Source organism: Ruditapes philippinarum, unplaced genomic scaffold (genome assembly GCF_026571515.1).
Source record: "Ruditapes philippinarum isolate M1 unplaced genomic scaffold, ASM2657151v2 ctg326_1_1_1_1, whole genome shotgun sequence".
In the NCBI taxonomy this organism is placed as follows: Eukaryota; Metazoa; Mollusca; class Bivalvia; order Venerida; family Veneridae; genus Ruditapes; species Ruditapes philippinarum.
This window is the reverse complement of record NW_026864526.1, coordinates 61,448-133,536: the sequence shown is the minus strand read 5'-3', so window position 1 is coordinate 133,536 and position 72,089 is coordinate 61,448. Positions and strand designations below refer to the sequence as shown.

At 29.5% G+C, this 72,089-nt stretch overlaps 1 protein-coding gene across 5 annotated transcripts; it reads right to left on the bottom strand.

The window, feature by feature from the left end:
- Positions 1-15,190: 15,190 nt before the first annotated feature.
- On the bottom strand, positions 15,191-63,713 carry LOC132725929 (neuronal calcium sensor 1-like). 5 transcript variants are annotated; one of them, XM_060711144.1, is made up of 9 exons: positions 63,556-63,713; positions 25,234-25,305; positions 19,440-19,464; positions 18,983-19,031; positions 18,635-18,724; positions 18,306-18,384; positions 18,001-18,089; positions 17,526-17,603; positions 15,191-17,323 (listed from the first exon to the last, which is right to left on the bottom strand). In XM_060711144.1, the coding sequence occupies exons 2-9, from the start codon at positions 25,295-25,297 to the stop codon at positions 17,216-17,218; spliced, it is 582 nt and encodes a 193-aa protein (XP_060567127.1). In that variant the 5' UTR covers positions 25,298-25,305; positions 63,556-63,713; the 3' UTR covers positions 15,191-17,215. The 5 variants fall into 5 exon arrangements, with proteins under 5 accessions (XP_060567127.1, XP_060567124.1, XP_060567126.1 ...); XM_060711141.1 differs by lacking the exon at positions 63,556-63,713 and adding an exon at positions 63,330-63,549; XM_060711143.1 differs by lacking the exon at positions 63,556-63,713 and adding an exon at positions 58,928-59,204.
- Positions 63,714-72,089: the final 8,376 nt, after the last annotated feature.

Here is a 72,089-nt window from a genome sequence, read left to right as displayed (position 1 = left end):
TTTACACATTTGAAATTATCCCAAAGGACGAAAATGTGTGCAATATCACAAATACTGAAATAATAGGTGACCCAAGTTTTATTGTATAGTGACAACATGTTATAATACTAAAACTTAGTACTTAATACTAAACCTTTTGGGAATCGTCTTCATTGTTCAGTTTATTAAACATCTTAAAACAGCTTCTTGCAAACAACTGTTCAGCTGTTTCATTTTGTTTAATAGATAAACTGACAATTGCAAATGAAGTCTAGACTTGCAAAGTCGTACTATAAAAACGTCCTTTATAGATTGCACAAACTTTTTATTCATTCCAGATTACGTCAGAGGCAGTGACGTTTTATAGTGTTTGATGTATTTATATGGCATAAAAATGGATATAAAATATCTATACTTTATGAGAATAACATTTTGTGAAGTATCACAAATATAACAATTTCACTTGACACCAGCTTTAGCAGTAACAATATAATACATTTTCATGTTAAAATGTTGAATTCTGCTTAAGTCGGTGCTAGGGGAAGTGGACGGTAGCTTGCAGTTATCACTACCATCTATGAACAGGGTCATTTGAATCGAGCCAGCAACATTTTCAATTATGTCGTTTTGTGAGTTATTGAGGGGTCTTTTAATTACTTTTAATTAACATTTCATTATATTTAAAAGTCCTTTTTTTCTATTTGTTAAACTTGCTAAAACAGCCTCTTGTAATGAACTGCTCAACTATTTTATTTGATCTGATAGATTAACTGAATATTGCAATTTAAGTCTAGACTTGCATTGCGGTATATAAAGACTTCTTTTATAGATTGCAGTAGACATATTGCACTTCAAATTAACTTCATGCTAGATTACTTCAATGGCAATAACGTTATATTAAACTGCATATGCAAGGGGAAAATTGACGAAGTAATAGTGCAAACTTTATATTGAAAATGCCATGTGGCGTATGTTATCTTCAGGAAATAAAAAGGTTTACGACTTTAGACTGGAATATTTACATTGGGTGCATTTAAAATTACCCAAATATTGAAAGAAAATGTATCTGGCAATCCTTTAAAGATAGACATAATGATTCATTTAACAGGAAATAAAAATAACTTCCACATGGGATAAAGACATTCATGTTATTGTCAAGACACAATGAAAAGGGCACCGTGAAGAACCTGAGTTGTTAAAAGACGAGGACATTAAAGGTGGACATGATGAGGGAAACTAATATTTTTATTTCATTTGACAAACAAATGAGCACACCTTAGATAAAATTAAAGTTACTGAAATGACAAAATTGAATGAAAAAGAATGAAAGAATACAAATATTGAACCTATTATTTGGGATTTCAAACAAATGTGTAATCTTTGAATAAACTTGATTTTACAAAGGCAACTAATGACTATAAATTGCTTACAAAATGTGCTGCCATCTTTTTGAAAGTACATTGATACATCTTAAATTGATATGGAAGAAAGTTCTAAATATATATTAAAAACAAGAGGGCCATGATGGCCCTGAGGTCGCTCACCTGTATATAGGCCCCCGAAGCGGGGCCAGTTTAAACCCCAGGGCTTTTATTTGAACAAACTTGGAATTAAGACACCCATTAGAAGATGTTTCATGATGTTAAGTTTTTGCTATACACATATAAAGAAAAAGCAATGACCTTCTCCTCTCCCCCCCCGGCAGAGTTAATTTTAACCCAAGGGCTTTTATTTGAACAAACTTGGTAGAAACCCATATGAAGATGTTTCATGCTAAACATCTAAGCTCTAGCTATTTGGGTTTTTTCAAAGAAGATTTTTTAAGTTTTTACTATACACATATAGTTAAATACAATGACACCCCTGGGGCGGGGCCAGTTTTGACCCCAGGGCTTTTATTTAAACAAAATTTGTAGACACTTATGAGAAGATGTTTCATGCTTAATATCTAAACTCTAGCTATTTGGGTTTTTTCAAAGAAGATTTTTTAAGTTTTTGCTATACACATATAAGGAAATCAATGACCCCCGGGGCGGGGTCAATTTTGACCCCAGGGCTTTAATTTGAACAACTTTGTAGACACTCACTAGAAGATGTTTCATGCTTAATATCTAAACTCTAGCTATTTGGGAATTTTTCAAAGAAGGTTTTTTAAGTTTTTGCTATACACATATAAGGAAAATCAATGACCCCCGGGGCGGGGCCAATTTTGACCCCAGGGCTTTTATTTGAACAAACTTAGTAGACACCCATTAGAAGATGTTTCATGCTGAATATCTTAGCTCTAGCTCTTTGAGTTCTTTAAAAGAAGATTTTTTAAGTTTTTACTATATGCATATAGGGATCAATGACCCCCCTGGTGCGGGGCCAATTTTGACCCCAGGGCTTTTATTTGAACAAACTTGGTAGACACTTATAAGAAGATGTTCCATGCTGAATATCTTAGCTCTAGCTCTTTGGGTTCTTTAAAAGAAGATTTTTTCAGTTTTTACTATATGCATATAGGGAAATTCAATGACCCCCTGGGGCGGGGCCTATTTTGACCCAAGGGCTTTTATTTGAACAAACTTGGTAGACACTCATAAGAAGATGTTTCATGCCAAATATCTAAGCTCTAGCTCTTTGGGTTCTTTAAAATAAGATATTTAAAGTTTTTTCTTTCGGTAGCCATGGCAACCAGAGTTCTGCATGGAATTAAATTCTTTGAACAATTTTTAAAGGTGAACACCAAAGGAACATTCCTGTGAAGTTTGGATGAAATTGGCTTAGTGGTTTATGAGGAGATGTCATTTGAAGCAAAAGTTTACGGACGGACGACGGACGGACGACGGACGAAAAGCGATCACAAAAGCTCACCGAGCTAATAAAAAAGTTCGATATATAGCTATTGTAACAAAGACGTTTTTGACAAATATTACTTATATTAAACTCCATGTAAAATATAATCAAATGCGACGATTAGCAACGGATCCAACAAACTCGAAAAGGGGTGTATTGCACTTTTGAAAGTTTTCTTAGCTGAAATGTGTCACTGCATTAATTTCAAGAGAAAATGTTGACACTGAATATTTATTTATTTTTCGGAAAATACTGTTTTCTCAAGTTTCACAGCTAAATCACAGCGTGTAAACAAGCAACTCGTATACGGTAAGCTGACTTATCATTGTTTTGAAAATTAAGTAATATGACAAAAATAAAAAACCGATTCATAACAACTTCAAAGTTATTTCATGTAAATGGAATGCTCTTTTAATGATGGATGAAGAGAGTAAAGAACATTATTAATGGTCTTCCGGTATTTCTAGTATGTCTGAACTATTTCAAGATGATAAATGTGAAAATGCTTGCTATTTATTGACAAAATGAGGTTTAAACAATGCAACGTGTATGTTAAAATAATCAAAGTGTTAATGATTATGGTGTTTACAATGCTGTTTCTTCCATACAAGTTACCATTTACGCTTAACTTAATGATTATTCAACTGTTTGTACTAAAAGTGTTGATACGAAACAAAAACTTGCAAAGCTGCTGAAATGATTAACAAAGAATGTATTTTCAAATTTCAAAGAATTTTGAAGAAAGCCTTTCTTATCCAAAATAACAAGTTGTTAACATATAAGCCCTCCTATCCTCTAATAAAATAATCCAACAAATAACAAACTAAACACACGCCATACATACACACGAAATGAATAACCCACATTGGTGACTGTACAAATATAAAGTTGTGTTTAAGTGTTGCCTTTGATGATTGAAGCATAAGTATTACATCCACAGTTTATCCTTGTGTGATCGTAAGAGGCGACTAAATGGGTTAGAATTATTGTAGTCTATGCATCTTTTAGCTCTAGCAGGTGAGGAGGGTTTGACTCCTGATGGTGGTTGAAGTTTGTAACACCCTAGGTTAGCCAAAACCATCTTTACTGTTTATGTTCATATTACATATACTGTGTCGTTGCACCGTAAAACAAAGCAAATAAACAAAACCATTTTATTTAGAAAATCAGGTAGATTAAAGGTTTGAAGAGTTTCCTTATTGCTTATGTATTTTATCGACGACAACTTTCATTTTCCACCTTAATCTTTTGATTTGACAATTATATTTAGAAACAACATATTTAACCTTTAGAAAACCTGAAGGCTGCTATAAGATTGTTATGTAAGAAACCACTAACTCACAATCTTTAATGACTCTGACAAAAATTATTATAAAGAATTCGTATGATTCTTTAGTACACACACACACTAAGGAATATAAGTATGTCAGATTTTCGTCGTGTTATATTGCTTTTATAACAAATCAATCTAAGTCATAAGATTTATAGAAATATAACATCAATCAAAAAACTTTTTTTTGTCTTACAACATTAATGGAATGAGTATGATTTTTGTTTAATATATGTTTCAAACAATTCAATACTTATTTTGCTGAGTAATATTCAGTAACCCGTGCTCTGATATATTATCCTGATTAAAAAAAAAACAACACCAAGACACACTTGGCCTTACAAAAATGATATAGCAATTTTCGCAAGAGATTAAAATGTTAAATGTATGCGCATAATTGTAAATATAAGTATAAGGTTACTTGTTAAGATCACTTCGTATTATTTTTACCATTTAAAGGCTGATTTAGGCATGATAAATCCATGTCCTTTATGTTAGGACATCAACATATATACACATTTTCGTGATTGCATGTATAACAAGATATTGAGTGATTCAAATAGAGAGATTTTATGATCTGCTTAAGCCGGTGCAAGTCGAGCATTGTAAGTTTTCTCTTCTACTCTAATTGAAGCTGCTAAATCATAATATACAACAGAGTTTTACTTATATCTCATCAAAATATATAACTGCTCAACATCGCGGTGTAAAATCCAGTTTGCTTAATTACCAATACTACAGTATCCCGAAAATATACAAGGGCTACAGGAATCAATGTCTTTGATCTTCAAGAATAATCATCACGTATCATAAATGTAAGTGCATTGTTTATTTTTGTATGATTTTCTTTTTAGATAAAACTCTAGTAGAGCATAAACTTGCTACAAATATGCCCTTAATATTTTAGATTAAATAATATGCATTGCATATTTCTGAAAACCTCTAAAATAACGTGTGGTTTCTAGGTAATGACTTATTGTAGATATTCTACCAAAGTCCAAACTTAAGCGCATTCTTTCCCAAGAGGAAATTAATGTGCTTGAACATCAGCGCTGTATAAATGTTCTTCTGTTGAAAATGTTGCAAAGAATTTGGTTCATTTTCGACTCATTTGAATATTTATTTGATATTTATAGTTGATAGGACCTTACTTTTGATCTATTTGTTAAACTGTTAAGAGCAATAGGAATAAGAAAAACCTTTTGATATTCAATTTTGTTTTCATTCTACAGTCGGTGTATTATCCAAAATTGCCGCTCAATCGTCTGTCCTATAAAGATTGTTTAGCCAAGAAAAGCTCGTTATCTTACGAAAAAAAGTGTTTAATGTTTTCATAAATATTTAATAGGATGAGTAGTATAAATCTTATTACTTCTCGTAACAGCATCCATATCCCAATATTTAGGTGCCATTTTTCTTGGCAATTCCTTATTGAAAAGTGTAATTTATATTCAAGTGGTAAAAGATGGCATTTAAATAATGTATCAGTTTTCTTACGGAACACTATTTAAAAGTTCAATCTCAAGTTTTCTAAGAAATGTAAAATTGTAATGTACTATCTTGTAAATCACATGAATGAAAACATCGTTGTTTGCTCTATCCCAGTAATTAATGGACATGATAAATTTATATCCCAGGAAGAACGTCGAACTTGATATTAACCCTTTCCTCGCTGACTTTTCAATATTTCGATCAGGACCAAGCAATTCATCATTGTAAGGGAAAAACATAAAAAAAAACATTTACAAACGCAAATCTGCTGATGTTTGTTGATTTAAAATTCCACCATTTTCGTGTTTAACTATTGAATTCTGATTAAGTTAGTGCTAGGGGGGTAGAGGGTAAATTGCACTTTCCAGTACCGTTCATGAACATTTAAGAATGTTCAAGAATGTTTAAATAGTAAAGTGTCTATTTCATTAGCATTAATCAACCAAATTGTCTAAGGAAAATGACACGTGCTTTCGTATAAACCGTTCTTGTCTTAATTCGATGAGATTCAATGAGATTAGACGAGATCTTTTATATGTCATAAATCTAATTGAATCTTTTTCATTTGTCCATTGAGAATGGTTAAATCATTGATTACATTTGTGTATAAACTTTACAGCATCTGTTTTTTTCCGTCAAGAAAACAAAAGTTACGAATTAAATGTTGTTTGGATAAAAAGGTTCTTCAGACAAGTCGTCTTGAATAAAAAAAAAGTTTATTTTCTAAGCCTATAGATTCCATTTAAAACATTTTCGTTTGTCATTGGAGTGTTTCCAGTCAAATTATGTATGTGTCCAAACAACTTAAATTAAATTATGTTTCAATTCAGATTCTCAATATAAAGAGATTGGCTTTAAATTTTATAAAATGATATTTTATTTTATTTGCGTTGGTTACAATAAAAATAATACAAAATCACAGATAGTAGCAATTCCACAATACCAAAGAACAATACAAATGGGCAAAATGTATTGAATATCGGATTAAGTACACTACACTCATTTTACGTTTAATAATGCAAATAAGTGAAAACAAAAGAAGTCTGTATTATATTAATATTTTTCATTATCTCATCTTTGACCAAGTTTATTTCTAATTAAAACAAAGAATCCCACTAAATATCGACTTAATTAACTTAATTAAGTAACTTTTTAATATTTTTTCATTTGAATTGTGTGGTACAGATTTATTCATTAATTCAGTATAAATAGCAGTGATGACTTTTCATTTCAAACTTCACCGTCGACTGGTCTCTTCGAAAATGGCCGATATAAGAAAGATGTACAAATCTTGTAAGTAGTGTTGCTGTTTTCTACATACTTACAGGCAGTGTGCACAAATATTAAATAAAAAACTAATAACATGTTGGTTTTTTATTTGTTTTTATGTTGCAATAGCATAAGTTAGGCCATATGGCGCCAAAACAGGAAATATGATTGATTTTGGCTAGCCTTGGGAGTTACAAACTTCAAAGAACCAGCAGGGGTCAAAACCACCTCACCTGCTAGAGCTAAGAGATGCATATACTTTAGTTATTTGAACCCATCTAGTCGCTTTTTGCAATCACGCAGGAATAAAGGCAGTTGAAAGTTTTATGCCTCAATCATTTAAAGCAACTCCTCAGCCTCAAGTCAATCTTTTAAAACTTACAAACTGATTCAACGACAAAGAGCATTTAGGTCACTTTAAGTGTAGGTTAAAACAGACAGAGTCAAAACTATGAAACTATTTGTCAAAGTAAAATTACCGTAAATTTAATTTTTAATCTTGAAACTGTATAGACAATTTGAAGAATCAAGTGCCAAACGGTACTAATTTAGAAGATAAAAGACTAAAGTACACTTCGAAGTTAGGAATCAATGCCTACAGTTGAAAACATTGAAGAACCCATATCTAACTGACATACAAATTCTTTTAAAAAGAACGTTGGTGTTAAAAGTACTTATTCTTAGTATTTTTATCATCTTTGATAGAGTCAAAATTATTAATATATATTATAATAAAAAAAAGAATACAGAAATCCCTAAAAAACGCTCAAAACGACAAAATTGAAATTGTTGCCAGCTCCGTTTGATTAAGCCCGTTATAGACAGTATTGGAATGCAGAAGTTGTGGTCCACGCCCCCTTTCTCCGGCTTAAGAACATACTTAAAACATACTTTGTTCAAATAAAAACTAACAAAAATAATATTTCATTGCAATAATAATAATATTGCAAAGCGTCATCTCGCTGTAACTATATGAAGCAATTGAGAGTTAAACACTTTTAACACCACATATACGGACAACACCACAAATCTTGGACGATCGAGTTAAAACACCATTAAAATTACAGTACAAAATACGATTAGCCAAACCGTCTGATCGATAGAGGTTCAACAACAAAAATTTTGCAGTGTATCAGGTATCTCAGGAAAATCTATAATTTTATTATAACCTTAGATTTAGAACTTTCCAAAACGATAACAAAGACAAATTGACTGTAATGCAAACAACAAATGCTTCCCATCTAAACCATAATAACAATATCTTTACCGAATTCTTGGTCTTTACATTTTGTGCTTGCAAATAACTAGCTTGTATGAAATATAATTTCGTTTTCCGTCTTTCTTTGATTTGCAAATGACAATAAGAAATCGCCCGGCTCTTCTTTGACACATTATTGCGAATATCATTTATGATATAGTTAAAGTGACTGAAGGCCTGGAAGCAGAGACTAGAGTATGGTTCCAACAGAATACCAGTATGGGTCCAGCAAAAAAAATACTGGGAAAATTTTGAGTTTTACAAAAGAACCAAGGTTATTTGAATTATTTACAGGCTAAACCTATACAAAATGTAAATGGTAAGGTTGATAAAAACACTTTCTAAGCACTAAAACAATATATCAATTACATCTCATGAGAAGGAACGGAAAATATGCACTTTACGTGTATATGATCAAAGCAGTAAATATTTGTTTGTAAAATTGTATTTTGTAAAATTGTAATTGTCTAGTCAAAATTTGATCGAAGGAAAAAGGCAATGAAAACACGAGACGAATAAATTAATTAATTCTAAATCTAAAGAAAATTGGGGAACCTCATAGCACCTGTTCTAAATTAACAGTAGAAACAGAAGATACAAAAATACAACAACAACAACAACAACAAACAACGACAACGAAAAACCCTTAAAAAAACAAACACGATCAAAGGTGAAATAATTAACTAAAGAAATCAATTTTGGGAGTAGAATGTTCTATTTAAGATTGTGTATCCCGACCCTATTTGTCAGGATTCAAGTTTTTCTTGCTTAAAAGAATAATTTGGATTTTCATTTTTTTTTGTGAATATAATTGTACTAATTGAACTTTCATCCTTATTTTATGTCCACTATAAACTTAAAATTTCATCAAATCATCCGTGCAGAGGTGCGAAAATTTTATTGACAATGGTTACAGTCTTAACCAGGCAATCTATAGTTTGACAGGTGAACATGTTTACAATAAAAAACAAAACTTAAAATTTATCAGATTTGTACTAAATGTACATCATCGTGACATATTAACAAAATTGATATATTTACATTTTATATAAAACAGTCGCACGATAACACAGTGTTTATAAGTATCGAATCGTTATACAGTAAACATTAAGTCACACATTTACATTTGATACAAATACGTGAAATTTTTAACATAGAACATTCATCTTTTTCTATTCTAAGATGATGGAATTGAATATGTGCAGCAGGTGCTCTTAAAGTCATGACACGTTTAATATAAATAGCTAAATATGTAAGAATTGATCTGTTATTATATTTTTAATAATTCTATATATTTAAACATGCTTGTTTTAACATAATAATACATTTTCTTTTTTATGTACAATATTCTTAAATCAATATAACATGGGCAAATCAAAATATAATTATATTCTTCTTCAATGTCACGCTTATTACAGTATATACTATGTCGTTGATTTCATCACAACTCTGACACATACATATCATTTTCGGCCACTTTTGACGTTAAATTACCATAGTATTACTGAAATGTGTTCTAAGGTACTCGTAAAACACTTAAAAAAAACACTTTTTAAGGGCTAATAACAATAAGATTTAAGTGATTTATAAGTCAATTGAATTAACAATATTTTAATTTACAAGGTACATTCCTTGCATTTCTAGTACAGTAACTATCAAAATAATAATAAAAGCGGATCTCTTACAGTGTCATTTGTAAAAATTAAGTCTTCAGTATCGTAAGTTTGGTTATATTAAAATGGAGAATAGATTAAAAATTAAACATATTGAGAGTCCTAAGAAATCTTTCGAGAAACCCAGTACTGGATTGAAAGAATGGCCGATCACTCGTGGTCTGACACCGGCACTCGTTGCCATTCCTAAAATATTGTAGCTCCGTATCAAAATGTAAAATTAACCTGATTGACTCAATAGATAATGATATTTTATATTGGAAATACAGACCAAATATGCCTTTAATGTCCGTTCTTGAATAAAAATAAATAACTTGAAGGTCGCATTTTAAAAATTTGACATTACTTGAAGAAAAACAGCGGAGAAATAGTTTGATGAATAATTATATCTTTATAATGTAATAATATTTTTTCTTGTTAATTAGGACAGTACTTTCACGTGATTATATGCTTTATATTTATGTTCTTACTAAACAATGTTTATCGGCTATAAAATATATAAAGCAAATGAGAACAATGCTAAACAATGATTAAATGTCAAAGGTTAATATCATCTTAATGCAAAGTCTTTGATAAGTACAATAATAATTTCTATCGTATGAACTTTGATATTTGTTTTACGACTGAATCATTACTGGTGTTTAAAGTAATACTTCTGTCATCAAAAACTTTAATATTCTAAAATATGTTGCCCAGTGTATCAAGGCTGTTTTAAACATACAAAGAGATGCTTACAATGTATTAAATAAATAATTGCATGAGATGAAATTGTATAATTTAACGAAATGTCTTATTTTAAGTTGTTTGTTTCTACTATGAATAATAAATTGAATATACATGTATATATAAATCAGGAGAATTGACAAATTGCTGTACAAAATGTGTTGAGACTTTACATTTATGCTTTTGTAACATTAGGATTTGAAATAGTGTTAGTCGTATAAAATTGTTACATAAGAGCAATAAAAAATCATCAACTTGAAAGATTTATTTGAAAAAGGAGCTCATCTAAAATCTGAAACAAATAAAACTTCTAAATTGTTAGTACATTTTTCATGTTCAGATAGATATTACGACTTTTTTATATTCAAAACCGTCATGAAATTTGTGATTTGATGATAGTATTTTAATCATCTCATAGATACACATAATTATATTTGTAATTTCATGAGCGAATATGTATTTCAAAACCAACTGTACAATATATCTTGCGAATTTCAGGATTTTTTTGACTTACGCGAAATCAATGCAAGGTTGTCTTTTAGGTGCGTAGACCGAAAACCAAGTATCATTTGTTATAATTTACTACAGACATAATCTGCAAAACAGTCATCAAACTGTCTATAGTAACACTTTATTGGTAATTATTTACTGGTTTCCCTGACAATGTAATGCTTAAAGGAATTACAGCGATGTATTGACTGCGTGTAGATTTCAGTTCCATTCTTAATGTATATGTATCATCAACTTACGACAACAATTACTGTTTCTTAGACTAATTCAATGAAATTAGTTCGTAACATTTGTGGTTTACTTTAAACTTATTTTAATCAATAGTGTTTTAAATTTTTCCCTATGAAATACAACTGAATAAACAAATTCTTGAAGTTTTACATCATCATTTTAACTTTTCATATAACAGTCAATAACAATACTGTTCACACAGCCTGGGATTCAGGCGTTGATATTTTTTGCATATTCATAACATACGCTCTATTTCATACTCAGTCGTCATAGATAACACAACATCTCTGGTTTTTATAGTATGAACGCCTGGGGAAACCTGCGGAGTTTCCTCATGTAATTATCGACTAATGATAATTCTATTAATAGACCGATTAGCAAATGACCAACAAATTACATGACAAAATCGAAATCGAGGCGAAGATGATGAATGTTGAAAATTTGACGCCATTTACTATTACAGATTGCGTCCAGCACAATTCTCTGATGCTCACAAACTTTATCCACTTTAACTTATTAAAACTGTTGATTAAAGTCACTCATCATGCAATAAATTTTGTCAACGAGTGTTAGTTGGTGTTTTGAAATCGAGGCTCCGTTACTGTTCTTTGAGCTTCGGCTCACTTTCTGGAAATTCCGTTTCTATTTTTAGAAACTAGTTTGCCGTTGCATGAGTTATCGTTCGTTAAATTACACCCGTAATTATCGGGGTGAATACTAGGTGGCGCTTCAAACGTTTTATTAAAAAAAGTAATGACACTTTTGTTTAAAGACATACCGTGTCTCAAGTGTTAAACATTTTTACAGGAAGCCAATTCGTTCAACTTGAATACCTCTGTCGGACCAAGTGGGAGGGAGACTTTATGATGGTATGGACATTTTTTTTAAATCTACCGGGACTGAATTGTGTTGATTTTTGTCTTCTGTCTTGCTTACTCGGCCCCATGTAGGTCATATTGTGTCTTCTTTCTTTTGGCATTCCTCTGTGTCAGATCTTTTTCTTGTTTTATTGTTTCATATTTTTCTGTCGTCATGGGTAAGTATCCCCTTATTCCTAATTTCTTCGGTTCCTTCTCTTACAATCTTGTCCTTGTGCGTGCCTTTTAATTCGTTGCCTTCCTTATATTTTCTTTACTGAATTGTTTATTATTTATAACATTGTCCCATTCGTGCTTGGCCCTTCTCCCTGGGCTCCTTGCCGGTAGATTTTGTTTGGTGATGCATCCATTGACTGTGGCCCTTCTTTGTTGATCTTTGTATAACAAAACAAGAATTCGTACTTTTACTGATATTATTGGTGTCTCTAATTACATATTGTCAAAAACAAACAGCAATAGCAAATTTCCACTGCTTTTTATGTGAACTTGAAAAAACTTTTGCAGTCAAGTAAATCATATGATAACAAAGATCAACAAGGAAAGGAGGCATACTATGAAAGAAGCCCATAACAAATCAGCAACACGGATTCCCGCATAGTCGAACATTCTGTAAATCCTTTTTACAATAATTTGTTAGATTGTCGATCTAAATATATAATGAACTTTGATAGACGTTTCTTTTTAATGTTTGATATTAAAATAAGTAAACGAAAATCATCTGCAGAGGAAATGAGCAATTGATACATTTGTATAGACAAACTAAACGGGAGAGATATTTAAGATGTTTTAAAAATTAAGTACTTTTATATTAAGCAGTTCAAATCGTGACTATATTTTTTAAACGAAGTTTCTGAATGGACTTTCTTATATCGCGGATTAATAGCAATATATGTGGTAATTACAAACCGGATCAACAAATGACAGCCCCTTAACCCGCCCCTTTATCTTTTGTTGCAATTTCATTCTACGCTAAAATATATGCCTTAAATATCATAAATATTTCTTTTTCATATACTAAAAAGGAATTAATAAGGTAGAAATACTTGTTTCTGATAAATCATTGTTTCTGACCTACTGTGTCTATGTTCATGCTTTGCTTACGCTGAACAACGGTACAATTGTACTGCTAAGGTCTGGATTTTACTCGAATATCATAGATCTCTAGAAATTGTTATCTTACATTGTAATAATTCTGTTCTTCATTAGCAAGCAGTCATATTATACATTTTACAGCTCATAAACAACTTTGTTTCTGGGAAAATATTCGTTCTTTGTGTTTATTAGAGATTCCCAAAAACAATTTCACTTTCTTTAAAGTTTATGAGTTTAAAAAATTAAATTGAAAAAATAAATAATTACCCAAAAATTTAAAACGCGACTAAAATTAAACTTTTATAAAACTCAAAAAGAGAAAAAAAACTTCGGTTCAGTTGTACCTGAAATTTATATTAAGCAGTTATTTTCCCCTTTTTATAAAAATTTCGGGTATCTATACAAAAAAAAAACCCTTTGTTTTTTCCTGTTCCTTTTGATCAAATTTTGTTTTAAAATCTTTAGCCATTCATATTACCAATGCGCCCGGGGAGACCTAAATCAGGGGGCAAAATCCATTGGGGCCTGATCATTTTACTGTACACATTTCAGTCAGAAAAATATTTTGAAAATTTCCCTAAATATAAAAAATGGCTTTGTTCAGATTTAAGTCAAGTCCATTTAAGATGCTCAGCGGAGTAAATGATAAGTCTCTTCCATGAAGCAAATATTTTGTGAATGCCTTTAGATAAAGCTTCAAAACCTTAATTCCAAAATAAGAGGGCACGCATCAAGAAAAAATTCTCCTTTTTGTATTGTGGCTTATAAATATTTGGAAAAAAAGTGATCCCTCGGAAGCATTAAAAACAGCAAAATTACATGAAAATTGTTGACTTGGTTTGATTGAGACTGTACATGAGATTGTTCTATTAAAAAGCCTTGACAAATGTATATGCAACTAAAATGAAATGATGCGTACAACCACTTGCTTAATATCTAAAAATATTTGACACAGAAATGTATTTTGATTGCATTGCAATATGTTGTTCTGGTGAACTACTTATAATACGGTAATTTTAAAAAAATTTTTTTCCAAAAATTGTTAAAAGGGGGAAAGGGTCCCCTTAAGGGAATACAGGCCAACATCAAACAAAAATTTTAAAAGGGTTTATTTTAATTTTATGTATCCATCAAAAATATTAGGGAATAAAAGGGGAAAAAAAAATTGTATATCTTATTAAATTAAATGAAAAAACTTTTAAAAAAGAAAAATGTAAGGTTTTTTAAACGTTGATTTGTAATAGGAAAGGGTTTTCCCAAGTTAGCATTCTTTAAAAAAATTTTTTTTTCCCCCTCGCATTTTTAGTTTTCCCAAAATACTTTCCCAATCAAATAAGTTAAATTTTTCCCAATTATGTTACCCCCCAATTCAATACAAAAGAAAAACTTTTTTTTAAAAAAAACAAGTGAATTGTATAACTTCATACACTTCATAACTCAATATACTTAAAGGTGACACACTGTTTCTTTATTCAATATCATTTTCGAAAGTTGGTACCAATACAGTTAGCAAAATACAAGCATATATAATATTTTCGATCGCAATTGAGAATAACACATTATGGAAACACTTGAGCAAATTTATTCTCATGTACACTATATTCTTGGCGTCACTTCCCAATTTAAAGTTTTAACAGATTTTAACATATTCATTGGTCAATCTACATGTTAACTAGTCTCCCTGGATAACTTACCCATAATTACACATTTCTCAGCATGTGGCCGACTATTATTCATGCAACATTATATACTTTTAGAAAAACAAACGAATTATTTCAAGTATGTTAACTTGTATTTCCTGCAATATTTAAATTATGTTTTATTCTTCGAGATATATGATTATAATTGATCTTAATTAACACCTACTGCATGATAGTCAACTTTATGAACAATGACAAATAAACAATAACTACAGAACAAAGGTATATTATATTTTATTTTCAATAAAAGTTAATCGTGTGTTTGAATTGCGTACTGTTTCGTGTAAAGAAATGTCTTGCAGTGCATAAGAAAGAAATCTGACTCATAAAATATTACTTATAGTGTGATGTGTAAGTAAAATCTATGCAATATCAAGAAATTGATAAATCATAAAGTTTCATAATGTATAAACAATCATCCTACTTTTATTCTATTGAATATAAAAAATTCAAGTAAATAACAATTTGCCTAGTTTGATATCAATTATTTAAATAAAACAGATAAAAACGTTGTCCATCAGTCTTGATGGACGAAAATCCTCTTCTTGATGTTTAAAAATTGTCGTTCTTTGTCGTGAAGTAGTGTAACATTAGATTATATAAACCATAACAGACGATGTTGCAATTTAAGGCAATTTCTTAAACAATTCAGACCCTTAAAGATTCGCTATAATGCAAATAAAGCAGGCTATAATAAGAATATAAAATAACACAAAAGTCAGCAACAAAACTGCCTTTCATAACAAATGACTTACAAATACATCTTATAGTAATTTGCTTACTTTGTTTGCACACATTATGCATTAAATAAACTTGAACAATGCTTATTTAGAAATCACTTTTAAAAATGTATGAACTTGAAGCATTTTTATTGTCACATAAAACATTAAAAAAAATAATTAAACATGTTGTTGTTTTTTTAAAATTACTTCTATTTACTTACATCTTTAATGAATAAGCAGACTTATGCTAGTAAAGTATATGCATTGTTCTTTATATCATAATTTTAATACTTGCATTTGGTTTTTTGGTTTTCGAAAATCACAAAAATAAAAGTTTTCAAAACAAATTTTGGTTTTGCAATGATTTCAAGTTAGTTCAAGATTTATTGAAAAAAATGTTTTATAAACGATTTTTGGCGAACTATAGATTAAATTGGAAATGAGAGCTTTTATTGAATTAAATGAATAATTATGATTAATTGTGAAGATCAACTGATTTATTGAACTAGGTCATATCTTAAAATATGAAACAGAGTTATTGAATATTTTGTAGAGTTTTCAAATTTCAATTCATTTACACAAGTTTATTGGGTTAATTCAAATCAATAAACTATGTTGAATTGTTGAGTAACGGCATGTTAAAATTACATATATTAAGAATTGCCAAAACAAAAGTGGTACGTTGATTTGCAAGAGATAACTTAAATATTATTTACAAGTATTATCTGCATCATTTCTATGCACATTGTCCAACTAAAAAATGCGTATTCAAATTATAAACAAACCATAAAGCTAGTAAAAAGTAAAGGAGGAATGAACTTAAATAGACTCAATGAAGAAACTAATTCGGCCGAAAGCTGTTATGACATATTGACAATATTTTCCTCCTTGAATATCATATTAAAGTGCATAAATTGCATACTCACAATACAAACATTATTTGTATTTTGTAGCGTGTTAAATTTAAAAAACAAAAAGTGATATAGATTAAAAAAAAATAACTTGGCTTTCCTGACAGCATTAAAATAAATAGTCATTACATTTATTTTTATCGCCATACAAATGCTACAGTTGTTATTCAAAACAACTAAAATATATATTCAACAAAACACGGCTTTTGCTATCTTTTATAGAAATAACTTAAAGTTCACCAGTAAATATTATCTTAAAACATTAAAAATAATAGCGAATTTCAAGGAAATCAACATTTCGAGATAAACAGTGCAATTAGATAAAAAGTATCCAATAAAAAACACTGAGCAATGATTTCACAGTTTATATATACACGATGAACAAAATGCTCAACTTTAACATCTCCTTGCCTGAAAGCTGTTTACATACATGTTTACATACATTCGTGAAAGCCGAAATGGACCCAGTCGTTTAGTGTGCCAAGCAAAGGTCAAAATTCAAATTTAATTCCTCCTCATTGCAAAGAAAACAACACAGACACGTTTCTAGCAGTTTCGTTTTGTTTTTGTTCAAAAGTAATGTTTTGTTTGATGTTTGAGTGTGTTCTTCTCACGTTGTTACATGTGAGCCATCGTAAATTGTTAAAGCTTGTATAATTGTTGGGTCTTTTTTTGACCCTTCAAGGAATTCATCAAATGTTAACTTATCGTCATGATTCTGAAAGATAAAACAAAAATATGTTGTCAGGATTTTGTTCATGCTTTCCTGTTACACATTTTTATATGAAAATGTACTACAATACTTTTTTAATGCTTATTTATAACGTTTAACCTGAATAAGTATTTCACTACTTGTACAAAATTATATAGACTGCTACTATACTATGGAAGAATTAAGTGTTTCTTTTATTTGATCTGACCTTATCCATAACGTCAAATATTCGGTTCACTCTCTTATCTGGTGTGTTTTCTTCCTCCGGAAGTTTCACTGCATTTCCCTGCAGAATCATATAGAATTATATAACACAGGGACGTCTTGACTAGTAATTTATACCAAATTGTTATAATGTTAATATAAATGCTAATTTATCTTAGAATTCCCATAATGCTTTATCAAATCTTTGATATGAAATAATACAATGGACACATAAAAGTTACAAGAATATTATTCGGAAATAAAAGTTCATTGTAATAAAATACTATCTGGCTATTTTCAAAGTCATTTCGATATGATTCCATTATAAATGACTCAAAACATGCACTATAAAGAATCTCTATAGAAGGGAGAATGCGTGAATAATTGTGTTAGAATATATAGTATTTAAAGAGTAAAGCTTAATGTTTTTAATCTTGTATGCGAAGGAATGCTACTTTTCCCATTTCAAATCTACTTGCCACCATTTTGTAGATAGATTCTACAATGTCTCGGAGTTCATCTTTAGTAATAAACCCATCGCTGTCTAAATCATACAACCGGAATGCCCCTAAAATAGCAATATAATAGTTCTATAATAGCAAACAAATAAAGCTCAGTTCAGACCAAGCATTTTACATGTAATTATATATTATTGATAGTATAAGTGAACAAAGAATTTTTTTTCATCTGTGATGATGTACTTATAGGTGATCAACGAAAAAATAAAACAACACATACTGAAATCATCAGAAATACTTTCATGAGTTTTATAATATATAGTTACATTGAAGTTTTTCCTCTACGTTTCCCCTTGAAGTCACAGACAAAGCTTGGAGAAATTCATGGAATTCAATATAACCATCCTGGAAAAACCAAACATGTATGTTTCAATTTTCATCAACATTACAGGTTTCTACAACTCGAAGTTAATTCATATTTTCTTATAAACCTTTTAAAATCACATTTCAAATAAAAAATTTACAATATCTAAATACATATAATTATATGATCAGAATTCATCAACCATTTTGACAAAAGCTGACTGATTTTCTGAAATGTATTATATTTTACATTAACTTCATTTTTAGTTATTTTTATATTCAATATACTTGCATGGTTTTTGTCAAAGACGTTGAACACAAATGTTGCAAATCTACTTGGGTCACCAAATGGAAAGAACTGTTTGTATATTTTAGTAAAGCCCTGAAATTAAAAGTTGTAAATAAAAAAATGGATACGACAATGCATTAAACATATAAAAACCAATTTTAATATGACATTAGAATAATTTTTGACATAGGAATAATGATAAAAATAAACAAAAAATAACATTAAAGTACCAATAAGTGAAATTGTTTTTTTTTTGTCTGTTTATGTTGTCTGAAAGATCAGAGGAATAATTCACAATGTGTTTGTAAACGTGCATGTAATGGATATTAATTTGACATTGAAAGTCCTCACCTCTAGCGTAAGTTTACCGTCTGGACAGTCTTTCATAAAACCTTTATACCTAATAATTGATAGAAAATACTTATAACAATCCAATATATTTGCTCAATATTTACTAGTATATACACATATCTTTATCAAATATTTTTGTGCATGTCACATCACTACTCGATATCATTATGTATAATAATAATATTTATTTATGATAAAAGTTGATTAAAATCAAATAAAGAAACATATTGTTGAGTAACAATTGCATAGCTTTCCATTAATATGCAACATTTTCAATTTTGTCGTCTTGAGCGTTCTTTATAGATTCTGTCTTACCTACTTTACAACGAAGTATGCATTCTAGCAAAACCTATAAACAAACAGCTTAATCATACAACATGGGCCTTGTGCTCTTATCATTTCTATTTTTATGTTTTTAGATTCAAATCAATCGATAATTGCAATAAGACTGTCTTACCATTGGTGTATTTCTTCTTCCGTAACTGTAAAAACAAAATAAAGTTTTGAATAAATGAAACACAAAATAGGAAAATTAATGATGTTACAAAGTACATCTTTGTAATGGAAAATTAAATACATCAAATGTAATACATAGATGATTTAATTTAGCGAATCAAAAGGAGACAACATTGTATTCCCACTTAAAAAGATTTTTCATTTTTGCAACGTTTAACTAAAGGCAGTAAAATCAACATTACTTTGGTATATTAAATATTTAACAGTATACACATTAGAATGATTATCGTGACCTTTATTATTATTATTTATCAAAACCAGATTATTCCTATAAGTAATTTTCCGCACATCAGGTAATGAAAATCAAATAATTAAGCATTTTTTTTATATTACAGGGGGTTCTCCAGTTCAGACAAAATTAATTTTCCTCATTTCTTGTAATCAAAACCAGGATCGGCACATACATCTTTGTTTTACTAAAACAAATGTGTAGGAGGCAATTAACATAAAAACTTTTGAATAGCAATTCCAAGTAAAGAAATCGACGTCAGTAATTTCACAAGCTCTAAGTCAATGTGTCTTTTTATCTTCGAAATGTAAAGATAATTTTAATAGCCAACTTTAATTAATGAATGTTCAGGTTATCTATCGATTAACATTTGACATTTCCTTTGAAAGCAGGAAATTAATCATATGGTGTTAAGACGAATCCTGCAAGAAACTTTACGATAACAATGATTTCTATTATTGATTTCATCTAAAAATTGGTTCAAATTTGAACAACATCAATAGATAAGCACTAAAATGATGTCTAAAATTGATGAGATAAATCAAAGAACCTTAAAAAAAAGATACGAAAATACATGCATTTTGACATTTTGAAACACCCACATTTCTGTTTATATGGCTATCGTTATGGTAAGATCAATAAACATAACAATGACATAACAATAAAAGCGGTATTGTATCATTTGTAGCAGGTCACTTGCATCTTCAAAGAAAATAGAACTATTAGAACTGAATAGTTTGAAAGATAAGAGTATAAGATTTTAGGAAATTACATATATTAACAACTACAGTGACAATAAAATAAAAACAAACATCAGCATATTGGCATATCATGGAGAAATATAAGACATATCAAAAACTTGAAAATAATGGAGTCATCAAAAAAGTAAACAGTAGGAGAAAAAAGTAGAACAGACACGATAAAGGCTAACCTCGAACAAAGATCTAGATGCATTTGTAACAACAAAAATATTTTACATCATTTGGGATGTAAGGTTTTCTCATAATGCTACGAATGTGAACTATTTCGTTCACTCTTTTTTCCACAAACCTGTTAATGAGATTTTCTGCTGGGAGCTAGGAGGTGTAATACAAAAAACAAAATTTGTTCAATAATTAAGCTGCCTGTGTTTGCTGCATGTTAAACAGCGTTTACATTAGACGGACGTAATTTGAACCATATGTAAATACATACATATGTTCTGCGTTTGACAAAAATTTACCTTCATTTAGTATTTGAAGTTAAAAAATCGACGGAGGGTTTTCGTTTTTTAATTTGTTTAGAGCATAGAAATGGTTCGAATGTTATCTGTCTGTCTGTATATCTGTCTTTTTCTTTATTGTTCTTCATTTACATATTCTGTACCGTTGATTTAATACTATTGTGGAAATAAATCTTACATAATTATCTGTTTTCGCACATTAAATAACTGTTCATAAATTATTTTAATGGAAACTCCAAAAGTAAACCATACATTTTACTTATCAAGGTATTTCGATGGCTTGAAAAATCAGCTGATTAGAAATGCCCCAAAGCGCTGAGATAACAAACGCTAGAGTGCGTGATATACTTAGAACTGTTTCGTAAAAGATAATGCACTAACGTTTAAAACCAATTATTTGCTTTTATTTAAAAAAGTATGTACTGTTAATGTCTGATTCCCAGACAAAAGTCGTTGATCAATTACAAGTAAATCCCCGAAAGATTGTTCACTTATCACCATTTCTCTGGAAACTGTAATTTCACCATGTCTATAAATCTTTTCTTTATTAGCAGCCGATAACATTACTCATGTTACAGCCAGTTCGGAAAAGGAGAAATGAAATACCCCATAATTGCTTTTGGCTCTTGAGCTGAACCTCTCGAGTGAATATATTTATTTAGAGGAATCTATTTCATCTATAACTATTCTCAATTTACTAAGACAGCTTGTAATCTCAAATCTTAAACAATGCAAGTTACTTGATGCTATTTTTTGTCGTTGTCATTAACGTTGCCAAAATTGTTTAAGATTGAAATGCTTGATATATAAAACAAGATATTTGTGCTAATTGTTCCATTCTTTTGAAAGTAGTGTTGCATGACTATTAAATATATGTTATCGTTCTATGCTCTTAATGTTCAGATATACGTGTCTACGAACCAATGACATACATCATTTTTCATTCTTCAAAAAATGTATTCTTATACAAAATTATTCATATATTTTTAGGATGTTTTTCTTCAATATTGTAAGCGTGCCATACTTTTGTACACTTTAATTATTTGTTTTATTACGTTATGCATCAATTTGCCTACAAATAATGATAAGATTTGGCGTCAAGTCTGTTATTATTTTGATGAAACTTTAAATTAAAGCAATAAATATTGAACACAAAACTATCCTGAAGTTGATCTGAAACTTAGTTTTTCACATTCGTTTCTATTTGTACTTACGGGTACTTATTATTTGTATTTATACCTTTCACTGGCAAAATTCACGTTATTACACAGACAAGAATAGTAATAGAAAGACAGGTTGATAGACATATAGTAGATCAATGATAATTTATAAAGAATATGACGTCTGAAGAAGAAAATCTTTTTATTATAGTGACTTGCAATTAATGTAATTATATACAATTCATAGAAATTTAAATAAAACACAAAACAAATATTTGTCTGACCCCATAGACACAAATGTCACTGTTTATAGAAAACGTCATGTAAATTAATGTAGTAGAATCTAACATAATGAACTAGCATATGAATGGTTTTCAAAGATTAAAATATTACATCTGCCTAAACATGTTATCAAAATGCGCAGCATGTGGTATTCATCTTTCTTGAAAATATTGGATTTTAAGTACGAAATACATGTTTATACACTCATGTGTTCATATAAACGACATCACGTCAAATTGGCGCAAAATAATAGAAGGGAGTGTTTTGTCCTTCTAGAATCATCAATCGTCTTTTAAAAGGAGGTTTTGAACCTTCTGTGTGAAGGGATACCGAATGCTTAGTGCTCAACCGTTTTTCAATTGGACAGTTCGCTTTCCTCTTTTTATAACATCTGAAAAACTAAATGGAATTTAGAATGTGGACTGAATTGTCCTAACGTTTGTTTACTTTCTTGCTCTATCGGCACTTTAATGTGATTTCCTTGCTGTCCTGTGTTCCTTAGGGACATTTAGTACTTTCGATAAGGTCATTAGGTCTTTTCTGTTTTAATATTTAGTCATCTTAGAGTTTTACGTAAAAATTAATCTGTTGTTACTGTAAGATTTTTATGAAATTTGAGATGTGGATCGTGCTTTTTTAATAAGTAGCCCGTAGCATGACAAATTCATTTAATTAGTTTTTAAACAACGAGCATACTGAATATCCAATAAGAATTATGAGATTAAGTTCACTATAAATAGAAGTTTTAGATAAAAAAATCAGATATCTGTGAAAGAAATGAGTCAGCTCTTAAAACAGATCTAGACGTCTAGCTAATTGCATTCTTTCAGCCCAGTTTTCAAAAATGGCTGCATACAAAAGATGAAATTATAGATGGCACCGAGACAGAAATAGATAACTTTCCTATTGCAAGGTTAGCAGGGTGAGACCATATTCATTCTGAGTATCATGTTCGTGTCAGTTACAATTTATCACGGCGTGTCATGCTTACGCACCGGGAAAAAGTAACAAAGTGCAGACAAAGTGCAAGGAAAATTACAGTGTGTGTGTTATTTTGAATATGGGTGCGAATTGTTTAATTTTTTGGTGTTGTATGACTATCAAATATATGTTATCATTCTATGCTCCTAATGTTCAGATAGACTTGGCTACGAACCAATGGCTTACATCATTCTTCAAACACTGTATTCTTATACAAAATTATACGCTTACGAGTATATTTTTAAAACTTTTCTTTCTCAAAATTGTACTTTTGTTCACTTAAATAATAGTCTATAAAATTTAAAAAAATAATTGTTATGCATTACTTTGCTGCCAAATGATGTTATGATTTGACTTCAAGTCCGTTACTGTCCTGAGTTGGACAGTTCTCTTCCCTCTTTGTATTACATCTGTCTCCTAAAGGGCATTGAGTACTTTCGATATGGTCATAAAGTATTTTCGTTTTAAATATTAAGTAATATTAGAGTTTTATTTAAACCTTTACCACATATATACGCGAAATAACGCACTTTCGACCCCCCCCTCTTTTAGGCCTCAAATAGTGAAAAAAATGTTCTGTTTGGCTCATGTTTTCGTTTGAGAAATGTTGATAAAAAATGATCACTTTTTCGGCGGCACCCCCATCAAAAAGGTACGTCAGGGGGTTGCCAGAAGGGGGATGTGCCCCCTTCTGTTTGGAGGGTTTGAAGGAGGAGGGCAGTCCCCCTCATCGCTAAGAACATTTTGGACTTGTGAGAGGCTAAAAATGGCCCCAGGTCGATCATAAGGTAACGTGTAACCAACGCTGAAAAGCCTTTGATTCTATCTGAATCCATTGAGAAGTTGTAGTAATGCAGTTGCAATCAATTTTTATGGAAAAAATCAACGCAAAATAGTGATTTTTTGGCAATTTTGAGAAGTCCCCTCGTTGCCATGGTAACAAAAAAAATTAAGACTAAACATGTTACAAAGGCAATGGTCCAGTCAACATTTGTGCCAAGTTTGATTAGTATTGAAGCGGTTTTATAGTTTTATAGCTGAAACTGTAACGGGAGACATTTCAATCAAAACAGCCATTTTTCATAAAAATGCTCATGCAGTAATGGATTAATATTTTATGATTGTTACTGTTACATTTTTTATGAATTTTGAGATGTGGACGTGTTTTTAAAAGTAGCTCCTAGCATGACAAATGCATTTAGTTAGTTTTTAAACAACGAGCGTACTACATATCCAATAAAAAATATGAAATTAAGTTTACTTTAAATAGAAGTTTTAGATAAGAATTCACATGTCTGTAAATGAGTCAGCTCTAAAATAAATCTAGACTAGCTAATTGCATTCTTTCAGCGCAGTTTCCAAAAATGACTGCATACAAAAGATGAAATTATAGATTGCACCGAGACAGAAATAGATAACTTTCCAATTGCAAGGTTAGCAGGGTGAGACAATATTATTCTGAGTATCATGTTCGTGTCAGCTACAATTTATCATAGCGTGTCATGCTTACACGCCGTGATACAGTAACAAAGTGCACGCAAAGTACAAGGAAAATTACATTGTGTGCGTATGTTTTGAATATTGATGTCAAATTTTTCAACAGTTCTCTGGTTTTTAGTAAAAATTGTTTTTTCTTTGCAATTTTTTTTTACATTTGGCAAAATAACAAAAAAAAAAAAAACATTATAAAATGAATAAAAATAAAATGAAAAATAAGCAAGCTACAACATTCAAATCTTAAATGAATGATTAGCTTGATTGTTCTACAAGATTGAAACACGTAAGTCACATGGTTTGAACAAACACAAAACCACGAGTGTATATAGATTTTAAAACATTTAAGACAAAAGCTGCTGCTTACAGTATGTTGAATTCTTTAGGTCTTCTATGTCGTCTGCTTTTAGCTTACTGTTCCTCTTTCCCATCGTCTTTCCTGCAAAATAACATATCGATATAATAGATTAGAAAAGTAAATGCAAAATGGGGGGGGGAGCTAACTTAAATACCTGGCAATACTAGTTTAACATGTCTGTTGTCATATGCATTCTTGTAGTATTTTCAAATGCTACATTTAAGTGGTGAAACCTTACACAGATTTGGAAAAGGAGTCAATCAAAACCGAAAAATAGACTCGGTTGATTGAGTTTGTTCAATATAATCAAAGCCGCAACATCATTTACGCCAAAAGCAAACGATGTATTTAATATTCAACGCTAAAAGCATTGTAATAGATGATCAACAAGAACTAAAAATATAACAACATTGAAATGAAGGACGAGGCAACATTTAAGAGCTTTCCAATCGCCTTAATTGACACATAGGTCATTTTATCTCAGTTCTGAAACATAACATTTGTAGATACATGCTGTTTTAATTATACTGTCCTATATTAATATTTAGATATAGGAACATTGTAACTCTAATACGTTTTGAAATTCTAAGTTTTTTGCAAAAAAGTAAGTCTTTTCATACCCGTAATTGTCTTACGTTAATTATCTTTTGTTCTTATTCAAAACATTAATTAAGAAATAAATTGAAAACACTTAATATGAAGTATATGAAAAAAATAGTAAATAAATCAACACATATTTCGATATTAGCAATTAATTTTAATTGAACACACTAATATGTTCTTAAAGGATACTTAAAAAGCCTTAATTGCGGAATTGTTTTATTCATAACTAATACAGTTTGACAAAAAGTACATTTTTGCATGATGTTTGTTTGAAGATGTTTGTTATAGCGCAGATTACTTATACAATTTTCTTTTATCATTAAACAATCATGCAGTATAATGAGTTTTTTTTCAAGATTGTAGGAAGCTTATAAATTACTTTATTATGAAGCATAAATATTTCACGTTGGTTTTGAGCCATAGCACATGCAACCATAATATCAGAACGTCATGTCCTGGATAGCTACGAGTATTGTCCATGAACAGAATAAACCATATTAAATCATTACATTTTTACAAACACTGTAATTATGTTTATCGACTCAGGCATGAGTTTTTTTAAGTTGCCAAATGCCATCAGCTGTATTATTTGTGTCATGTTACCTGAAATGTCGTCTACCTCTTCATTTTGTTATATGAAAATTGTTTTCAGTGTATGGATAGTTATATTTTAAATAATAAATGAGATCATACTTAGCCTGTGAATCGTATCCTTTCTCGAAAAGGTCTTTTGTTTGAAGTTTAAGGTTCATAATGCTCTTAACAAAACGTTATTTCATGTTGGTTTTTACAAAACATTAAAAACTGCTACTGCACAGTGAAGTACAAAAAACAACTGCTTAAATTCAGGAATTTCTAGGTTAACTGCCGATGTTATACTTGAGAATACATTGACAAAAGACTTGCATAAACGTAAATACACAAATAGAATAAAATATACCCTAACAAAATATCATGCTGTTTTTAATATAGGTTTTAATGATATTTTGCACTTAGAAACGGTACAAAAATGTTTTTTCATAATTTTATGGTCAGTTGTCAAAATAATGATTGTCAAAATAATGATCATATAGAATGTCTCTATTATTGAACACACAAAAATAAATGTTCTGAAACAAAATAGCATGCTCCTTTTTTAAAAAGGGTTTAATTTAACGTTTACTAATGTTTTTGTGCTTTTGGAAGTGATTCGTGGATTTTGGAAATGACAGCTGAAGCAAATATAAGGCGAATCAGATGACAATCGTAAATGAAAATTTGTTGTCGTTAATAATATTAAACTTTAAATATATTTAGAAGTTCTTTGTTCTGTTTGGTAAATTTGCTAAGGCAGCTTTTTGTAATGCATGTAATGAACTGATCAAATATTTCATTTCAGCTGTCAAGACTTGCATTGTCGTATATAAGTAATTATTTTATAGATTGTAATAGACATATTGCACCATTAAATTAACTTAATGCTAGATTACTTCAGTGGCAATAACGTTATATTAAACTGCATATCAAAAGGGAAAAATCAAAGAAGAACTAAAGCAAACTTTAATTTTTAAATACCAAGTGAGGAATGTTTTCTTCAGGAAATTAAAAAGTATACAATTTTAGAGTAGAAAAGTGTATTAGACGCATTTAAAATTTCCGAAGTTTTGAAAGAAAAATATAATTATCTGGAAATTGTGTAGAAATAGATGGGACGAGTCATTTAACAGAAAATCAAAATAACTTCAAAAAGTGAGGAAATATTCATGAAATACAGCTTTCGTTATTGTCAACACCAATGAAGAGGCATCAAGTTAGGCAAAAGACGAGGACAATGATGGTAGAACATAAAAAGAGACACTGAAATCATAATTGTCATTGACAAACATTGAGGACACGTAAGTACATGTACTAAAACGACAGAATTGAATAAAAAAGCATGAAAGAATGTAGTTTTCTTTTGATTTCAAACGAATGTGTTTAATTTTTTAATAAACTTGATTACAAAATCAGCTAGTGAGTATAAATTGCTAACAAAAATTTGCTGCCAGTTTTATGAAATTACAAAAATAAATCTTAAATTGATATGAAAGAAAGTTCTAAATTTCTATATAAAACTGCATAAAAAGTTCTATATAAAACAACAACAAAGTTTGGTATATGGCAATTGTAACAAATACGTTTTTTGACGAACTCTATATTTATATTTAACTAAATGTATAAAAATAATCAAATGCGACGAGTATCAACGGATTCACCTAACTAGAAAATGAGTTAAATGCACTTTTGAATGTGTTCGTAGCTATAATTAGTCACTGCATTAATTTTCAAGAGAAGATGTTTACACTGAATTATTATTCATTTTTCAGAAAAAACTTTTCTCAGTTTTACAGCATATTAACAAACAACTCATATACGGCAAGTTTACTTACCATTGTTTAAAAATAAAGTATGAACAAAAATCAAATACCTATTCGTAACAAGTACGGGGTAATTTCATGTGAATGATATGCTCTATTCATGATGGATGAAGCAGGTAAGAACAATATTAATGGTCTTCCAGTATTTATAGTAGGTCTGAACTATTTCAAGATGATAAATGTGAAGATGATTGCTATTAACTGACAAAATGAGGTTGAAACAATGCAACGTGTATGTTAAAATAATCAAAGTGTGAATATAAAAAATATCTTGTATTTACAATACTGTTTCTTCCATACAATACACTATTTACACTTAACTAAATGATTATTTAAATGTTTGCACTAAAAGTGTTGATACCAAATGCAAAGTTCAAAAGCTGCTGAAATGGCTAACAAAGAATGTATCATTAAATTTTAAAGAATTTTGAAGATACCCTTCCTAAACCAAAATAACAAGTTGTTAACTTGTAACCCTCCTATCCTCTAATTACATGATTCAAAAAAATAACAAGTTTAACACCCGCCAAACATACACACAAAATAAATAACCAACTTTGGTAACTATACAATAAGTGTTGTCTTTAATGATTGAGGCAGAAGTATTGCAACCATAGTTTGTCCCTGTGTGATCATAAGAGGCGACTTAACGAGTAAGATTTACTGGAGTCTATGCATCTCTTAGCTCTAGCAGGTGAAGAGGTTTGACTCCTGTTTCGGTGCTTTATTACCTATAATGTATCGGTGCACCTTAAAATAAAACAAATAAACAAAACCATTCCAAGATAATTCCAATGAATTTGAACCTGCAAGAAATCACATTAGTCTATATGATTGCCTTTGTAGGTACAAAACATGATTTTATATTTCAATTTAACTTCGGGACATTCACTATCTTGAAAAAGCAAGTATACATTCAAAGGATTCACAGATGCAAGAGATGATTTTTTCATTAATGCATGATAGATGTAATATATTTATGAACTTTTTATTAAAAGTGTTTTACTTCCTCCTGCTAGCTTTCCATCCTTAAACTTATTGCAGAGAGCTAACTTCAGCTTTAATATTTGTCGAAAAAACAATTCTGTGTCGTTTCAAACCTAGTTTTCCCGTAAATTCATCTTTATTATATCAGTGCTAAGTCTTCTTTAACACAGTGTCAGTCCCGAGAGCTATTAAAACACGTCATTCACTCGTATTAAAAATGGATCGAGAACCGAATCGTTCACTTTACATGTACAGCATGATCAGTATTCTCTTTCTACTAGATTGTAGCTGCTAAAACATAATATACAACGGAGCTTTTCTTCCATCTTAGCATAATATATAACTGCTGTACAATCAACCATAGAATGCGGTTTACCATACTACAGTTCCCTTAATAAATACAAGGGCTATAGCAATCAATGTCTTTGATCTTCAAGAACAATCATCACTATCATAAATAAAAGTGCATTGTTTACTTAATGTCATTCTCTGGGTTTTTTTTAGATAAAACACTTCTATAAAGTAAGATTGCTACAAATATTTTCAAGGACAAAATGCCTTCACCAATTGGATAAAATAATATGCATTACACGTCTGCAAACCTCTGAAATAACGTGTGGTTTCCGGGAAAAGATATAATGTAGATATTCCAAAGTCCAACTATAAGCGCATTTTTTAACAGGAGGTAATTAATGTGCTTTAACATCAGCGCTGAATAAATGTTCTTCTGTTAAAAATTTTGCAAGAATTTGGTTCATTTTCGACTCATTTGCATATCTATTAAATATTCATAGTCAATGTGACCTTTTTTGATCTATTTGTTAAATCATTTAACCTTCATTCTTTATTCTACTGTCGGTGCATTATCCATAGTTGCAGCTGAATCTTCTGTCCTATAAAGATCGTTTAGCCAGGAAAAGCTCGTTATCTTTCGAAAAAAATGTTTAATGTTTTCATAAATATTTAATAAGGTGAGTAGTGTAAATCTTATTACTTCTCGTAACAGCATCTCTATCCCAATATTGAGGTGCCACGTTTCTTGGCAATTCCTTATTGAAAAGTGTAATTAATATTCTAGTGAAAAAAAATATTGAATTTAAATAATGTATCAGTTTTCTTAAGGAACACTGTTTTTAAGTTCGATCTAAGGTTTTTTTTAAGAAATGCTAAATTGTAATGTACTATTTTGTAAATCACATGAATGAAAACACCGTTGTTTTCTTTTCCCCAGTAATTAATTGACATGATAAATTTATATCTCGGGAAGAACGTCGAACTTGATTTTAACCCTTTCCTCGCTGACTTTTCAATATTTCGATCTGTACCAAGCAATTCATCATTGATATGGAAACCTTAAAAACAGTTACTAACACAAATCTGCTGATGTTTGTTGATTTAAAATTCCACCATTTTCGTGTTTAAATGCTGCTTAAGCCAGTGCTAGGGGGCGTGGATGGTAAATTGCACTTTCCAGTACCGTATATGAACAGGGTTAGTTAAACAGGGTCTGCAACACTTAAAATGTTGTCGTTTTGGGCGTTCTTATGGGATTCAGTCTTTCTCTAATTTACTGCATTCTTTTCTATCATTCCATTTTTCGGTAATAATACGCACCATATAAGAATGTTTAAACAGTTACGTGTATATCTCATTAGCATTAATCAACCAAATCGTCTAAGGAAAATGACACGTGCTTTCGTATAAACCGTTCTTGTCTTAATTCGATGAGATTCAATGAGATTAGACGAGATCTTATATATGTCATAAATCTTATTGAAATCTTTTTCATTTGTCCATTGAGGATGGTTAAATCATTGAATGCATTTGTGTATAAATTGTACGGCATCTGTTTTTTCAACTGAGGAGAATTATTCAAGAAAACAAGAAAACAATTTACGAATTAAATGTTGTTTGGATAAAAAGCTTATTCAGACAGGTCGTCTTGAATCAAAATATTGTTTATTTTAAAAATTGAGAGACCCCATTTAAAACATTTCGTTTGTCATTTGAGTGTTTCTTGTCAAATTAAGTATGTGTCTTTACAACTTTTAAATTGAATTATATTTTTATCTAGGTTCTCGGTATAAAGATATTGGATTTAAATTTTATAGAATGATATTTTATTTACCTTGCGTTGGTTACAATTAAAATATTAAAAATCATAGACAGTAGAAATTCCTCAAGACCAATGGACAACACAAATTATTGAAATCTCGAACTAATAAGAATTAAGTCTATTTATTACAGATGACTGAAAGTGCGTCATTTCTTCTCTTGCCCTGTGCATTTTAATTTTAATAAAGAATATCACTCAATAATTACTAAATTAATTAAAGCACTTTTTGTTTAATCTTTTCATTTGAATTATGTTAAAAACTTTTTAATTCAGTATAAATAGCAATTATGACTTTCATTTCAAACTACACCGTCGACTGGTCTTTTCGAAAATGGCCGATATAAGAAAGATGTACAAATCTTGTAAGTAGTGTTGCTGTTTTCTACATTAAAAAATAAACTAATAAATGTTGGGATTTTTTGTTTGGTTATACTTCGCAACATCATAATTTAGGGGTTTTTTTTGCGCCGAAACATGAAATATGATTTGTGCTAACCTTGGGAGTTACAAACTTTAAAGAACCATCAGGGGTCAAAACCACCTTACCTGCTGGAGCCAAGAGATGCACAGTTATTAGTTGTTCGAACTCATTATGTCGCCTCTTACAATCACGCAGGGATAAACGCAGGGATAAACGGTTGCTGCAATTCCTATGCCTCAATCATTTTATGCAACTCCCCAGCTTTAAGTCAATTATTTAAAACTTAAAACTAATTCAGCGACAAAAACATTGAGGTCACTTTAGCTAAGGTTAAAACAGAACTATGAAACTATTTGTCAAAGTAAAGTTCCGTAAATTAAATTTTAATCTTGAAACTGTCTAGACAATTTGAAGAATCAAGTGCCAAAATGTACTAATTTAGGAGATGAAAGTGAAAAGTACACTTTGAAGTTAGGAAGCAATGCCTTAAGTTGTAAACCTATATCCAACTGTAACCCCTTTTAAAAAGAACGTAGATGTTTAGAGTGCTTATTCTTAGTATTTTAATCATCTTATGTTGAATCGAAATTATCTTTTATGAAATAGGGAATACAGAAAACCCTAAAAACGCTCAAAACGATAAAATTGAAAATGTTGCAGGCTCGGTTTTATTGAGTCTGTTATGGACGGTACAGGAATGTGAAGTTTACCATCCACACCCCCTTGTACGGCATGAGAACATACTTAAAAATAAACACTGTTCAAATAAAAAATAACCAAAATAATATTTCATTGCCATACCTTGGGATAAAAATTAGCGAGATCTTGCTATATAAAGTAACTGATTTAAAGAAAATGAACGTTGAATTTATCAAAAGTATATAATTCATGAACGGCAGAGATTATTTAAATACGGAAAATCACCACTCTATCAAATGCAAGCACATAATTTGAATTGATTAGCCCTGAGAATAAAAGAACAGTTTTATCTTTAGGTAATTAGTTATCTGCTACGAAAAATAAGAAGTGAGTATATTATCCTTAAACGTTTTTTAAAGCGTTTGTTTCAGGTCGCCGCCCGAAAGCCCATATGGGCGACCGTACACTCAAGTCGGGCCATCCTAGTGCGTCCAGCCGAGATTTTTTCGTCGATTTTTTTCCAGCTTTTATTGGTGGAGGAAGACCCAAGGTGCACCTCCGGTCATTATTTCAGGCACGAGCGGGCACCTGGGTGGAACCACCGACTTTAAGCCTGCTGTATGGCTTCCTCACATGAAAGATTTCGACCCGAGTGAGGATCGAACCTACAGCGGTGAGGGACCTGTGATCTCAGGTCAGCGACCTTTACCACTCGGCCACGGAGGCCACTTATCCTAAAACGAGTTGTGGGCAGCTATTTGACTTAAGCAGAGAAAAACAACATGTACAGACAACAACACAAATCTTAGACGAATGTAGTTAAAACACCATTAAAAGTACAGAACAAAATACGATTCGCCAAACTGTCTAATCCATAGTTGTTCAAGAACAAAAATCTTGCAGTGTATCAGGTATCTCTGGAAAATCTATTATTCTATTATAACCTTAGATTTAAAACTTTCCAGAACGATAACAAAGACAAATTGGCTGTAATGCAAACAACAAATGCTTCCCATCTAAACCATAATAACAATATCTTTACCGAATTCTTGGTCTTTACATTTTTGTGTTTGCAAATAACTAGCTTGTATGAAATATAATTTCGTTTTCCGTCTTTCTTTGATGTGCAAATGACAATCAGAAATCGCCCGGCTCTTCTTTGAAACATTATTTCGAATACCATTAATGACATAGTTTAAATGACTAAAGGCCTGTTAGCAGAGATAAGACTATTGTTCCAACAGAATACTAGTATGATTTGAACAAAAAAAAATACTTGGAAAATTATGATTTTTACAAAAGAACCATGGTTATTTGAATTATTTACAGGCTAAACCTATACAAAATGTATATAGTAAGGTTGACGAAAACACCTTCTTAGCACTAAAAATATTTCAATTACATCTCATGGCAATGAACAGAAAATATGCACTTTACGTGTATGTGATCAAAGCAGTAAATATTTATTTGTAAAACTGTAATTTGTAAAATTGTCTAGACAAAATTTGGTCGAAGGCAAAAGGCAATGAGATCACGAGACGGGAGAAAATAATTAATTCAAAATAAAAAAGAAATTGAGGAACCTCTAAGACATGTTCTAAATTAACTGCAGAAACAGAAAATACAAACAACAACAACAACAACAACAACAAAACAACAACAACACAAAACAACAACAACACAAAACAACAACAAAAAAACCAAAAAACAAACACAATCAAATCAGGTAAAATAATTAATATTAAAATAATTCAAATAATCAATTTCGGGAGTAGAATGTCCATTTAAGATTAAATATCCCCGACCCTATAAGTTTTCTTATATAAAAGAATATTTAGGATATTCATTTTTTTCGTTGTTAATGTAATTGTACTAATTGAAATTTCATTATTATATCATGTCCACTAAAATCTTGAAATTTAATCAAAGCATCTGTGCAGGGGTGCGAACATTTTATCGACAATGGTTACAGTCTTAACGAAGTAATATATAGTTTGACAGGTGAACATGTTTGCAATAAAGAACAGAACATATATTTTTCTAGATTTGTACTAAAAGTACATCATCGTTACATATTTACAAAATTGATATATGTCCATTTAATATAAAACAGTAGCACGATAACAAGTGTTTATAAGTATCAAATCGTAATACGATAAACATTAAGTAACACATTTACATTTGATACAAATACGTGATATTTTTAACATAGAACATTCATCATTTTCGGAAGAGAAAGGGAAAGCGACAGAAATATCATATTCAGATGTTCGTTCATTGGTTCATTTTTACCGGGGTTTCATATTGTGATAACAGGGATCGTGTTTTTATGTTTGACTATGATACAAAAGAGAAAGAACACCAAAACACTCGGCAATCTGATTAATACTCGGGGGCTACGCCCCCTCGTACAAATCAGATAGCCTCGTGTTTCGGTGCTCTTTCTATTACATGTACATTATCCTTAAATAAATATAACATAAGCAAATCAAAATGAAATGATATTCGTCTTCAATGTCGCGCTAATCACAGTATATACTATGACGTTATTTTCTCCCGATTCTTCACAACTCTGACACTTACATATCATTTCGGCCACTTTTGACATTTAATAACCACAATATTGTCGACATGTGTTCTAAGGTACTCGGAAACCACTTTTAAAACCACTTTTAAAGGCTAATAACAATCTAATTAAAGTGATTAATTAGACAATTGAATTAACAGTATTTTAATTTCCAAGGTACATTCTTTGCAGTTCTAGTACAGTGACTATTAAAATAAAAAAAACAAAACAAAGGCGTTGTCATTTATACAAATAAATGACGTCTTCGTTCTTGTTAGTGGCTTGACAGAAATGGAGGATATATGGAAAAAGGTGTCCTAAGAAATCTTCCGAGTAACCCAGTACTCGATCGGAAGAATTGCCAAGTACCCGAGTACTGATATCGATACTCGTTGCCATCCCTACAAATATTGTAGCCGCGTATCAAAATTTAGAATTAACCTGACTGATTTGATAGATAATTCTATTGTATTTTTGAAACCAAGACTGAATATGCCTTAAATGTTCATCTTTGCATAAAACCTAATAACTTGAAGGTCAATTTCAGAAAATTTGACATTAGGTGAAGAATAACAGCGGAGAAATAATTTTATGAATAATTATATCTTTATAATGTAATAATGCTTTTCTCGTTTGTTAATTAGGAGAGTACTTTCACGTGATTATATGCTTTATATTTATGTTCTGACTAAACAATGTTTATTGGCTATAAAATATATTAAGCAAGTGAGAACAATGCTAAACAATGATTAAATGTCAAAGGTTAATATCATCTTAATGCAAACTCTCTGATAAGTACAATAATAATTACAAAGTATGAACTTTGATATTTGTTTTACGACTGAATCATTACTGGTGTCTAAAGTAGTACTTCTGTTATCAAGAACTTTAAATTCTGAAATAGATTGCTCAGTGTCAGTGTATCAAGGCTGTTTGAAACATAAAAAGAGATGCTTGGAATGTATTAAATAGATATTGCATGAGATGAAGTTGTCTAATCTAACGAAATGTCTTATTTTAAGATGTTTATTTCTAGTGTAAAAAATAAATTGAATATACATTTATATATAAATCAGGAGGATTGACAAATTTCTGTACAAAATATGTTGAGACTTTAAATTTATGCTTTTATAACATTAGATTTTGAAATAGTGTAAGTCGTATAAAATTGTTACATAAGAGCAATAGAAAATGCATCAGCTTGAAAAATGTATTTGCAAAAGGAGCTTATCTCAAAGCTGAAACAAATGAAACTGTAAGATTGTTAGTACATTATTCATGTTCAGATAGATATTATAACTTTTTTATATTGTACCTTCAAAACCGTCATAAAAATGTGATTTGATAATGGTATTTTAATCATCTCTTAGATACACATAATTATGATAAGTACATTTCATGAGCAAATACGTATTTGAAAACCAACTGTACAATATATCCTGCGAATTTCAGGAATTTAAATCTAAAATCTTTTAATTTTATTGTGTGTTCGATCAAAGAAAACATTCGCAAATATATATTACAATTCCATTTTAATTTGTATATATTGTTACTACGAATAATCCTTTTTGTGTTTATATTTTAACATCTGTTTAACAAGAGAAAATACTTTTTTAGAATTTTCAAGGGCTGAAACGCTGTTTGGAGTGTGTGTGATCTCTTTTGAGGTTTACGTATAATACTCGTGGTAAAAGAGATATTTTTTCTGTACAACACTATTTCATTTAACATTCTAATAACTAATACAAAAATATATTTTACTTTTCCCAATCAATTTGTAACTTTTACCAAATAGTAACGATGCAATAATGAACTTTGCTAATTTGCACCTTGCTTTATGCCAGTACAAGACCTATAATTCGAGAATGACTTTTAAATCGGAATATAATCTACTTAAAAAAGAAACATCATTACGCATTGCGTCAAGTAAATGATATGATAATGCATTAAACACCGATTATCGAATTTCAATCATCCATATTGTGTCGATTTTCCAGAAAAAGAGAGGCGCTGAGTTGATTGATATGGCGACTTAAATATCAATATAATGATGAGTATGATGATAATGTTGATGATGGTGGTGATGATGATCATTTCTTTTATTAAGTTTTCCTATATTTAAGCACAAGTTGTATGCCCATGAGAACAATAAATTGGGTATTTTAACATAATCTTTATGCTAAAGTTTTACATTTCATGTTAAATGTAGAATTCTGTTTAAGCCGGTGCTAGGGGTCGTGGAGGGTAACTTGCAAGTTCCAGTGCTGAACATGCACAGGCTCAACCAAATTGATCCTGCAACATTTTCAATATTGTCGATTTGGAAACTTTTAATAACATACGAATTTACTATTACTTTGTATTTTTTTTTTACTATTATAATGTTATTGCATGTATATTATGAGCAATATGATGTACAACAAAATAATAAAAAAAATCATCTGCTTGTAATAATTGAAAAGTAAATATTATACTTTTATGATTATCCTTGGTTTAAAAGTTAGGAATTCAAAATTAAAAAAGTTTTAAAAGTGTTGCACTTTAAATTCTGAAAATTGAGAGATACAATTAATTTTCCTAGATAATGCTTTTTTTGAACATTATTTGTTTTAATCAAAATACTTTGATATCTCTGCATAAACGATAACATAACTATGCATGAATAGAATCTTTATCTTAAGTAAAAAAGCATCAACATTAATGTGTGTCTACTATCATCATTCCATGTTCGACATTTATTTTTTATCTGAGCCGATAATGTGTTGAATTTATTTTATGATCCCCAGCAATTTCCTACGGCAACTGTTACAATATCATTTCATCAATGCATCAATAAAAACATGACAAATATACATTTTATAGACAGAACCCGCTGATATATTGCATATTAAATTTTGAATAATCTTTTACGCATCAAATTACTCGCGATATGATCATGAGGAAAAAATAAGAAATATATAATAATATATAAATCAGATAAAAAAGTAAAATGTGAACATGTTAAGATATAAATGTATGTCAAAATATAAATGTTAGAATTAGAATATATCGTTTCCAGTAGGATGGAAAAATACAAAATACATTGCTTTTCAGTTTCCTGTGTACAAAGTCTTAAACTTATGAATGCATTTTCTTTTCCTGAACTAAGTCCTGGTAATTTTCATGATAACATATTAGAAAATAGAAAAAGATGGACAGTTGTTGATTGTGGGATTTAAGTCACAATTACACCTTAATAGACATTTGACGACATTTCAGTTTCACTGGTACAGGAACACCTCATGTTATTTTAGACCCGAGCTGTCATCTTAGTAGAACCACCAACGTGTCGTAAGCCAGCTTCCACTATCACTTTTAATCTTGTTTTAGCTGTATTTTATGTTTTTAAATGAACATCCCATGAAACTATCAAAGTACTTTACACACAATATGTTATCTATTTTTATTAGAAAATAAGTAAATGTATTTATTGGGTTTATGTATATATGTGCTTTAACCTGACTAGAAAATTGTTAGAAAAATCATTCTTCATATGAAATGGTCCAGGAAAAAAATTATTAGACGGATATATATATTAGTAAAGAAATGAAAATGAAGTCATTAGAAAAGGTGTCTTGGTACAAGACATAAACATCTTACAAATGAAGTAGAGGTAAATACATTCACCGCTAAATTCTCGTAAAACATAGTTTCTACATGCATCTCGAGGTGAGATTCAGCCAAATCCAAGTACCTGGGTAATGGTATTTTGTTATCCATGTCAAAGGAAATTATCTAGATGCTACGTATGTATTGAATGAATAATCCATCGCAATGTAAAATCAATTGCATATATTTATCATACATAAAAAGATAAGAAAAGCATGAACTTAAATTTGTCATGGAATTTGACAATGTCTTTAAATGCATGAAAAAAAAAACGTTCAGCACGGACAAATTCCCTCCCCTCATTATACCTGTTAGCATTTTGTAAAAGCAGAATAAGAGAATAAGGTTTTCTTTTTTTTAAAAATACCCCAATTTCAGATTTTTCAGAAATGACCTTTTTGTCAGTCCTGACAATATTTATGTCATTTACTATTAAACACAAAACTGTATGACTTTATGACACGACCTTACATTAATGCTTTCAACCTTTAGGCCGAAGTCATTATTCACAATAAAAATGTTTAGTTTAATGATAAAAAAACCTTTTTGTAGGAAATCTGATCTTGGTTTTGCGTGACATAAAACAAGTTTCACTCACTGTTAATAATTATAAGATATTTTTACTTTTCTGTACCGTGTATAAGTGCGTTAAAGACAAAAATCATTTCAGTGTTCTATTTTGTTCCTGATCTTTCGGGATAATTGATTCAGCACATTGTTTTGCCAATATATAAGCAAACAACTTTTCAGGGCGTTTGGGCTGGGATACGTCACACACTACAACAGCTTTACTTGTGGAAGAACATCTCAGGTGCTACGAGCGTTTTAAAAGAACCTCCGACATATATATAATTTTATGAATAATTATCTCTTAATAATGTAATAATATTTTTCTCATTTGTTACGAGAAGCCAATACTTATGAAGATTTCTCTTTCACATGACTGTATGATAAACATTTATGTTCTGACAAAACAATGTTTATTGGTAATTAAAATATATTAAGCTAATGCTAAACAATGATTAAATGTTAAAGGGTAATACCATCCTAATACAAACTCTCTGATAAATACAATAATAATTACAAAGTATAACTTTGATATTTGTTTTACTACTGAATCATGAGTAATGTATAAAGTAATACAAAGTAATACTTTGTAATCATACTTTGTAATCAAGAACTTTAAATTCTGAAATAGATTGCTCAGTTTATCAAGGCTGTTTGAAACATAAACAGAGATGCTTATAATGTTTTAAAGAGATATTCCATGAAACGAAATTGTCTAACGAAATGTGTTATTTCAAGATCTACATGTTTGTTTCTACTGTGAATAATAAATTGAATATGGATGTATATATAAATCAGGAGAATTGATAAATTGCTGTCCAAAATGTGCTGATACTTTAAATTTATGCTTTCAGAACATAATGTTTTGAAATAGTGTTAGTCGTATAAAATTGTTACATATGAGCAATAAAAATTCATCAACTTGAAAGATTTATTTGCAAAAGGAGCTCGTCTCAAAACTGAAACAAATGAAACTTCAAGATTGTTAGCACATTGTTCATGTTCAGATGATATAATAACTGTTTATAGTTTACCTTCAAAACCGTCATGAAAATGTGATTTGATGATAGTATTTTAATCATCTCTTGGAAACATATAATTATACTATGTACATTTCATGAGCAAATATGTATTTCGTGGTAAAAGAGATATTTTTTTCTGTACAACACTTTTTCATTTAATATGAATAATAACTGATACAAAAATATCTGTTACTTTTCCCAATCAATTTGTAACTTTTACCAAATAGTAACTATGCAATAATAAACTTTGCTAATTTGCACCTTGGTTTATGCCAGTACAAGACCTATAATTCGAGAATGACGTTTAAATCGGATTCTATCACTCCACGTGATTTTGTCACTATAGACAAAAAGGAAAAAAACCGGTGTTAAACTGCCAATAAACACTGGTTAGGGACTACTTGTATATGCGGCCCTCGATTATATAGATTACAGAGCCTTTTAAAGCAACAATAAAAAGCATTTTTATTTATATTTTCAGTTCTTATAATGTTTTCTTTTCATACAATACCGAAAAAATATCTCACATACACTAACGCGACATATTTGATCCATATCAGTTAATAAATATTTTGACAAAACGGCGCCAATCCGTAAGCAGCGTAATGACGTCATCCTAAGTTAACAACTCATTCATAAACAAGGTGACGTTATTTCATACATACAAGAATGATAAATGGGGCACTGATGTAAACACAACACAACGTAAGTTTTTATTGTTGAAAACTTGATAAAATAACGTTTTTTCTTATTATTTATTTTGTTTAATAATTTCTATATCTTTGCAACAGTAGGGTGCGAAAATCGAACAGCGTTATACGAAAATCGGCACCGGAAGTTTTTTCCGCTTGAAAAAATAACATAAGTGATCTACCTTATTTTATCGTGGTAGAATCGAAACAACATCGGCCTGAGAGGTGTATATCGGCTATTTAACACCGGTTTTGTCGTTTTGATGCGAAAATTTAACCACTCAGGCCTACGGCCTTCGTGATCAATTCCTACGCATCAAAACGCCAAACCGGTGTTAAATAGCCGATATACACCTCTCAGGCCGATGTTATTTCTTAAATATAATCTCCTTAAAAAAGAAACATCATTACGCATTGCGTCAAGTAAATGATATGTAAATGCATTAAACACCGATTATCGAGTTTTAATTATCCATATTGTGTTGATTTCCCAGAAAAAGAGAGGCTGGTTTGATTGATATGGCGTCTTAAATATCAATATAAGGATGAGTATGATAACAATGATGATAATGGTGGTAATGATTATGATTTCTTTTACTAAGTTTTTCTATATTTGGGCACAAGTTGTATGCCCATGAGTACAATAAATTGGGTATTTAAACATAATCTTTATGCTAAAGTTTAACATTTCATGTTAAATGTTGAATTCTGTTTAAGCCGGTGCTAGGGGCGTGGATGGTTACTTGCACGTTCTAGGACTGACCATGATCAGATTTAATCAAATTGAGCCTGCAACATTGTCAATATTGTCGATTCGGACGTTCATAATTTCTATTTATCATGTGATGATAAAAGTTAAATTCTTGATAACATATAATTGTAACTTGGTATTTTTTTACTATTATAATGTTATTGCATGTATATTATGAGCAACATGGTGTACAAAAAAATCATGAACAAATCATCTGTTTGTGATAATTTAAAAGTAAACCTAATACTTTTATGATTATCCTTGATTTTAAAGTTAGGAATTCAAGATAAAAAATGTTAAACAGTTTCGCACTTTAAATTCTGAAAATTTAGAAATACAATTAATTTTCGTAGGTAATGCTTTTTTGAACATTATTTGTTTAAATCCCATTTCTTTGATATCTCTGCTTGAAAGATAACATAACTATGTATGAATAGAATCTTTATCTTAAGTTAAAAAAGCATCGGCATTAATATGTGCCTACTATCGTCATTCCATGTTCGACATTTTTTTTATCTGAGTGGATAATGTGTTGAATTCATTTTATGATCCCCATCAATTTCCTAAGGCAACTTTTACAATATCACATCATCAATGCATCAATAAAAACATGACAAATATACATTTTATAGACAGAACCCGCTGATTTATTGCATATTAAATTTTGAATAATCTTTTACGCATCAAATTACTCGCGATATGATCATAAGGAAAAACTAAGAAATATATAATTATATATAAATCAGATAAAAAAGTAAAATGTGAACATGTTAAGATATAAATGTATGTCAAAATATACATGTGTGAATTAGAATATATCGTTTACAGTAGGATGGAAAAATAAAAATTCATTGCTTTTCAGTTTCCTGTGGGCAAATCAAATTCACCCAAAAATTGTCATTCTAGTCTTTCACTTATGAATGCATTTTTTCTTTTTCTGAACTTAGTCCTGGTAACATAACATTATAACATACATATAAGAATATAGAAAAGAAAGATGGACAGTTGCAGATTGTGGGATTTACGTCACAATTACACCTTAATAGTCATTTGACGACTTTTCAGTTTCAATGTGACGGAATACCCCATTTTATTTTAGACGAGCTTCCACTATCACTTTAAGTTTTGTTTAAGCTGTATTTTTATGTTTTTAAATGAACATCCCATGAAACTACCAAAGTACTTTACACAGTTTATTTTTTATTAGAAAATAAGTAAATGTATTTATTGGGTTTATGTAAATATGTGCTTTAACCTGACTAGAAAATTAGTAGAAAAATCATTCTTCATATGAAATGGTCCAGGAAAAAAATGATTAGACGGATATATATTAGTAAAGAAATGAAAATGAAGTCATTAGAAAAGGTGTCTTGGTACAAGACACAAACATCTTACAAAAGAAGTAAACTTTTAAGGTAAATACGTTCATCGCTAAATTTTCGAAAACATAGTTTCTACATGCATCCCGAAGTGAGATTCAGCCAAATCCAAATACCTTTGTAATGGTATTTTGTAATTCATGTCAAAGAAAATTATCTAGTTACCAGGTAAGTATTAAATAAATAATCCATTGCATTGTGAAATCAATTGCATATAATTATTATACATAAAAAGATAAGAAAGCATGAACTTAAATTTGTCATGGAATTTGACAATGTTTTAAAATGCATGGAAAAAAACAACGTTTAGCACAAACAAACTCCCCTCCCCTTATTATACCTTGTTAGCATTTTGTAAAAGCAGCATGACAGAATGTGGATTCATTTTTTAACAATACGGCGATTTTAAGATTATTCAGAAATTATTTATTTGTCAGTCCTTACAATATTTATGTCGTAAATATGCACTATTCATAGTTACGATCAATTAAAATCGTATGCTGTTTTGCAAATGTCACTATCAAACACCAAAATGTATGACTTTATGACACGTCTTACATTAATGCTTTTATACCTTTAGGCCGAAGTCATTATTCACAATAAAATGTTGAGTTGCGTTGATAAAAAACCTTCTTGTAGGAAACTGATCTTAGTTTTGCGTGACATAAAACAAGTTTCATTCACTGTTAATAATTATAAAATAGTTTTACTTTTTTGTACCGTGTATTTGTGACAAAAAATAATTTCACTATTGTATTTTGTTACTGATCTTTTGGGATAATTGATTCAGCGCATTATTTTTGCAAGTATGCAAGCAATTCAATTTTAAATGGCGTTTTGGTTGGGATAGGGGCGTTGCGTCACACAGTACAGCAGCTTTACTTGTTGAGGAAGACCTCAGGTGCTACGAGCGCCTAAAAAGAACATCCCACGTTCAATAAGCTGGATGCAAATAACTTGAAGCGTAATTAAATTCAGATAAAGGGAAATAGACTAATTGGTAAATTCATGTTTCATTATTACAATAATAATAAAAATATTCATTTATTAAACACCACCATATCATTTTATTACTTTGTTAAATGATCAGAAGAGCACATGTATCCTATGTTCTTCGGTGGTCATTTACCATTAAAAAGTTTGTTTTAAGTAATAGCAGCGCAAATCAGGTATATTAACCTGTATCGCTTTTTCCAATCCCCATCTGATTGCTACCTTTTCGTAAGGCTTTTTATCTTTTGATCGTACTAAATAAGACTTTAAGTAAGGTCTTCTTCTTTTTTTCTGCAAAAGATCTTCATTACCATGAAAAGAATCAGCGTATACTGATAATATTTATGTAGTAGTTGAATTTGTTTAGGATGGGGATTTTCTTATTATCCAATATCCATCAGCAACATTATAACTCTCTTATAGATTAAGAAATGTATGTTAAATGTATTATTAAATACTTAACGAACTGGTTTATTGCACATTGAATTTAGATGTAGCTTTTATAATTCCATAATTATAATTAAAACTCTGGGACACAAGTAGCGAGAAACATAAACATACATTTTAAACATTCAAGTTTCATTACCTCTTTGCTATAAAGTATCATTTCATCCCAAAGTAAGGATTTACAATGAATAAACGCTCTCTAAAACGAAAACAAAACCGAGTTAAATGCACTATGTAATATTTTTCTTTTAATTCAAGCTATATGCTTGAAATGCTACATACCAACTGTCTGTTTAAATTCAAAAATGGTTTTTGTCCCTCTAAATAAAGAATGAAAACATATGTAATCATACCATGCTGTCATACTGATAAAATTCTGATTACCATGCTTTCACAATTTATCATGTAATTCCAGACAAAATCAGCAAGGGTCCGCCCTAAACTCGTATTTTATCGCCTCTGATTCGATTAAGAGTACTTTTACAGAATATATATCATTTTGTAAATTGCAAAAAACAACAACAACAACAACAACAAAACAACACATTATAACTAATATTCACATATCACGTTAATAAATTTAAATGCGTAAATATCTATAATTCTATACGTTGGAATTTTGATAAATTAGCTTTCGTCACCTTATATTGATAGGTTTCCTACTTGAAGACATTTATTCAAACATGCCGTTTTTGAGGTATATCAAATACAGTTTTCTGTTCAATATTTCATGATAATTGTCAATAAATACGACAGAGAGATTGTAGCAGTTTCTCGCTACGAATTTCGTGAATATAATAGATTTTAATTTGTCTTGGTAAAGTAATAAGACAATAAATTTGTATATAACACAATGGGCTGTTTTAGCTCACTTAACGTCTGTTCTGACTTCTTATTATTCAATTCTTAGTAGTCGATCAATAAGACAGACTTAAAATGACGGACTCCACTATGGTCTTTTGACATTACGGGACTGGAAAAAGTTTTTTCAAGATTAATGTTCCATTTGATGTAGGTCTAGACCAATAACTTGTGTGCTAAACCTTTAGATTATTCACTCACTCCTTTTTTTCCAGAAAAAAATATTCTAATTTTAAAAATTAACCAAAAAACTAAAAAGCGTTTCAACGCTTTTCATTCGCATCGGGCTAAGAAAAGCATAAACAAACTTTTTTTGATTTATTTCTTAGTACATCTCTTCATTATCTTTTGCAAATTTTTTGCAAGTCTTTCTGTTTAAAGTTTAAAATTTTATGTTTTAAGGCTATTGTACTTCTGTTGAGTTTCTTTAAAATCATCCGAGAGTTGCCTTTTGTTTATCTGTTAGAACTTCCAAGCAAATTACTTGATGTTTATATAATTGATATCATCGATCAAGATTTAATGACAAACTAATGCAAGTTTTACGTGACATTTATCATCATTGCTTGGCTCTAAATGACCACCAATGATTTATTTCTCTTTCGTCGATTTCTCTTTGACTTTCATCTATTCCAATTATTAAGATAGACGTGAGTATAGACAAGGCTTTATTTATTTCAATTGGTGTTACCTTAGTCATAAACAAACATGGAATGCTACAAACAGGCAAGGTATAAATAAAAGAAACTAGAACCAAAACAACAACCAACAACATGAATTCATCTAAATATTTTAAGGAAGTGAAAGTTCACCAATATTTTTATTGCAAATATATGTCACAATCAATGAAAAAAACTACACATTAAACGTATGAGCGTTATGATCTGTAAATTCACTTTATTGTGTAACCTGTTTATATTTACATGAAAAGTGACTTTCTTTGTAAAGAATCCTTTGATTTTATTTTTTTAACAATCAAACTTGTTAGTAAATTCGATGCCATATTTATGATTATATCGTTTTATGCACAATTCATTTATAATATTTAAGAAATAGAATAAATTGTAATCATAAAAAAATTCTTAACAATTATAAATTTCATGCATATGTGTAAATGTATACTGATAACATTTAGTTTACAAATCGTTTAACTTACTTTACATTCGCATAAATATATCTTTATAGTTCAATCATTTTCTTCCATATTTAGATCATTGTTTTCGTAAAATGTATTTTGACATGATCATAATCATTGTTTGTTTCTAATTGTGTTATGATTACCTTAGTTTCTGTTTTGGTGATTGTATATCTTCACATGTTGTACATGTTGTAAACGAGGACTTAGATAATAAAGTATTGAATTGGAAGTAAAGAGAAGAAAATTGTAACATATATATATTACATGCGTGCATGAACAATAAGGCATATCCTTATTCAACGAAGTTTTTGACAGCCTCGCCTATTAAGATATTTGCTAATTTAACACCATATTTATTATAATCAAGTTAATTCTTAGATATTGTAAAGACTGCAATTTAATTTAAGGGGAAAAAGGGAAAAGCACTGTCAGCAATTATCGCAATATGGTGGAGAAATTATGTAAGAAACATTTTAATACACTTAATATGCTCAAAGAACTCAACTTTGATAATATATTACTTAAGTACTTGAGAACTTTTATTATATTATTAACAAAACATTATGAAATATTAAAAAAATTATCAGGCTGCAGGGAAGTATGTTAACTCTTACAGATTATTGTTATTTTAATTCAACCAAATATGTTAAAGCGCTATAATAATTACAAAAATATAACTTTGTAAATTGTTTTACGATTGATTGATACCATATCATTGAAGGGTCAACGGGATTTCTTACTATCCAATTAAAATAACTTGATATAGTTAATTTATTCTTCACATGAAATACAATGGTTTGGTAGTTATTGTATGAGGTTGTATTATAAATCTTTTTTTTATTTTTGTCTTCAAAATGTTCCGATTGAATTATATGACTAATTCGTCTTTGCTGTAAGAAATTTACTTCTGGCTGAGATGATAAAATAGTAAGGTTTTGCTAATTTAAAAGGAAGGGTGCATTTGGATTTTGTGATTACTTTTAAAACATTTCCTTTATTTCCAAGACAACGTTTTGTAAGTTGAACTACTCTTATACATCATAGATTATTTATTTGAAAGCAGATTTAAAAGTCATAATTAACACATCTATTATTGGTTAAATATAAAACAAAAAGTACTTTTATCGTTGTTATTTACATGTTCATACCGGAAACAACATTAAGTTCACAAAATTGTTTACAAAAACGTTTTGCTTTGATCAGTTCTTTACAAATCCATTGGTAGTTTCTATACTTTTGTGTTGCGTTTCCTGTTAAGTGATACAATATGAAAGTATTTTTTGCAAGCAAAGTTAATCAATTTAAAATATGTTTATATGTTTATCTAGATTGTTTAAAAACTTTTCATAACATTCAATGATTAATTAACAACTATGACCTGCATATTATTATAATGTCTTGTTTTATAACATTACACTGTTGATGATGTAAATATGTACAATAGAGTTATAATTAACACCCCTGTAAAGTATTATGCACCTCTTCTTCATAAAGTACTAAAGCTGCGCCTAATTAACAACAAATTATGCACACCCGCTGTAAATACAGGAAATGTCTAGACCTACATTTGTGATCATAATTAAATCCTTTATGTATCAGTACAGACTCGTTGAGCTTACTTATTAAACTTATGATGAAAAAAAATAATCCCTTAAATTATAATCAATTAACATTCCATATTGTGTAACTGTTTTTGTTAACTAAAACGTTGAATTAATTTGAACAGAATATAGTGTCGTTTTCCATTTTATTGTGATTAAAAAGAATTTAAAATATGGCAACCTACATAATTGCAATCGGACATGAAGTTACTCGTTTATTTCTATAATGTCATGGTTTGTCTTGCTGAAAAACTCTCTTTCGTAGACCTTACAATTCGTTCTTTCTTGAATGTTACAATTGGATTATGTTTGTTATTATATTTAAGGCCGTTCAAATAATCAAATATCTCATTTAATCATGATACATGTATATGATTTATATACTGTATAATGTTAAAATTTTAAAGAGAAGATTATGATCGAAGCACAATAAGAATACATTGTTAGAAAACAGTTTGTATAATTTTATTGCAATATATCTTATTCTTACATGTTATGCAATACGCCTGTTTAATGATAAGGAGATTTTGTTCATAGGCAATAAATGATATATTAGTTGTAGAGCATTATCTTTTGTATATAAATAGAACTTTAACCAAAATCATATGAAATGTTTTTACAGATTCTAATATTACTAGGAACCAGCTTGAGTTCAATGCTCTCTCCTATTGTGGTTTCTATATTCTGAGGGATCAACACAATTCTGATCAGATCTGTTGTAATTTTGCTTTCCTGTTTAATCCTGTATATATATACAATTCAAATTCACTGCTTCATATTTTAAAGCGATTGTACATTTTTTTTCAATTAATCTTGAACGAGATCAAAATGAGTTCCCAACAACGAATTTCACTGTTATCTTTATTTGTAAAATTCTATCAAATATACACCGATAAAGCATAAAGAAGACGTTAATACCCCCCCCCGCCCCCCAACTTTAATTTGTAAACTGTAAACACGTGCATATAAGCCCTAAAATATAAATTTCAGAATAAATCAGTGCACAAAGAAAGTTGAGAAATATATACACGTCTAAAGTGTATGTAATTTTCTACAGATAAATTGCAGTATTCCTGAGGAAGGTACGGAACTATGTATAATCTAGATATAAATATGTAAATCTTTTATATGTCAACCGCTGGTACAGTAAACACAAAATAATTAAAATCAATTATGATAATATGAACTGAACCCAAGAGGAGTTTACATAAATAGTTCCCATGATAGAGGCGCTTAAATACATTTTTAAACATGCGATATTAATAATCAAAAGGTGAGACATGTCTTATAGAATTAACATAATTATACTTACTCACCAATTCACAAAATGCCTTTTTCTGTCTTTCTAACCTTTAAAATAATATGCACATATAAAAGTGAACCACAGTAAGGTTAAGTATCTCTTTAATATACCTTTAACATTCCAGCCAAATTTCTGCATACATTCTTTCGGGAACTATGCTAGAGAGATTCAGGCAAATCTGAATTCCTTGTTAATGAGATTTTGCATTAAATGTCATGTTGAATCATTTACAAATCCTAAATGATATATGAGTAGATAATTGTTGCTGTTAAATTATGAAATTTTACACATTTAATCCATGTATCAAAACAAAGTCATCACTGATAATTGTTTTATCGTAATATTGTATATTTATAAACTATCAGTGCTGTGGTTCATATATAGAACAGTTTTCTTTTTTGTAGTCCAAATAATCATCTTTATGCATTTTTGTAGTTTTGATTTAAGTCATACTGACACTGTAGTGGTGATAGTGCGATGTTCAAGCTTAAATCATGGAGGGAGAACCAATATATAATATATATAACCGATGGGTAGCCTCTATTTCTTTATCGACAAATATATGACAATATTTGCCCCGTGTTAGACTTACTTTAGTCAATGTTATCAAATACACGTATATCGCACAAGGATTAAAAATTCAACAACTTATAATTCTCCATCTTTTCCTCGTTGCCTAAGGTTGTAAGGTTATCAAAAAGTTTTTGTTCATTGAATATTGACGTAAAGTACACTGAGAAAGGGTGTCTGTTTGATAAGACTGTGCTGCGAGACCGTCGCCTTGCCTTGTTTATCTTTGCTCTCATATTTGCATGTTTATATTTTAAGGACTTTAATATTAATTTTACCAATCTATTACGAAAAAAACAACAATTTTACTTGTTAAAAGGTAAATTATAAACGATTTGAAATGTTTAAGACCTGTTTTATGTTAAATGGGAAATCACATAAGATGATATTTTACATCATTTTTTTTGCAGTGAAATAATGATTGTTCAATGTAATGAAATGTAAAATTAAACACATCATATTGGACATGGTGTTCCTGCCGTTTTGGGACGATCAACAATTTTTTGTTTCAATTTAAAAGTGCGACGTACACAAAAACTCAATTATATACCTTAACCTTTGAGTTGGAGTATTGTTTCATAAATCACATGATTATCAGCATGCGTAGAGTGAAATAAAATCGGTACGAAAGTATTATACGATCTTTCATGAATCCACTGGGTATTAAAATGGTTATAGTCAGCCAATTCTAAATTCCTTAACTATGATGATTTCCAGCTCTCAGCCAACTAAACGCTAAGGTAGTCATTAGTAAATAACAAATCTTCATTCGAATTTTGTTTGTAGCTATGCAGTGCAAAAATATTTTAAAATAAGCATTCAATGATATATGATAATTGTTTGCATATAAAATGTAAAATCTGATGAACTATTGAAATAAATGTGTTTAAAATAAATTGTAAATTCAATGGAAGATTTCAAAGCAACTTTCGAACAAATATTTATCACTATTTTGCACATTCTGTACTGATAATTGTCTAAATCGAGATATTATGTCTATATAAATAACTTAATTATTTAAATCATAAGATGGCGGTGTAAATAAGCCAATAAAATAGCAAATAGAACAATAATGATATCAAAATAAATCGAAACGCACTCCTACCTTTGTGGAACTAGCACATGTTATCCAAATAGTAAGAGTAAAAAATAGATAGAAATCCTTCAATTGAATAAATAACAGATTATTCCAACACTTTTCAATCTTCAAATATAATAATGTTTGCACAAAACATCAACATATACAGTATTATGACACAATGTTAGTTCACAATAGTTTCTTGTTCAAACTACGATCTAGAGTACTTTAAAAATCACTTAAAATCATCTTATCCAAACACTTTGTAAAACATACTTTTTAAGGCAATTTCCAATACAAAAATGTATTGTCAAAACATAATTTCAGAGGTTAATAGTTTTGTTTTCATTCACAGCGGTAAAAAAGCTTGTTTCTTCGCTCAGTTGTTCCGATGCAAAGAGAAACTGTATAAAACGCTACACAGAACAGATATCAGATATGCGATGAATGCTTTGTAACCACTTCGTGGTGAGGAAAGAAGCTCACTTATCATTTCTGTAACATTGTCTGATTGTGGCAGATCTAACAATTCCTAGGAATGATAGCCAAGTATCAATTGATAGATCTAATGCGCATAGGTGTGCACGTATATGTATCTTAATCATCATAATTATTTGATAGATTTTATGCTTAGAACATAATCACGGTTTAGTGATTACTTAATAATTGTGTCCCTTATATAAATTGAAGCTAAATAATTGTTTGAACAATTTTATAACTGATAATGACAAATGTTTATGATAAAACATACAAACCTCCTTATTATAAAAAGACTATCAAACTATTTTTATATATTTAACATTACCAATAATATCCGAATGATATTTTTTAGATGTTTATGTAAGTTACGGGGTCATTGGCTTTTCAAGTGACGTTTATTATAAAACTGAAACAAAATTGACAAATGTAAATTTATTTTGAATTTTACCTGAACACCGACCATATACTCTTGGATGGGCATAATGCCACTTTAAAGTGTAAATGTTGTTTTATTAACGAGTAATCATTTTCATATTCTAAGGTACTGATAATAATAACATTATAATTTAAAAAAAACACAGTCAAGTAAATCAAGGGAAGGAGAAAACACACGTCAAACATCAGGATGTTTTGTAAACTGGTATATATAATGATATAAAGTTAGGTATCCATGCAATGTCATGTATTCACATATGCATTTGCATTTATAAGCATAACTTACCTAGAATTTTTCTTATTAAAGGCATTTTATGCCTCAGAAATACATATTTGGTTAATTCTTTAGAAATGCTAATCATGTGTTTAATAATGTTTAAATAATGGATTAAGAGCATGTTAGATGTTTACAACAGAAAAAAGCAGCGCGCTCAGCATGAAGATATGTATCATAAAGGTAGCAAAATGTAAACAAAGTAGTTTTTTGACAACCATACAAATAACTCATTCACTATAATTATACAAGTTGTAAACAGCACTAAATATGCAAAAGATAGTACATTTATATAGCAAATGAGTATGCTATTGGATACTGTAACAAGATAACAAAAATAAAATGTTTTGAGAGATAGAAATGATAGCATTTTTGAGGCAATATGGACATTAAATTGTAGTAATAGTACACACGTTTAGCGCTTTCGTATTGTACAAACTCAAAGCATCACTCTTACTTATGTTCTAGACATATTTCATAGTTTTAAATTCAGTTTAATCCAAAATAATACAACACTAAGTCTTGTTAAGCAATCACTGTCATAGTCTTGTACTTGAATGCGACTTCGCTTTGTTTAATTGTTTAACCTATTTGAGCATGAACAATATTTTTCCCATTCCTTAAAGTGAATGTTTTTATCTCTTCATAAAATGCTGATATTTTCTTAATGAATAATAATTTTTACAACAGGATATTGACAAGAAATTTAATCAAAATTATTGTTGAAGAATTTATGTATGTGTATATTACTTAAATAATCTTTTATTTAAACTGTATGTTTTAAATGCTACATACACACTGTTTGTTCAAATTCAAGAACTGTTTTTCCCCTTTAATAAAAGAAATATAATATATGAGATCATACTATGCTGTCAAAACTCTGATAACAAAAATTGCTTACCGTCCTTTCACAATTTAAACTATTATAATGTTATTCCAGACAAAAGCTTATCTTTCCTACTTTAAAGAGTGATTTTACAGAATATCTAGCTTTTGATCAATTAAAAAACAACTTTGCGTTAATTAACTGATGTTCACATATAACGTTACATAAATTCAAATGCGTAGATGCATGTCTATCAACGTTGGATGCTGATTTATTAGTTTTCGTCACCTTATACTGACAGATTTCCAACTTGAAAAGACAAATATTCAAACATGCCGTTTTTTGAGGTATACCAAATACAATCTTCTGTTCAAGATTTCATGGTAATTCTCAATAAATACGACATAGAGATCTTAGCAGTTTCTCGTTACGAATTTCGTGAATATATGGATTTCAAATTTTCTTGGTAAAGTAATAAAACAATACATTTGTATATAACAATATGGATTATTTTGGCTCATTTAACGTCCATTCTGACTTCTTATTATTCAATATTTCGTAGTCGAACAATTAGACAGACCTTAAGTGTCTGACTCCACTAAGGTCTTTTGACATGACTGGACTATAAATAGTTTTTCAAGATTAATGTTCCATTTGATGTAGGTCTAGACCAATAATTTGTGAGCAAAAGCTCTAGATTATTCACTCACTCCGCTTTTTTCTAGAATTGATATCCTAATTGTAAAAAATAACATAAAATAAAAAGCGTTGCAACGCTTTTCATTCGTATCGGGCTAAAAAAAACATAAACAAACTATATTTGATTTATTTCTTAGTATATCTCTTCATTATCTTTTGCAAATCTTTCTGTTTAAAGTTTGAATGTTCATGTTTTAAGGCTATTGTACTTCTGTGGATTTCCTTTAAACATTATCTGAGAAGTGCCTTTTGTTTATCTTTTTGAGCTTCCAAGCCAATTACTTCATGTTTGTATAATTGATATCATCGATCAAGATTTTTATGACAAACTAATGCAAGTTTAGCGTGACATAACTCATCTTTGCTTGGCTCTAAATGATCACCAATGATTTATAAATTTCTCTTTCGAAATTTCTCTTTGGCTGTCATTTATATCAATTAGTGGGGTAAACGTGAGTATAGACAAGGCTTTATTTATTTCTATTGACGATACCATAATCATAAACAAACATAAAATGATATAAACCGGCAATTTACAAATAAAAGAAACCAAAACAACAATCAACAATATGAATTCATCTAAAGATTTTCTTACTTTATCATTTTAAGAAATGAAAGTACATCAATATTGTTATAATTGCAAATATGCCACTATCAATGAATAAAGCTACAAATTAAAGGTATGAGCGTTTACCTTTTTGTTAAATCGTAAGGCTCATATTGACATGAAAGTTTCTTATACTTTTTTGTAAAGAATCATTTGAGTTCAATTTTTTAACAACCATACTTGTTAGTAAATGCAATGCGATATTTATGATTATAGACATTATATGCACGATTTATTTTGTACATATATATGTAAAATATGTAATGGAATTAATTGTTATCATTTTAAAATCTTAATAATTATAAATTTCATGCATATGTAAATATATGCTCATAACATTCAGTTTACAAACCGTTCCACTTACTTAACATTCCATATAATATAAGATATATTAATAGGTCAATACTTAGATCGTTATTTTTGTAAAATGTATTTTGACATAATCATAATTATTGTTTGTTTTCTAACAGCGTTATGACTACTACATATTTTGATGTTTGTATATGTTCACATGTTCGACATGTTGTAAATTTGGACTTAGACAATAAAGTATGGCATGGAAGAAAAAAGAAGAAAATTGTAACAATTATAAAATTTCTTGCGTACATGAATAAACAGGCGTATCCTGATTCAACCAAGTTATTGGACAGGCGCACTTAATAAAATTTGTAATTTGCTTATTTCACACCATAATATCAATTCAATTCTTAGTCCGTGTAAAAAATGCAATTTAATTTCAAGGGAACCAACTATATCAGCAAATATTGAATATGGTGGAGATGTTAGGTGAGAAACTTTTGTTTACACTTAATATAATCTCAGAATCATAAAATTTGAAAATATATTACTTAAGTACTTGAGAACATATTGTGGTACAAATTCATTATAACAAAACTTTATAAAATGTTGAAACAAATTACAAGCTCGCAGGGAAGTACGAAAACTGTCAAAGATAAATGTTATTCTACTACAAATGAATATGTTAAAGTACTTTAATAATTACAAAATATAACTTTGTTAATTGTTTTACAATTGAATTACATCTGATCATTGACATTTCACCGGCATTTCTTACGTTCCAATTAAAATTACTTAATATAGTTAATTTATTCTTCACATCAAATACAATGGTTTGATAGTTATTGTATGAGGTTATATTATAAATCTTTTTCTGTCTTCAATATGTTCTGTTTGAATTAAATGACTAATTCGTCTTTGCTGTAAGAAATGTTCTTCTTGTTTAGATGATAAAATAGTATGGTTTTGCTAATTCAAAAGGAAGGGTGCATTTGGATTTTGAAATTAATATAAACCAAATTCTTTATTTCCAAGAAAACTACCTATTTGTAAGTTGAACTTTTTTATTCAACTTAGATTATTTATTTGAAGGCAGATATTAAAGTCATAATAAACACATCTATTATCGGTTAAATATAAAACTAAAATTAATCTTATTGTTTGTTATTTACATGAACTTGAAATTGAAGAACAACCTGAGAAAAAGCGTTTGTAAAGAAGTTTTCTTCTGATCCATTCGTTACATTCAAATAAAATAACATTTTCTATACTTTTGCTTTTGTGTTTTGTCTTCTTTTTTTAAAGTAATACAATATGAAAATATATTTTGCACTACAAGTTAACTGATTTAAAAGATGGTTATCCGGATCTTCTAAAACTTTTCATAACTTCCACTGATTAACAACTGTGACCTGTTTATCATTATAATGTCTTGTTTTACAACATTACACTGTTGAAGATGTACAGACGTATAATAAAGTTATAATTAAAATCTCTGTAAATTATTATACAAAATACTAAAGCTGCGCCTAATTAACAACAAATTGATTTGTCTTATGCACACCCGCTGTTAATAAAGAAAAGTCTAGACCTGCATTTGTGATCATAATTAATTCCTGTATGTATTGGTACAGACTCATTCAGCTTACTTTAAGACTTAATTGTAATTAACTTATAATTAAATAAACAAACAAGAATCCCTTAAATTATAATCAATAAAAATTCCATATTGTGTAACTTTTTTGTTAACTAGAAAATTGTATCAATTTGAACAGCATACGATGTTGTTTCCCATTTCATTGTGATTAAAAATAAAAATTGAAATAAGCCACCAACAGAATTTCAATCGAACATGAAATCATTCGTTTATTTCTATAATGTCATATTTTGTCCAGCGGAAATATTTCACTCTTAGACATCAAAATAAACTTTTTTTGGAATATTACAATTGTTTCATACCTAGATTAAGGGCCGTTAATAATAAAATATATCATTATGATATATAAGTTATATTTAATGATAAAATTTATAAAAAAGATTATTGTTTTATGATCGATGCACAGTAACAATATATTGATTCAACACATTGTGTATAATTTTATTATTATATGTTTGTTTAATAGTAATATATCTTATGTTTACATGTAATGCAATACCCCTGTTTAAAGATGAAGATAATTCGTTTATAGCTAATAAATGATATCTTTAGTTTAAAACAATATCAATTGTATAAGAATAGAACTTTTATCAACCAAAATCATATGGAATTTTTCACAGACTCTTTTATTACTATAAACCGGCATGAGTTCCATTTTCTCTTCTATTGTGGTTTCTGATCATGTAGTTTATTGTATTTTTGCTATCTTGGTTTATCCAGTATATATCTAGGACTCAAATTCACTGTTCTTCTTTTACCTTTGAAGTTGTTATTAACCGGAACCAAAGCTTACGCTACAAATTTTGAAACGATTGCGCAATCATTTTTATTTATCTTGAATGAGATCAAAACGAGTTCCCAACAGCGTATTTCACTTTTATCTTTATTTGTAAAATTCTATCAAATATACACAGATAAAGCATATTGAAGCCATTAATAACTCCCCCTCAACGTAAGTTTCTTAAACTGTAAATATATGCATACATTGTATTACCTTCAAAATATATATATTCTAGAATAAATCTGTGCACTAAGAATGTTGAGAAAGATGAATTTTCGAGAGATAAATTGCAGTTTTTTTGAAGTAGGTACTGAACAGAGTATAATCTCGATATAAATATCGCATTAATATAAATAATCAATATGTCAACCTCTAGTTCAAAAAAGTACAATGAGAAGCAATTAAAAACTCAATTATGATAACATGAACAGAACCTAATAGAGCAGATTACATATTGAATAGTTAGCTTAATTCATTTTTAAACATGTGATATTAATTATCGAAATGTGAGACATATCTTATAGAAAAAATTAAACCAATTCACAAAATGCCATTTTCTGTCTTTTCCTTATCTTTAATATAACATGCACATACATGTATAAACCATAGTAAAGTAAACACAAATTAAACATTAAGTACCTCTTTAATATACCTTTGATATTTCAACCAAACTTTTGCATACATTCTTTCGGGAACTATGCTACAGAGATTCCAGGCAAATCCGAATTCCTTGTTAATGAAACATTGTAATAAATGTCTTGTTGAATCATTTACATGTCTTTCCTAAGCATATTAAGTAGATAATTGTTGCTGTAAAATTATTAAATATTACACATTATATTCATGCATTCATCCTTGTACATTGGTTTTTATTTTTAAATCGTAATATTGTTTTTTAATAAACATTCATTGGTTGAATACAGTAGTGGTTTTTGCATAATATTAATGTTAATGTATAACAGTTTTCCTTTTTGTATTCCATATTATTATTATTATTATAATTATAATTATTATTATAATTAAATTATAATTATTATTATTAGTATCATTATTAGTATTATTATGCATTTTTGTTGTTGGGATTTAAGTTACACTGACACAGTAGTTGAGAAATAGCGTTTATAAGCGAAGAACCAATATATAAAACAACTGTTTTAGCCTATATTAATATTGGATTTCATTCTTTTACCTACAACAACTATATGACAATATTTGTCCCGTGTTATATCTATTTTAGTCAATGGTATCAAATTCAATTATATAACACTAAAAACTTTTATAACCTTCAATATTTTCCAATATTTTCGTTTTCTCGACCCGATGTTGTCTTATAATTATCATCATAGCATATGTTAAGAGTGGAATAAAATCAGTACGAAAATATTATATGATCTTTCGTGCATAACTTTTGTATAAGCTGATAAAAATATCTCGCAACATCCACTGGGTAATAAAATAGTTATAGTCAGACAATTCTAAATTCCTTAACTATGATGATTCCTAGATCTCCGCCAACTTCACGCCTAGGTTGTCATTAGTAAATAACAAATCTTCATTCGAATTATTTCTGTAGCTATGCAGTGCAAAAATATTTTTAAATAAAAATTCAGTGATCTATGATAAGTGTATACATGTAAAATGTACAAATTTATGAAATTATAAAAAAATATGTTTACAATAAATTGTAAATTCAATGGAAAGTTTTAAAGCATCTTTCTAAAAGTTTTGCAAAGTCTGTGCTGATAAGAGTCTAAATCGAGAGGTTTTGTCTATGAAACAAAGTGATTTTTAAAATAATAAAACGGCAGTATAAATAAAACAGCAAACAAAACAATTATGATTTAAAAATAAAACGAAACACATTCCTACCTTTGTGGAACTAGCACATGTTATCCAAACAGTATGAGTAAAATATAAATAGAATTCCTTCACTTGAATAAATAACAGATTATTCCAACTTTGTTCAGTTCTCAAAAATAGTTATGTTTTACATAAAACATCAGAATGTTACGTTTTATGAACTAGCAATCAACTTTTGTTCACAATAGATTTTGTTTTCAAACTAAGAAATAGAATACGTTAGAATCACTTGAAATCATATTATTCAAACACTTTGTAAAACATAGTTTTGAAGACAATTTTCCAATATATATATATATATATATATATATATATATATATATATTATATATATATATATATATATATATATATATATATATATATATATATAATATATATATATGTAATGTCAAAACATAAATTTCAGAGGTTAGTAGTTTGTATTCATTCACAGCGGAGAAAAAGCTTATTTCTTCGCTCAATCGTTCAAAGTCTAACCTTCCGATGCAAAGAGAAACTACGAAAAACGTTACACAGAACAGATATCAGATATTTGATGAGTGCTTTGTAATCACTTCGTGGCGAGCAAAGGAGCTCACTTATCATTGCTGTTACAATGTTTGATTGTGGCAGATCTAACAATTCCTAGGAATGATAGCCAAGTATCAATAGATAAATTTAAACGCGCATAGGTGTGCAAACAAATATATCTTAATCGGCCGTAATTAATTGATAGATTTTATGCTTAATAATAACAGCATGGTTACTGCATAATTGCGCATAGGAGTGCAAACAAATGTGCCATAATCAGCATAATTAATTGATTTCATGCTTGAGAATATAATCATGGTTTCATGTTAAATGCATGTTAAATGCATAAGTCTGAACCTTCATTCCGGTTTGAGGCTAAATATCCATTAATTGTCTGTTTCTTGACTTCAGTTATTATGTGGTTGGAAGAATGTGAAGTTATGTTTAATGTCGTGAAAAAGAACAGTTTCTAAAATTTTGAACTAAAAGAGCTAACCTTAAACGTCGGAAAGCTGTTCACAACTTTTTTTATAAAAGAAATGGAAAGAAATATTAATAAAAACGTATTGCTCAAGAAAGAAAGCATGGATAAAAATGCAATATTAATCATAAAGAATAATGAAATTACAAATATACAATCAAAAATTAATTTTTTGTTATTTCAATATTTATAATTATGGCAGAATGCTATATAATGATGCTATGTTTGATAGAAGATACCAGGAATATCACTATTGTACACAAGTAAATTTTACATAATTTGACATTGATTTTTCAAAAAGCAGTTACTGCCTTTTATGAAGAATATAATGCAATGGAATTAATGTTAAAGAATGCTATTAACATTATCTTAAATATTTGCATTTATATTGATATTGATGTTTGGTTATGTACGGCAGTCAGGTAATCCTGTATCAAAGTGCACTACCGAATAATATCATATTTGATCACAAAGATGTTGAACACAATTTGCATCATCGGATCATAAGAAGAATTTGCTTTCCGTTTCAGTTGACACATTATTGTTCACGCCTTTGATTGTCAATGTTGTTGCTTATCTACAAACTTGTAGCAAACAAGTAACGATTGTCGTAAATAAATTATATTCTTATAACTAAAGTGACAATATGCTATTGTTTTCCGCTGTCAAAATGAGTTGAATTATATTTAAAAAGATGAACTATCACAAAATTGAATGACAAACAATTGATAATAGAAAACGTTTATGATACAATATTAAAACGGCATAAATTATAAAATGACTGTCCCACTCTTTTTAGGAATAAACCGATACATTTTGAACGATATTTATAGAAATATCCGTTTGGCATGTTGATTATTGATTATTTTTTCAAAGTTAAATATAAAATGGAACACATTTATGACAAAATGTCCACTTATCTTAGTTTTTACCTGTTCACTGACCATTAAAACTTGTATGGGCATAATGTTACTTTAAGATACACTTTTACAAGTTTTATTTACTTTAGTGAGCTTTTCGCTTATCATACATCTACAAATATCTTGCTTATCCAAATGTTCAAAAAGTGCCAGCACGTGTCTATTATCTTCATTTTATCTCTAAAGATTTTGCCGGAAGAATTTATCAGTAAAATATGCTTTTATAATTAATTTTGGAACATAATCGTATTTTCGTATACACTACAGCTTCATTCATAACATGATATCTATCGTAGGTAAGAACTGCATTAGATATATTTTCCTTATTCATGTTAAGCTTTCATGGTTTTTGCGTAGAAGGGCATCTAACACTTTAAGACAGTTAACCTTAATTTGGTTCATAATTGCAAAGCGAACGGAGCAATTGTCATAAATTAGTAAAAATGACATAATTCAACTCTTTTTCTTATATCATGAAACGGAACAGTAACGTCTTTGAAATAAATGGTGTCTTAAATCCGTCTTTTTGAAGTTAGAATACTTCAAGTTTCAGAAATTTTCTTGTAGAGTTTCAGACAGAAATGTTTAAAAATAAGTTTTTTTAGATAAACATATACAACTATTATAGTTTTGGTAAAAATATTCAAGTTAAACAATCAAAGGAAATTTTTAAAAGACGATATGTCATTACTTTTTTTAAGGTTGTAACACCGACATAGTAAAGATAATATGGCGACTTCCTAGCTTTACTAGTGGAGAGAGACCTTACATGCCCTCAGTGCTTCTTCCAGGGCAAGCAAACACCTAAGTACGCAAAATCACTGACATTCCAAAACCACTGACATTCCAAAACCACTGACATTCCGTAAACTAGCTTGATAGATGTTACATTAAAAAAGTCAGAACATTCATTAAATATGAATTAAATATGGACGTTTTTTATTGTTTTTGTTTGTTTGTTTTTGTTTGTTTGTTTTTCTCGATTTTTTTGCTTGTGTATTAAATAAGATAAAACGATAAGCAATCAGAAAAAAACAACGATCCATTAGAATTATTACATGTCATAGTTTACCACTGTTTTGATACACCAAAATACCCCATACCCTTTACAAATAACCTTGTTAATCAATTACCTTTTGGTTTCTTGTTTTATTTATAACTTACATGTACTTTAGCCGGACCGCTGATTATTAACACCTGGATGTTTTCTCATAATTTGTACTTGCTCATAAAATATTTGTATTTCGTCGGGAAAATGAGGTAAATTTGTATCTTGAACTTAAGCTAGCCTGAAGAATCGAAAAAAGTGATTTCTTCTATCATTGCATAAAATAGATAAGAGATCATTTCATTTCTATAATCTATTTTTTATCGATTTTGGTTTTTTATAATCATCAAAATAGAATAAAATGTAAATGCTATATATATGTTTAATTCTTGCTTTTTTCCCCCTACATGACTAATTACTTTAAAACACAGTTTAATAAGTGCAACTATTTGATGCTATATATTCTATACAGGATCGAAAAGTAATCATGAGGTAAAAATAAGGTTTGTCCTTCATCATTCTCAACATTATCATTATTGTTTTCTTTTTTTGTCCTATTAAGTTGCGTCTTAATTTAATTTGATTTAAAAATAATAACTGTTATAACAATATTTATCCAGTCCATGTTATTGTTCCTTTGCTTCAAAGTCTCCAACCAGTCTATGTCAATGACAAGGCAATGGTTTTTGTTGTCACACACACATACGCACCACACACGCAGGCGCGCACGCAACTCATGATATAAAATTGGTGAACAAATAGCATGCTTATGTACCTATGCTTCTTATTGTAGTGATAAATGTGTAATGATACTATATCATTTGTTCTTTTGTTTTGTTTTGTTTGAAGTTACGCCTTCTTTTAAAGATCCTGTAACTCAACTTATTATGGTTTTATATCAAAAAGCATTATTTGTAAAGATATTACCAAATTTACATTTCATGTTAATAAAGGGAGATAATTCGAAATTTATTTTCTACAAGGTCTAAAGTCAATTTTTTCAATAAGACATGAATGCATATATTTTAATGATTACATATAATGAGGACAAATGTTTGCAGTACATATTTTACATATTCTTGAATGTTTGAAAATTGTTTTACAAGCATAATTACAAAAATATATAAAAAAATTCTTTCTTTTATTTTGAAATAAATGTCGTGAAACTCTTTCAAAATATTCTATAAACAGTCTTAAAAGTATCACTGCTCTATTTGGTTAGGAACTGAACATTCTAAGAAATATTATTCAATTGGAAAAATGGAGGCTAAAGCCAACGGGGAAAGAACAACTTTACATCTCAATTTTAGATTTTAAGAACATTTTTAAATCATGTCATTTAAAACAAATGAAACACAATCTTTATAGTGAAAGCAGAGTCACTGTTACTTTAAAACCTTATTTGTATTATATTACTTAATCATACGTGAACAACGAAACTTTGCTTACCTTCTTCATCAATTAATAAAAATCCTTTAAAAATCCCAGTAAGAAACTACTTTTGTTTATTCTGTCGTCTGATAAAACTAAATACGATGATTGAATTTTCCAGTAGTTTTCCTATCACAGCATAATCACTATAGGCAAGAATTATATTTATCTAGAATTTAGCAATACAAAATTAAGTATTATCCGATATATTTATGTACTTTTTTATCGATACCGTAACACTTACACAACTTTTTCCACAGCAATTAATATTAATCAGCCAGAAAACCAGAGAAAAACCTTCATGAAAAGTATTCTTTCCAGTCAGTGTCTATCTATTAAACGAAAATCCAGTCCTAAAATTCTCAATAAGCATCATAGAGAGATCGAGAGAGTAGGTAGCACATTGTGTATACCTCGAAATCATCGTGTGAATGCGTGAAGCAATGACTCAAGAGGTATTATTTCCTTTTGTCTACACATGCTTTAAATATTTATTCATTTAGACAAAGAAGTTTCCTTTTTTTATTATGATTGTATGACAATTTAGAGCTTTTAAAATTTCTCAAACTGCATGACATCTACCCTTTGATATTTTTTATTCCTTAAGCTTGATGATATACTTTGCCATCTTACAATAAAGTTTAAGTGAAAAAGTTGTTCGTTTTTAGTATTAGGTAAAACGCTTGATACATTTGTGCCATGTTAGATAAAAAGTGCATCAACATTCTAACGTTCATTTATTTATAAATTTGCAGTAAAGGGATATTAATTGGAATTATACCAAAAAAATAATGTTACATTCACAGTGAGGTTTTTACTTAATGGCACATTATGCCTCAGAAACGAATAAAAATTTCTTTCTGTACAAAGGGCGGATAAGAGTTTTTTCAGGTAAATAAATAATTGTTATTGTTAGGTAATGGTTTAATTAAGAGTATGTAAGATGCATACCATTTTGAATAAAGAAGTGCTGTATATGAAATTATTGGTCACAAAAGTAGCAAAATGTAATCAAAGTAGTATTTTGTCTTCCATAATAAATAGGCAATCACTATTTAAGGGTGCAGTTTATTGAAATATATAGTCAATTTAAGTCAATTTGAAATTAAAAAATGAGCATAATGTCACTTTAAGTGAAAAAGCTGTTCGTTTTAGTGAAATATATACAAAGTAGTATTTTGACTTCCATAATAAATGCTCAATCACTATAACTGGCGTTATTGCAAAAAGCAACAGAAGAAAAAGATTGTTCGGGTAATTGGCTATTATTTAACATTTTAGAAAATATAACTGGACATCAAAAATAAAAAGCTTTTGAAAAATAGAAATTAAGGCATTTCGGAGACAATATGGACCTTCAATCAAAAGACACGTATACACGAGAGAGTTAATCTAAGATGATCGATTGTTAGATGAGAGATGACTCACGCTATATCTGAATTTATTCATAACTTGACGTTTTGATTGGTGTAATCAATTATTTTATGACACGCTTCTATCTGAAAAAAGACCAAGATGTTTGATTAATAACGCAAGCCATTAAAAAAATAATACATTTTTAAATGAAAGAAAAAAAATTTGATCTCAAAATAGTTGTTTTAAATGTTAAGAACATAAAGTACTTTTAGTATAAATAACTTCAAGAACTTCGGGGCTTTTTTGTAGCGCAAAATGTACCCAAAAAAAATCAAATACACTTCTTATATTGTCCGTAGCATTGTACACTTACTGCATAATAACCACAATAATGCCTTAATTTCTACCACAAATCAATGCAAGATGTAAATATAAGTTGCATTCTGAAATAGCACAACGATTTGCAAAATATTGTCTGTTTCGAGATTTAACAATGGTTTTGGAGATTGATACCGAATTGACAGGCTTTTTTAAAATTGTGCAATAAGAAAATATAATACAGCCTCAAAAATGGTGTAGAAAAGAGAAACTATTTTTACACTAAATCTTATTTTATACCTTCATCATCATTGACTGTTTTAGACCTTTCTATTACCAGACTACTATTTTAGAGAGCAAATATTTTTTTAATAGCTCTAACGTTTCTCAGAAGACGTTGTAAAAACATGCAGCCTTTATCTAATTCCAATATTATTTTACTGTCAAAACATATTGGTATAGCTTATTACAGCTTACGATTTTACAAGAAATAAATGGCAGGTGTCTAGTCGTAAATTTCTCCAAATATAAAAGAAGAGATCAATACTTTGTAGCTAATTCATAACTTACTACATAACATACAAATCAAACTGCATTCTTACTTTTTTGTTTTAGTGTTGTCCTAGGATCTAATTATGACTGTGAAATATAGCAGAAAACAAACGATGAAATAAATCTATCTTGTCTTGGTAATTGATTTTATTTATTTTGAGAATTGTAAAATGATAGAAAGTAATGACAAATTTACGTTAAAATAAGAATAAAATCATGAACTAAAGGTATGAAGCTGACATGAAGTTCCTGTACGATGTTGAAATATGTTTCCATTTTTAGGAAGCAAAGGAAAACTCCCGAAAGAGCAGATTGTCTCTCCATTCCCTTTGTGTTCATCAATAGCGTTCTTGTTTCAAATACAGACAATGGTTAACTTTTTTCTGACACCCTAAGGAGCTGTAAAAAATGTCAATATAGTTAATCGCTGAGCTGTATAAGAATAATTACTTGTGAAACTGTTAGTTAAGTTTGTTTTAGAGGATAAATTTGAACATCAATTAATTATGGCTTCTTTGTTAGACTTTATCGAATTCAATACAAGGTCATATGCCGCACTGTATATTACTGGATACATGACTATCGTTCTTTCTTTTTTTAAATATATATATGGACACTATTTATGGAAAACATATTGAAACATATTCAAAATACATATAATTTCATAACATTTAACACTAAAATGACATTGGCCTCTGAAATTGTTGGCAACCTTTTGTATTATCAATCATTTTGTAGCTGGTTGTTTATTTTGGACCTTTATTTGGGAAATTTGCGTAACTGATATGAGTCAGAACTTTACTGAACATGTACATGTATATCAATTAAGGTATGACCATCGTAACGCATTACCTCCGCATTGAAGAGTATTCAAACAGGCTTGAACTACTGTTAAATACACTGAAACTTAAGGCCGTGGGCTCATGCCCAAGAAGAGTCAACTTTTTTTCTTTTCATTTTTTCCTTTTACATAATTCATGTATCTCTCATATCCCTTTTGGGAAGAAAAAGTGTTGAGTATGATTATTTAATTGATATAGGTATTTTTTGGCTGAATAATGCTAAATTTAATGACAAATATGGTACCTGTTATTTTCAAAGTGCAATAAAATAAAAACTAGACGGTGAAAGTATTTAATATTTTACAAGAGCAACCAGGGTACTTATGAAAAAATTAGGTATATTTCGAAAACTGTCACTCATTTAAGTAAATTTAAATGATAGTTTTTTAATTAGGCTCTGTAAGCAGGAAATTGGTCAAACATGTGTTAAAAATAAGTGGGGTAGGGTAACATTTTTAAACATATTTCATAAATTTTGAGCAGAAACAATCATTTTGCCTTTGTGGATTGTTAGACAAATGTTACAATTTGTTTCTGATTAAAAATTATTGGGAAAACATATTTCATAAGGATTATATTGTAGATTACATTTAAAGGTTCATTATGTCTGAAAAAGGACCCTTCTAACAGCCAAGATTTAATTCAGAAAAATGGCAATAACTCGATTTAAGTACGGAAAAAATTGTTTAAAGTTTGCATACAGGTGTCCTTTAAGGTATCTATCTGACCTATGTTGTCAATTTTTCAGTTTCTTATAGCGCTCGTTAGGATGGTAATACCTTAAACAGAGACGACATGTTTATAAAGATACACAAATTCATTGTATATTATTTTTCTTTATGTTGTATGTTGTTATAATATGCTGTCTATATGTCTACTTATGCAACACTTAGTATATATTGGGCATTTTCGAAGACATACGTAAGAGATTTAAAATGAATTATGAAAAAAAAATATATATATAGTTCTTCATGTAACTGCCATTGATTGTGCATAATTTCAATATCAACGGCAACCTGAGTAAAACCAACGAGGATCGCCAACTTAGCTTAATAGCTTCGTCACTTGAAAGAATCCTAAGAACCTGCATTTAAACCCACAGCATTGATAGAACAGCAAATCGTATATCCATAAGTATCTGTCAACGTTTGGTTTTAAAGATTAATTCTCCAGCAAGAACTCTTTTGGGATAGTTACTTAATTAGGTGTGATCAGCAGACGGTCTTTACGACAAATTATATTCTTTTATTCTTTTTTAGACTACTAATTTAGAACACTAATTTGCTAGCAAATTGCCAAGAAGTACGAAAAAGACACAGTGTTCTTTCCAATCCTACACAATTTGTCTATTTTTAGAAAAGTATATGAAAGAAGACAATACTTATATCCATTATGACAAAAAAAGTCGAAACAATCAATAACTTAAATCAATTAGTGTCCTGTAGCAGCATCTTTCATTGAAACACCAGTATAAAAAGACTCTCATTACTGTGTAGGTGTCAGGAATTTTGTGTATATACAGTAATCATTTATAATGTAACACATATTGGGCAATACGTATTTTTATATAATACAGACAATATGAATAACAATCACCAAAACATGTGTTAAAATAGTTGTTTGAAAAAAGAGTACAAAATAGAAAATACAAAATTAGATAGAAAAAAACTTTACTTAAGAGTACAGGAGTTTCTCTGATATATTTCTTTTTAAATTATAACCTGCAGGATGTCTCTAGCAACAAAATAAAAGGGACAAATTGGACACTGAAATAAATATATGAGTCAAAACAAGAAAATATAATACTAAGTAGACCATAGTACCCCCAGATGTGGTCATTCTGTTGAATTATATTTGACAGTTTACGTCCTTCCTTCTTTAAACACATCTTAGAATAGTTGTTTTCTCATTATATGCGATGCGCAGATGGGGTTTCAAGCAAATCAAATTACTGTTATTGCTTTTGCCGTTATTAACTATCAACGACATCGCATACTATGCTCTAATTTTATTGTGTCCCATTTCAAGTACATATACTACAGCACTGTCGTTTTTTTTCTTGCTCGTCAAATGCAACTATACTATAATTGATCTTATCCTAATACATTTTACATTTTAATTCAAAAACAATGAATTTTACGAGATCTCTTCATCCGACACCACGAAGTACATTTCAAACTCATATTTTAAAAAGAAATATATTTTAGGTTTTCTCATTACTTTCTATTAATTAGGAGAACATTCTTAAGTATATGTGTAACAAAAACTCATATTTTAAAAAGAAATATATTTTAATTAAATGATATGTTCTTATGTCGCAAATGCATGCATCCTTTACCTAATTCGTGCAGCAGTGCTTTACTGTCAAAAGATTGAAAAAACATACTGATCAAGTTTATTAAAGCTTACTGTTTTACAAGAAATAAATGGCAGGTGTCTAGTCGTACATTTCTCCAAATAAAAAAGAAGATATCAAAAATTCGTGACTTAACTACATTAAATACAAAACACTTTGCATTCTTACCATTTTGTTTCACTGTGGAGGATGTAATTATTTCTGTGAAATAAAGCAGAAAATAAGCGGTGAAATATTATTCTATGTATTCTTATCCTGGTATTAAATTTATTTATTTTGAGCAATGTTAAATGATAGATTTTGTTAAAGTAATGAAAACCTAAAATAAACGTTGAAATAAGAATAAAATTACGATTTTAAGGTATGAAGCTGACACGAGTGTGCAAAGTGTCTGTAGGATGTTGAAATATGTTTCCATATTTTTGGGAAGCAAACGAAAACTCCTGAAAGAACAGACTGTCTCACAATTCCTTGTGTGTCAATCAATAGTGTTGACCGAGCCCATCGAATTGGAAAATTTAACCCTAAAAAATCTCGGCCGATAGTCGTGAAGTTTAATTATTATGGCGACAAAATGGAAGTAAAACAGAAAGCGCGGGATAATCTTGATGGCAAACAATATCGCATAAGTGACCAATTCCCGAAAGCTATACAAGAACGACGGAAAATACTTATTCCCTACCTAATTCAAGCTAGGCAAAATAATAAAGAGGCAGTTCTTTCATATGACACTCTATACATCGAGAATCGCGCTTACAAGGCTGACAGCCTACCGCCAGGTCCAGCACCGACACAAGCGCCACGGTGGCAGCAAGGCAAACACGTGAATATGCGCACCGTGGACAACAGTAAGAGGGACTCAAGCCCGCGAGCGTCGTCTGGCATACAGAATGCTCGCCGTGAAGCGGATATGCAGCCGGACGAGCAAGCTATGACCCATGAATAGGAAGCAGATGAGAAGCAGCTAAAATTTCTTCTTTGGAATGTGCAAGGAATTTGTAAAAAACTGAATGATAGTGACTTTATCAATTTTCTAAACAAATATGACATTATCATTACTACTGAAACCTGGAATTCTAAAATATCAAATATTAGCATAGATCACTTTGAAAGTTTTTCGTGTCCGCGGCCTAAATATAATAAAAGGGCAAAGCGTTACAGCGGTGGTATAATTATATTTTATAAAGAGAAACTATCAGGTCATATTGAGTTAATGAGCTTAAACGATAAAGGTGTGATATGGTTTAAACTGAAAAAATCTTATTTTGGTACTTTGAATGACATTTATGTTTGTAGTTGTTATATTCCGCCCGAAGACTCAAATATATATAAGAATAGGGATTCACCATTGTTTGATTTTGACTTCTTTGAGTTAATAGCTGACGATATACGTCATTATAGACAATTAGGTAATGTCATGTTGACCGGTGACCTAAACTCTAGAGTAGGTCAAAGGTCAGATGTTGTGAATGATATTAACCTTGACCGCTTTATTGATATGCCCTTGAGTGATAACGTCTCGGTAAATCTACCGGTACGATCATCATTGGATCACCATTTAAATAGCTTTGGTAATAAATTGCTAAGCCTATGTAAGGAAAATAGTTTATATATATTGAATGGTCGATTAGAACCAGGTAAATTTACTTGCTATAATACAATACGTAACAATAGGGCCGCTAGCGTGGTCGATTATGTTATAACTGATATAGATGTATTTTCTTTGATCGATTGTATGAAAGTACATGATTTATCCGAATTTTCGGATCATTGTTCAATATCGTTTAATCTCAGTTATATGCATATGGAAACACAAGTAGTAAATTTTAATTCACTTAACAAAATTGTATGGGAAAATTGGATATTAATAAATTGAATACAGTTTTGAATGATAAAAGCGATATATTCGAGGAAATAACTAATAAACTCATGTTGAATGAATCTGATATAAATACCTGTATTTATGACTTTTCTAATATTGTGTTTGATATTTCATTTCAGCTTCAAGGTAAAACTTGTTCGCTGAAGCGTACAATTAGACCAAATGTTAAGCGGTCACCATGGTTTAATAACGAATGCAAAGCTAGTAAAATTGAGTTTTATAGATGTAAAAGACTATTTAGCGAAAGTCCAACTGATGTACATAGACATTTATTTTTGAATGCATGTAAACAATTTTGTAATATAAAAAAAATCGCTAAAAGGAATTATTTTGATAGAGAAAAACGAACTTTGTCGGATCTTAGCAAAAGTAGCTCTAGAAAATTTTGGAAGTATATACGTAAATATAATAATAGATGTAATAGAAAAGGAAATGATATTAGTCTAGATGATTTTATTAACCATTTTCGTAATATTTCGAACACACAACACGAGAGTACTTTTAATGATGATGATTATGGTGTTAGAGATGAAGCACTTCACATAGACAGTCTTGATTGTCCTTTCTCCTTAAATGAGGTAAAGGAAACCATTTCCAGTTTAAATCGTTTTAAAAGCAGTGATATTGATGGAAATGTAGCAGATTTTTTTATTGATTCAAACGAATTTATTGCACCATATCTTGTCAAAATTTTTAATGTTATTTATGATAAAGGTGAATATCCTGAGGCATGGAGTAAAGGAGCAATTGTTTCCAATTCATAAAAAGGGTGATTATACTGACCCTGCTAATTATAGAGGGATAACTCTTGTAAATGTTGTTGCTAAGATATTTTCGCTTGTATTACGTAATCGTATTAATAAATTTTGTGAAAATGAAAATGTATTGAATGACAGCCAATTTGGGGTTCAGAGATAAAGCGTAGTACTGCTGATTGTATTTTTCTTTTGCATGCGATAATTCAGAAGGTTTTGTTAAATAAGTGTAAACTCTATTGTGCCTTTATTGACTACGAGAAAGCTTTCGATACTGTAATACACGAGGCTTTATGGATAAAATTAGTACAGTCTGGAATTAGCTGCAAAATTATTAAAATGATAAAAGCGATTTATGAAAATGTTAAGTCGTGTATAAAAAATCATGATAATAGCTCGAATGCTCAATTTTTTGATATATCACTCGGACTGAAACAAGGGGAACCACTCTCGCCCCTTCTTTTTATTTTATTTGTAAATGATATATCTTCTTGTATTAATTTCTCACAACTTTCTAATGATGATATAAATTTATTGTCAATGTACATGTTATTGTTTGCTGACGACATTGCACTATTTACTACCAATCCTGACAGTCTACAACTCCAACTCAACCATGAGTATTCACGAAAATGGGGTTTGAAAATTAATGTAGATAAAACCAAAATATGTATTTTTGAAAAGAGAAAATCTAGACATAACTATACCTGGTTTGTT

Bases quoted from the DNA above. Each gene is read 5' to 3' on its own strand.
- LOC132725929 (XM_060711144.1), bottom strand. From the start codon at position 25,297: ATGGGAAAGAGGAACAGTAAGCTAAAAGCAGACGACATAGAAGACCTA. The intron at 18,385-18,634 runs GCAAGTATATTG...TGGTTTTTCCAG, and splicing joins ACGTCTTTGACAAAAACCAT to GATGGTTATATTGAATTCCA. The intron at 17,324-17,525 runs GTCAGATCAAAT...TTTATCTTTCAG, and splicing joins TATTTGACGTTATGGATAAG to AATCATGACGATAAGTTAAC.